Genomic DNA, 60948 nt, shown 5'->3' with positions numbered 1-60948 from the left:
GAAATAAAGTAAATCATCAAACCATCTATTCTAGCATGCAGGGGGGCACCTAAATTATATAATTTGGCATCTGAATGATTGGTATTAATAATTGTACTGTATTACAGTTTGGCATTGTTATAATGCAGCTATTATTGTAACTGAAAAGTTGTTGTTGTTGTTGTTGTCCTGCAGGATCAGGCTAACCCGATGCTCCAAGCAGCAGGAGCAAAAACAAAACCATTCCCTTTGCTTCCGCGTTTTAGCCTAGCTGGCGAAGAGGGCGAGTTTACTTCTACTCGCGCCCGACTTCCGTCACAAGCCGCAAGAGGGCGCTGTGCAACCAACCGCCGCCATGGAGACAGGGTCCCCGCGATCCTCTTTCTGGATAGCCGGATGTTCTGCAAGCTCGGAGCGCATGCGTAGTTTGCCGTTGTGGGTTTCGAGAGAACTGGGTTGCCATTAAGAGGAGGCGGTCTAGGGGCTGGGAGTGGACCCTGGCTGCTCCCATGGGCGTAGCCAAGGGGGGGGGGACAGCTGCCCCTCCTAAATACTCAAAAATTATTTAAAAACATTTAAAAGACTCGATTAACTGCTGTTCTGCCCCCTCCCCAGCAGAAGCCTGCCCCCCGCCCGTAATGTCCTCTTTTGGAGAGATTTTTACTGGTGATCTCCCCAAAAACCCTCAACAACTCCCCCACCCCCCAAAAAATACTGGGCTGTGGGGGAGGGAGGTGAAGGGCATAGCTGTCAACTTTTCCCTTTTCTTGCGAGGAATCCTATTCGTAAAAAGGGAATTTCCCTTTAAAAAGGGGAAACGTTGACAGCTATGGTGAAGGGATTAATTGAAATTGCTAAAGATTGGTACAGTATTTAAGAAATTTATTTTTTTGTAAAGATTCTATAAGGAAAACAGAACGCAGCAAGAAATATCAAGTAAAGGTATCGGAGAGGAGATCAGTGTAAATGAAAACATGAGACTTACGGTTTTGTTACATATGATTTTATTTGGGAGTTGTCTGCTTATTTTGGAGTTGTTTGTTGTAAAGCATGTATATTATGTGAATAAAATAAAATAAAATGTTATAAAAATAAAATTAAAAAATGGAAATGGAAAATAAATCCTGGCTACGCCCATGCCCCCATAGATTTGCTGAGCTGGAAGGGAGCCCAGGGGGTCATCTAGTCCAACCCCCCTGCAGTGCAGGCAACTTTCACCCAGCATAGGGCTCAAATGACCCTGAGATTAAGAGTCTCATGCTCTACCAACTGGGCTATCCCAGGCTTGTTCCTAAGATAATACAAGACTCTTCATCCTTGTTGTTTTACTGCACAATGCCATCCCTCTGGAAGTTTACACAGAGCAACTTAGGCAGAGGTGGGATGGGCATCTGTCCTGGATGCTTTAGCTGAAATTCCTGCATTGCAGGGGGTTGGACTAGATAACTCTCATGGTCCCTTCCAACTCTACGATTCTATGATTTCCAAATTATTGGCCAGTCATATCTTACAAGCCTTCTTGCACTCCTTATGTTTCATAATAAAAATAGCTAAAGCAGCAGTCTGAGCTATGCTTGCCTGGGTGTAAGTCCCATTGAATTCACTTGGACTTACTTTTGAGTAGACACAGTTTAGATTGCATTACTTAGTTGCCTTCCGATTACAGCCTCCCAGGTTCTACCTTTTCAGAGCTGTATTGTCTTTCAAGATACACAGAATGCGCAACTCCATTAAATGGTGCAGCAGATATTGCCAGAATCTACCACTATATGTTAACAAGCTCCAACCATTGCTTATTGTGCGTTTCATCATGCATTGCATGTGTAGTGAATGTGAGATTTGAAATTGTTCTAGTTTATTTCCAAACTTGAGTCTAATCCTACTAAAAGCATGTATATTACAGCACTCACAATTTATCCAATAAGTACTTTTTTATTTTTACCAAATACATATCACAGTGCATGGTGATAATCTTTAAACTACCCATTTCATCTATTACAATTTAGGATCTGCTTAGGACTTTTGCTGGAGGGCAGAAGTCAGACTAATTTAGAGTGGGCATCATGCCACTCAGACAGATGGGGGGTGACTTTCCATAGCCAAGAGATTGTGTATGTGCATCAGTTATGGGTGCTCAAGGCATTATTCCCAGCTGGGAGCAGCGAAACTGCTGTCCATTCTGAGCTGCTTATGGCGACCAGCCATCGCTGATTTGTCTCAGGCCAGAATTCTCTTAAAATATTTCTGTTTCATAGCCACATAAGGGGAATTTGCTGGACTTGAATAATGTGTTGGCAAATTGTAGCTGACCTTATATTTGGCAATTTTTTGTCAGAAAATAACTTTGCAGATGTGAAACATGGGATACCCAAATTATTTGCATATTTCTGTTAGGACTCCCCCATATATTTTGTGATCTGCAAAATGGATGTCAATGATGCCCGCTGGAAAGAATGAGAGCCAGCTGAATGCTCATAGGAAATAATGGGAGCTACAAATTCTAATTGGCACAAATGGGTTCCAATAAAATAAAATAAAGCTACAAATAAAGCAAGGGATAGATTCTTAGAAGGAACACATCAATACAGGCTGTAGAATTGGAATGATGGTACCTGGAACTGGGGTGGTCCTCACCCCACTCCAGTTCCTGAAGGTCTGTCCTTGCTAATACCAATTAGTGCTCACTATCAATCCACAGAGCCTAGGGCTTGCCAATCAGAAGGTTGGCGGTTCGAATCCCTGTGACAGGGTGAGCTTCTGTTGCTCAGTCCCAGCTCCTGCCCACCTAGCCGTTCGAAAGCACGCCAACGTGCAAGTAGATAAATAGGTACCACTCCAGCGGGAAGGCAAACGGCGTTTCCGTGTGCTGCTCTGGTTTGCCAGAAGCGGCTTAGACATGGCCCAGAAGCTGTACGCTAGCTCCCTTGGCCAGTAAAGCGAGATGAGCGCCACTATCCCAGAGTCATCTGCGACTGGACCTAATGGTACCTTTACCTTTTTCAATGTGATGAATGATATGTTCCATTCCTGTGGCCCACTCCATCCCTTCTAAATATTATTTGTTTTATTCGTAGGTTATTCTTTTATTTCAGTCATATGCAATTGGCATTCACAGCTCTCAGGAACTTCCCATTGATTCCAATGGGGTATTCTGATAATTTCTGAGTCTCTAGTTGGAGGCATATTCCGGATTACTTATCACAAGCGAATTGCCCCTTAAAATAACATTCTGTACTCTGCACTCCTGCCATTCTTCCAGTGTCTATTTATATGAAAGAAGTGGGACTGTAATTTCTACTAGGGAGGATATTTACTCCAGAGTAATATGACCTACAATAAGCATGATCTTCCAGTATCTTCTCACACCCTGTTGCACTCCTGATCAGTGTGGTCCAAATATTTCCCTCCTCCTCAAAATACATGTTTATTCCTCCTAAACATATTTACTCAGAGGTCCCACTGCAGGAGTGCCAGCTTGGCCCCACGACCGCAGCATGCATGAAACTGGCACCGAAATTTGTGGGTGCCCAGCCACTTCATGAGGAATTTTGTGGGTGCTCAGGAACCCAGGGAGCCGGCCCCTATATCCCGCAGAGTTCAGCAGTACTTATTTCCAGTGCTTTTTTTTCTTTTTTAAAAAATGTTTAGGGGTACTCTCATTTTCACTCAAGAAAATTGCCATTTTATAGTTCAAATTGGGAAAAATAAATACAGCAAATGGACAAAAGCAGAAAGATTCACAAAATGTTTAGGTGTATGTGTACCCCTGTGTCACCCCAGAAAAAAAGCACAGCTTATTTCCTAAAAAGCTTGTTTAGGATTGCACCCAGAAACCCACACTGGTGGCTGCAAGCATGGAACCAGCTGACACTGTACCTCCGAATTTGTGGTAACTGCAGGGACGCGGACTTATAAAAAATATTGGGGGGGGGCCGGGAAAGCTCATGAATAATAAATAAGCTCATGAATATGCAAATAAAGTGGCTCCGGCCCTAAATAGGGCAAGCCACGCCCCCCAGCCAGCCGATTGGCTGGCTGGGAGGTGTGGCCAGTCGGGATTCCCCTGTTCTCGCGGGGGCTGAAACCGCCAGGAGGAAGGAAATTCCCCCCGGCAGTGCCTTGGCAGTGGCGGTGGTGCTGCGAAGCAGCGAGGCAGGAGCCCCCGCCCCCGGGGATTCCCTAATCTCGCGGGGGACGGCCGGGGCTCTCCGACTAGGGCGCGCGGCTGGCTGGCTGGCTGGCTGGCTGGCGAGGGAGCAGGTGGGGAGGAGGCGGGGGACGACGGCGGCGCTCTGCTGGAAGGGCGCCCGAGATTATTGTGAGAAGTTAGCATTGGCTCACTTAAAAAACACCCAACTATTTTGGAGCAGTTTCAGGGCCGGATTTTGGTTTGATGAGGCCCTAAGCTACTGAAGGTAATGGGGCCCTTTATATGTCCAGCTGTCCTTTGTCAACAACAAATTGTCCCTGTTTTTTTGTGTTGAATATATGCTGTATGGTAATTTATGGACCTAATAGGTATCTATGCCTGTTGTCTTTGTCCATGGAGTTTTCTTGGCAGGGATACTGGTGTGGCTTGTCCGGATGTATGGAAATGAGAGCTGGACCATAAAGAAGGCTGATCGCCGAAGAATTGATGCTTTTGAATTATGGTGCTGGAGGAGACTCTTGAGAGTCCCATGGACTGCAAGAAGATCACACCTATCCATTCTGAAGGAAATCAGCCCTGAGTGCTCACTGGAAGGACAGATCGTGAAGCTGAGGGTCCAATACTTTGGCCACCTCATGAGGATAGAAGACTCCCTGGAAAAGACCCTGATGTTGTGAAAGATTGAGGGCACAGGGAGAAGGGGACGACAGAGGACGAGATGGTTGGACAGTGTTCTCAAAGCTACCAGCATGAGTTTGACTAAACTGCGGGAGGCAGTGGAAGACAGGAGTGCCTGGCGTGCTCTGGTCCATGGGGTCACAAAGAGTCGAACACGACTAAGCGACTAAACAATAGGTATCTAAAGCCATTTGCACGTAACAAATAGGAGCCTACACAACACAAAACACTGTTGCTGTATGTAGGTTTTATTTTATTTGTTTTTTATCCTATATTTGGGCAATGTACATCCAGTTTTTTTTCTCTTTAAATTTTTTTTGGGCTCCCAAGGGCCATAAGCTATAGTTTGTTTAGCTTATACGTAAATCCGGCACTGATTGCACCCAGAAACCCACGCTGGTGGCTGCACCCACCTGAAACTGTAACTCCAAATTCACTGTAATTCAGCCTGCAAATGTAACACCACGAGAGAGTAAGAGGCATGTAACTACAAAGGGTGCTTTCGTTGTTTGTATTGTTGTATGTTATGCTCAATGTATGTTATGTTCACGTTTAATGAGGGTGGGTTGTGTATTGGGGGGCTATGTTATGTTGCAAATAAAATTCCAATAAAAATATTTTTTTAAAAAGAAAGAGAGAGAGAAGTTAGCATTGGATCGCTTAAAAAACACCCAACTATTTTGGAGCAGTTTGGATCAGCAACCGAAGCGCGCCGAGGCTGTTTGCAGGCGACGTCTCCCAGGTTTGCTCACAAGCAAGTCCCACCGGGGGCTTAATGCTCCCAAGGAAGTTTGCGCTGGGTTATTATGATGAGAGCTTCTTCTGCTCTGCTCGCCTGGGACACAGCAATTCCTCCACTTCCGTACCTCCAGGCTTGCTCAAAGACTTCCAGCTCTGGGCCAGGGAGAAGCGAGCCCTCCGCCCGCGCTCCCGTTGCTAGGATGCCTGCAAAAGCGCCAGGAAGTCGCTTTGACAGCGAAGGAGGCGAAGGGCGGGAAGCGCGCTGTGTCCTTCCTCCGACTGAGAGAGCATTTTTTTTTTTTTGGCTTCCCCCTCGGTGCGCGTGCGCAGAACAGCAGCCGGAAGCCGGAGTACGGCCGAGTGCATGGGGTACATGAGGGTCGGCGGAGCTTCCCACCGGTGAGTGGATGGAAGGGGAGTGACGCCAGGGGCCGCAAGGGGGCGCTGTGGGCCGGGATGCTCCGGACCCCCCTGCACTTGTGGGCAAGGGGAGGCAAAACTGGGAGGTGGTGGGAGGGAGGGAAGTGAGGAAGGGGAGGGGAGAGTGGTGTGGGGCCAGGTTCTCCCTCTCCTTCTCCCTCTCCCTCTTATTCTTCCTCTCCTCCCTCTCCCTCTCCTCCTCCCTGTCCCTCTTCTTCTCCCTCTTCCTCTCCTTTTCCTTCTCCCTCTCCTTCTCCTTCTCCTCCTTCCTCTTCCTCTTCCTCTCCTCCTCCTTCTTCCTCTCCTTCACATCTGGGCAAGGAGAAGTCTCGCTTTCCTCCACCACCAGGGCCATCTGCAAGCCCAGCGTCCCTCACCACCACCTCATGGTCCAAAGAACCATCAAACATGAACCCTTCTTCCCAAGCTTGGAGCTGGGAAGGGGTTGAGGAACACACACCCTTTTGACACTTCCATGGAGCTTGTTGGCTTGCAGTTGAGGAGATCGGCCAGGCAAGGACCTATAAAGCCCGCTTGAAGGGGTTACACTGCCTCTGAAGGAGCAGGCACGTAGCTTGAGGGTGCTTCTGGGTCATCGCTGTCCCTTGACACTCAGGTGGCCTCGGTGGTGGTGTGGAGTGCCTTCAATCAGCTTCGGCTGGTGGTTCAGCTGCGCTCCTATCGAGTGAGCCCAGCCACCAGGTTAGATTACTGCAACACATTATTTGTGGGGCTGTCTGTGAAGACAGCTGGGAAACTTAAGCTGGTGCAGAATTTGTGGTTGCTCACTGGGGCATGATGGTTTGAGTATACAACGCCAATCCTGGCTTGACTACACTGGCTACCAGCTAGTTTCCGAGGCCAATTCAAAGGGCTGGTTTTGACCTATAAAGCATTAGACGGCTCAGGACCGCAATATCTCAGGGACCGCCTCTCCCCATATGAGCCAACCTGGACCTTGCAATCATGACCTGAGGCCCTTCTTTGTGTGCCCGCTCTGCGAGAGGTTCGGAGGGTGCCTACACAAGAAGCTGGTCTCCCCAGGTAGGTTCGGTTGGTGCCAAGCAAAAACGTTCCTCTTCTCCCAGGCCTTTGGCTAATTAAACAATCTGTGTCCATTTAAACTGGGGGGAGGTTTTTATTGTTTTCGTTTGTTGCTATGTTATATATTTTTGTGTTTCTATATTGTAAACCACCCTGTGCTGCTTGGCTGAAGGGGAGGTATACAAATTAAATTAATAATAGTAATAGTAATAATACTGTTGCGTTCCTGGCTTCTCCGTATCACATCTTTAAGAAAGCCCACTGTTTGCTCTCCTGGGAGGCAGGCCTGAGACTTCCTGGCTCTCTCTATTGCTTTGGAACAGAAAAAGGTGGTGGTTGGCCAACCAGTTTGGCCAATACCTTTCTATTACATCTGCGATGTGTAGGGCTGGTGCTAGGAAGCTGCCATCTCATCATGGGCGTAGCCAAGGGGGTGGGACCTAGATCCACAAATATTATTGAAAAGCATTGCAAGTGCTCAGTTATCTGAGGTTCTGCCTCTCCTTTGGCTGCTCCCCGCTAACAAAAATCCTGGCTACGCCCACGCATCTCATACCTCCAAAAATGCATTGCCTGTGTTGGGCATTACAGTTTGGGAGATGAATGGTGGTGGCTGCCCAACTTGCATACAAAGGCACTGCCAATGCCTAGTAAGTATGTTCATGGCGAGGGAATAACTGGCAGCACCAGTACCAGGGCAGATGTCCCAGTGACTGGCAGCACCAGTTCCTGGTAGGGTCGGAGGTTGCAGTGCTTAGTGAATGAAGCAATCACCTGGGCAGTAATTATGTAATTGTTAGGGTTTTTTTAAGTAACCAAATTTATATACCGATTACTCAAATGAAAGGCTTCTGGCCCTCCTGTGGCACAGTGGGTCAGTGCGTCTGGAAGGTTGGTGGTTTGAGCCCACCCAGGGACAGTTGTGGGCAGGATTCCTGTATCGGATTTGATGATCCGTGGGATCCCTTCAAATTCTATAACTCTAATGACTTAATTTGAAATATTAATTTAAGATACTGAAAAAGAAAACACAGGTTATATATAGTGGGTTGTATAAGTTAAGTTATATTAAAAAATAAAGATCTTTACCAAAATCACAGGTTGAAAATTGCATGCTAAAATTACATGCCTGGGGAAACTTGCTGAAACAAAGGTGTCTCCAAGTTCTACTTCTTCAGGTGAATTGTGTAGTCATTTGGTGCCTGTGGTCTGTCCCATGTATGTAACTCGTTCCTTGAAGAGCTCACATTTATCACAGTTGATTCATAATCCACATTCCTTCAGCCTCTTGAAAACATGTTCCAGATTCTTCATATGATCCTCATCACTAGGTGATGTCATCCAGATTGTATCTGTAACTGGTCATAGTATCAATGTCTACCAAATTGTGAGTGAAGGTGCCGCTCCAAATACCAACTGGTTACACAGGAACAAACCCTTTTCAGAGTTGATGGTGGTCAGAAACTTGACTCTTCTTCTTCTTCCATTTGGAGATGACCCTGTGCCACATCTGGTTTACTAAACTCCTTTCCTTCAGATAACAGTAAGAAAATATCCTCAGTTTGAGTCAGGGAACCATTTCCCGCTCTTAGCAGTGGGTTAATGATCTCCATGAAGTCACCACAGACCTGTTTCAGCTCATATTTTTTTGCCCATAATTAGATCATAAAGTTCAAGCTACCCATTGAACTAATGGCTATGAATTACTGGTTTGTGGCTGTGAAGTGCCTGGATGCCAATATAAATGTTAAGTGATTGTTATATTACCTGGCAGAAAATTCAGAAAATTATTAGAAAATATAGTTTTAATAGTTATTTCTACCTTAACCACAGTTGTGCTCCGTGTGTAAGCATGTACCAACTGATGTAGTAGGTCTGATGGGAATAATTTTTATTGGCTGTGTGAAAGCATGTTCTTTAGTTTTGGAGTTGGCTGAGATTAGCAATATTTGATATAGATAGTACAATTGAAGGTGTGAAATGCCTGCTAAACGTTTGTGTGGCACACTGGGATTAGCTTTTAAAAAATAGATTATTTGTTTAATTAAATTATTTACAAATGGATACTTGTGCTAAAAGGGCTGGTTTACAGCAAGGTCACTTTGAAAACATGTATACACCAAAGAAAAAGTTAACAGCACCCTGAAGTTCCCTTGGTTTGATTGCACATAAACTTGTTGAATTCATTTGTTTTTAAATTAATGTGTTAATTGCCTCAAAGGCATTTTACAGATGTACCATAAAAATGGCTAAGAATAATTTCAAAAACAGGTTTTTTTAAAAAAATATATATGCTAAAAGCAAATAACTAAAGACAGGTTTAAAAACACTACAAAATTAACACCTAAGGCAGCTGGAGAAGCTTGCTGAAACAAAAATGTATCCAACTGTGGCCAGAAACTACAGATAACCAAGTATTCCTCCTGTATAGCACTTTGACAGCTATGCAAAGTTTGATAGCAGTATAGCAGTCTTTCCTCTGTAATGCTTGCATTTTTCTTGATTCTGTGGCGCTTGGTTTCACAACTCATGCTCTTTTTATTACGTTAATTATTTGTCGGCTTAATCACTCTTGCTGTCACTAGGAGGCTAATTGGCAGAGTTCTGCTGATAGACAACTTGCAGCGTGTTCCCAGCCATGCTTACTTTGAATTCAGTGGTATTTACTTTCCTGTTTAGGATCGTCACAGCCGTACAGGAGCCTACCTGAGTGTACCTTAGGGTGGAAAACCTGTGGGTGTCCATATTCTGTTGTACTACAACTCCCATCATCATTGGCCATTGGCCATGCTGGTTGAGGGTTGATGGGAGTTGGAGTCCAGCAATATTTGGACAACCGCAGATTTCCCATCCCTGGTATGCCTAGCTGTTATGCTGTTCCTTCCAGTGATTAATGGCAAAACTGCAGTAATGCACCCAAGGACAGCTGTGGGCAGGATTCCTGCGTTATGGGGGATTGGACTAAATGATTCTCAGGGTCCCTTCCAACTCTACAGTTCTATAATTCTATGGTAGTAAAAACGAGAACCGATGAAGCAGTGATGCTGGCCTTTCCCACAACCCCCCTAGCAACATCATTGCCATCTGACCCAAATGTAAGCAACTGCACTTAACATGTGGAGCACCTTTGTAAAGAAAACTTTTTTAACTATGGCGAAAAAGAAAACACCTGTGCCAATTTTCTGATATGGCAGATATCATAAGGGATGCAAAATCTGTTAATCTGAGCAACAACACAATATGCTAAAACAGCACCTATCGTTGCACACGTTGATGAAATTCTCAGCACTTATGGCACAGTACAGGAAAATGTGTCGGGCAACCTGCGCTGTGTTTGGTTTCCTGTGCTTGATGGAGCTCACAGAATAAAAGGGGTCGCAACGGCTATTTAAAGCTAGTTGTGATGCGATGTAGAAGATTAAGAAAGGCTGTTCATGCAATCTGTGATATTCAAGGAAGAGAGGAATTTAGGTGGAGTTCAGTGGCAGTGTGTAGGTGTAGCAGAAGAAATGCGGTTTGACTTGTAGTAGTAGTAATAATAATGTATTACCCTGCCCATCTGGTGTAGGGCTTTAAATATGACTACCTGAATTCTTAATTGGATGCAGGTGCAGAATTTATATAGGAGAAGTTTGGGGTTGCTTGAGAGAGATTTGAAACACATTTGGTTGGCCTATACTTATGGTTTGGAGGCAAAGTGTGAAATTAGGAGTAGAGTAAAGCCACCGCTTAGATACACGTCTGATTTGTTTAAAGTTTTTGATCATGTACAGCCTGTTCCTAAACAAGTTGATCTGAACCTGTGGGAGTTTGATTCTATGTCACGATCAGATCATTTCCCAGTGAAGTTTACACTGGCGGTAGTCTCCACAGGGATGATGGATCTATGAGTATTTGGCTGATGGAATCCGAGGGATTTATTTTTTTAGTTTCCTTGCCAAGTTCTCTGTTTGGCAGAGCAAGTACTTCTGTTGAAAACCTAGTCCAGGAACGTTCATGTTTGCCTTGACTTGAATGCCTCCGTTTCTATAGCTCAGTCAAGGGAGATGTTGAGAACACCTGCTAGTCTGGTTTAGTAGAGTATAAGACTCTTAATCTTAGTGTCATAGGTTTGAGCCCCATGTTGAGCAAAAAAAGATTCCTGCACTGGAGTTGTTCACCCTTGTGGTTCTTTCCAACTCTACAGATCTATGATTCTCTGACCAGAGGATGTGGATGAGTTGCTTAGAGAGGCGCAGCAATAACACACCGTATTTTTCACTCTATAAGACGCACCAGACCATAAGACGCACCTAGTTTTTGGAGGAGGAAAACAAGAAAAAATATATTCTGAATTTCAGAAGCCAGAACAACAAGAGGGATCGCTGTGCAGCGAAAGCAGCGATCCCTCTTGCTGTTCTGGCTTCTGGGATAGCTGTGCAGCCTGCATTCGCTCCATAAGACGCACACACATTTCCCCTTACTTTTTAGGAGGGAAAAAGTGAGTTTTATAGAGCAAAATATAAGGTATCTTGCAGACCCTTTCCTGGCACGGCTGATACCAGGATGTGGATGTGGTTAATGCCTCTTTGCAAGAGGGAGTAATTCTGGCCAGCTTGGAAAAGCTGTTTGTGGTAAGATTCCTAAGGAAACCTATACCAGACCCCCCCGCCAAAGCTATAACAAGCCCTGGCCAGTTGCAAATATCTTGTTCTTAGGCAAAGTGATCAAGTAGATGGTGGCTGTGCAACTTTCACCTTTTAAAAATAAAATAAAATTGATCTATTCTATAGGAATGTTTCTCCGTTATTTTTCTTAGGGAAATATTTGTAGAGAATGCTTTATGTCACAAAGCCCCCATCACTAGTTGGTGGTAGAAACAGGATAATAAATCACCTAACTCTCTTTCTTTTTTAAGTCTGATTTCAGGTGAAGTTGCAGAAGTGATGAGTCAATGACTGGAATCAGTAATGGGCTTCATGAGAGCCAACAAACTGAAGCTTAATCCTGATAAGGCACAGGTTTTGTAGGTACGTAATATAGCTACGCGGGTGGCGCTGTACGTAATATAGCTACGCGGGTGGCGCTGTGGGTTAAACCACAGAGCCTAGGACTTGCCGATCAGAAGGTCGGTGGTTCGAATCCCTGCAACGGGGTGAGCTCCTGTTGTTCGGTCCCTGCTCCTGCCAACCTAGTAGTTCGAAAGCATGCCAAAGTGCAAGTAGATAAATAGGTACCACTCCAGCGGGAAGGTAAACGGTGTTTCTGTGTGCTGCTCTGGTTCGTCAGAAGCGACTTACTCATGCTGGCCACATGACCCGGAAGCTGTACGCCGGCTCCCTTGGCCAATAAAGCGAGATGAGCACCGCAGCCCCAGAGTCGGTCACGACTGGACCTAATGGTCAGGGGTCCCTTTACCTTTAATATAGCTACCCTTCCCAGGTAGAATTGCCTGGCACCTATGTTCCTCTCTTATCAGCACCAAGCAAAAAACCTTGTTATTATAATTTTTCCCCAACTTTTGAAGCTTTCAGCTGTTGTCCTCTTTTTTTAAAAAAAAGAAGATACTGTTTTGTTGTTTATTTTAATGACGATGCTTTTCTTAGTGTGTTTTACTCTCATCTGTTTTGCAAACCACTCCAGGAACTATGTGCTGAATGCAAAGCCCCCCAAAAATAAATAAGTAAAAATAATGATAAGCAATGTTTGTCCAAAAGTAATTGCTTTTGCGTTTCATGTGACTTGGTTACCCAAGAAAGTGTGTATAGGATTTCAAACTTAGTGGACAACAAGAAATGGAAGACTGGAAGCCTGTCTGGCTAAAGGTCATTCAGTGATGTGTGGAATCCTATTTGATTTCCTAGTGTGAACCCTGGAAGGGCAGCTTCCCTGGCTTAACTTCTTTTTCACCTACAGCTGAAGGTTGCTTCCTTCATGCATGGTGCCATTCATTTGTGTGTTACTGACACAGCTTGGGAACTTTCATAAAATTGTTAAACTAATTAATGTTTTTTTTCCCCTCCTTAGGCTTAGTCCCCCCTCCCCTTTCTGCGTGGAGCAAGCTGCCTTCAGATTATGTACAATGGGACTACGGATTCACTTTGTTGTTGATCCTCAGGGCTGGTTCTGTATGGGCCTGATTGTCTTTGTTTGGCTTTTCAACACACTCTTCATTCCAAAAATTATCCTCTTTCCACACTATGAAGAGGAGCATATATCACTGGTTACACTACTGTGTAAGTCACATTTCTCGCTAGTTCTTTTATTTCACTCGGACTGAGTATGCCACTGCAGTCAGTTAAAAACTTTTAATTATTATCTGTTTGACTAATTGGGTAATTAGTTAAAAGCCAATCAAATGGACATATTACAGCAGTTAAATATATTGTATGCAGCTTTTTGCTTTTTTTGAGGCTTCTGAAGGAAAGAGTCAATTTCTTTTAATATCATGATTAAAGGAATAAAAAAAGTTCCCAATAACTGCAGAGGGGGTGATGGTGATCATAGCAATATTTTCATTGACTTTCATAAACAAATCCACAGTTATTGTAACTGTGTTCAGGTAAGCCAATTTGATACTTCCATAGCTTTTTTCCAATATGTTCTGCATTAACTTTGTGCACTGGCTATATTGTCAAGACAGGAGGCATAGAAACCGGTTTAACAGATTGTATGGAGATACAAATGGGAGAAGAGAGTGAGAAGGGAGCTGGCAGTAGGTGAGCTTGTGCAGAACAGATGGAGCAAAGAGACAAGAGAGACGGAATAATCTGGACAGAGAGATGAATAGCTTTAAAAGTAAAGATCAGACTCTAAAGTTGCAATAAATCCGGACAGAAAAGTTGTTGAGCTTTTTTCATATGTCCACATTTTGCCAATTTCCGCCTGACTACAGTATTCCGGGAATTTCCAGGTGCATGGCAACCCTAACTAAAGGAAAGGGGTGATTGAGAGTGCTCTCCTGGTAATTCTGCCTGCAAACAAGTTTGGGAGTGCCTTCAAGAATATCGAAAGGTCACCCAAAACTTCTACATTGTACTCTTTTGCACATTTCCCCTTTCCTCTTCACAGCAACATAGTGTTTTTTGAGTGTGTGTCTCCCGCTGTGCTCCATCCACACATGAGTAGTGTTTATCCCTTCTGCTTTCCTCCCAAAAGAAGTAACTTTAAAAAAATATGTTTAGGTATTAACCCTCTAAAGATGTACCAAGTACCAGGGATGTATGATTTCACAAACAAGATTAGTCTTGACTGGGGTGTTTTGAGATTACTGATCCTAGCATGATACGTTCAGGAAATATTGACTGACTCTCTGAGTAATCGATTTGCCATTTCCAATCAATGCCACTTGTATCAGTAAGATTATATTTTAACAAATATTTCATAAGTAAAAGTCCAGCGGTTGAGGTAGTACCACTCTTATTATGGGCTGCAGTACCTCTGCAGCCCTTTAATATCTTGGAGTGGTTATACCCTTAGTCCACTGAGCTGGGGAGCAATATGAGGGCATAGGAGAGGAAGTTGGTAGCATAGACTAGACTCTCTGCCATCTGCCATGCCCATCAGTCTACTTATTCATAACCAGAAGTGCCACAAATCCTCACTGCTTCTGCCATTTGTGCGGCAGGTCAGTCCACCTGTAGGTTATGTCATTGCTGTGTGTGTTGCAGCAAGACATATTCTGTATTCTCCCTATATTTTCTTTTGCTTCCAAAAAGTGGAGCAGTTTGCACTTGAGCCTTCAGAGACGTGCATGTAATTCATTTTCTTCAGTAATTTGAGAAAAGCCCGTTAAAATTTCCGTTAAGAAGACTGCCGTTATATTTTACAGGTTACTACCTAGTTGCATTTTTCTGTGTTGTCTCATTACTGAGAGCCTCAGTAGCTGATCCAGGAAGACTACCTGAAAGCCCAAAGATACCAGTTACAGGTACAGTTTTGGTTCACCTTCCTTTATGTTGCTGGTGTTGTTGTTGTTGTTTTTAAAAAAGGTGCAGTTTTGAATGTATTCCAACTAAAGGAGGTTCTGCCTAAACATCAGAAAAAAACTTTCTGACAGTAGGAGCTGTCAGAATGATCTCCCTCGGGAGGTGGTGGGCTCTCCTTCCTTGGAGGTTTTTAAGCAGAAGTTGGATGGCCATCTGTCATGGATGCTTTAGCTGAGATTCCTGCATTGCAGGGGGCTGGACTAGATGACCCTTGGGATCCCTTCCAATTCTATGATTCTGTGATTTCAGTCTGAGTTTTTGCCAGGGTTTGTGGTAGATATTGCCTTGGTTACCCTTCGCAAGACATGTGCTTTGGTTGACTCTCCTAGATTTCTCAGCAGCTTCCAATGTGTTCACCACAATATCCATCCAGTTTTCGAGCTGCCTTCATGGACTGAGATCAGACAGTGCATTGGTGCGGTTCTGCTTTATCTTACAGCGAGGTTCCAGAATGCGGTGAAAGGAGAATTAAATGTTACCCAGCGGGTGTGAGCTTGTGAGGTTGTATGCAACCAAGTTTTACTCATAGCAAACCCATTGAAATTAATGGCCCTAAGATAGCCATGTTATTTTCAATGGGTCTACTTTGAGTAGAACTTCCATCCATGGTGGTTGGAGTCTGTCTTATCTCCCCTGCTCTTTAATCTCGACATGAAGCCACTTGATGTGGTTTGTCAAGGGATTTCAGTCATGGCGCTATCATTATGCTTATGGCATCAAGTTCTATTGCTCCTTTCTGTCTCTACCAGGTGTGATGGTGACATTTATTTAGCTGCGATAATATAAAGTTTAATATAGTTTTTAAATGAAATAGTGGTCATAGTTTTTGTATCTTATATGCTACTTAAACTACTTGGAGCAAAAAAGGGGTTCATACATCAAAAGATAAATTTTTAAAAATTGCAGCACACTAAACAACCAGTGTCCTGGATCTTTATCAGGGAGATAGAAATGTGTGCTTTGATAAGATATTTAAAGGAATGAAGGGCATTAGAACTGTCATTTTTGGGGGCGTTTGGTCTTAATTGAATGAAAATTCAAAAATAGAATTGTCCTGTGTGTTTTTAAACTACTCAGTTATAGCGACAACACCAGGAAGTGTTATTGTAGTCATAGATATATGTTACTTCTACCCAGTGCTATTTTTCTAGAAAAAGAAGTTCATAACTCAGCATAAAACACTTCTATTAGTGTCTTAGAATGGCAATGGCACCCACCTGAGAGGTGCCAAAACTGAGTTCCAGCTGAAAAAAACCCTGTTCCTACCTAGGGGTAGGGGCCGTGCATTGCCCATGTGTAGAGTTAAAATGGGTGGCTTGAGCTGATTGGGAGATGACTAATTAAGCAGCAAACTGTGTGTCTGTTCATTGGGTTGGGGGGAAGGATAGGAAGGGCAAAGGCTCTGGGGTGGGGGAATAGTCACAGGCTGAAAGCAACAATAATGCAAGACAGACAGAAAGGCGAGATAGGTGGGTATTCAGTGTAGGCCCTATCAGAAGGAAACAGATTCTAAAACTGGCATACAATTATATAATTGCTAGAATTGCTGTAGCCAGGAGCAAAGTGTATTAGTCAGTAAGCTACTATATATATCTTTTAGGGGTTTAGCAGAAGCAAATAAATGTTTTTGAAGTCACTCGTCTTGCATCAGTACCACTAGAAATGGTTCCAAGAAACTTTGCACCAACATATTTAAATCTATCAGATTTGCTTTCTGATAAAATGTAATGTACTTCATGACTTCTTCTTTCTGGTATGCACATTCCTTTGGATTTTGCTGAATTAAAATCTTTAGGTACATACATACATACATCACTTTACTTGTATGCCACTTTCCCACAGTTCAAACCTTGCTCAAGGCAGCTTACAACTTGGGGGGGGGGGAGCATAACTACAACCTAACAAAAGTGGTCCTAAACGGTATACAAGACATACACAACAATTAAAAATACACAACCAAACTGAACAATTGCTACATAAATCATGAGATATATAATAAAGATACAAAAAACAAACAAACAGCAAGAGCCACAATCCCCTCCAATGAAACCCAACCGACTCCACAAACTTTGTTGCAAAATAAAACTAAAGGAGCTTTGATTATTTTGTTATTTTGTATCTGTTAATTCAGACTGTTTTGTACCATTTCAGAGATAATTTTATCTTTGTTTCTGTATTATTGCACAAACTGGTATGGTCAGATTCATTTGTTGCCTGTTTTAAATCACATTGGAAAACTTGCCTTCTGTTAATGGTAACTCTCTTATTAAAGAGTAACACCTTTGTGACATTGGCTTTATGGGAACAGATTGAAAATCAGTTTCCCATCTGGCATTATTACTAGTTTAATGATCTTGAATATTGGGTTTCCATACTGCCAATGTGCAAATGATGTCATTTTTCAACAAGATGAGAAACATGGCAGCTCTCCGACTTAAAATTGAGCCTACATAAATAAATATATAAATGTTTCCGTATAAGCAAATTCAATAAGAAATGGTTGAAAAACCGTATAAAATAATTCTGTATATGACTTGTGTATTAGTGAGAAGCATACGACCATGCAAATGTCACCTCGCCTAAATCCATTTCCATTTCAGGGGTCACCTTTCCTTTTGTCATCCTCAAATATGAAAATCTAATTGTGTCTCCTCTTCACTTAAAGCAAATAATCAAGCTTGTGGGTTGTCTCCTTCCAGAGGGGGGAGCCTTTGGATGCAAATCCCTTTCACTGCAAATGCACCTTTCCAAAACTAAATGCATTATCAGAAGCCAAATTAATTTAAAAATAGCTGTACATATAATGTATTTTTCGCTCTATAGGATGCACCCAACCATAGGACGCACCTTGTTTTAGAGGGGGAGAACAAGAAACCCCCCCCCTCTGCTCAGCGCCCCTTCAGCGAAGCAGTAGGAGAAACGGAGCGCCTTCCATTTCTCCTCCCGCTTGGCTGAAGGGGCGCTGCGCAGCTCTCCTACTCTGCTGAAGCCAGGAGAGTCTTGCTCTCCTGGCTTCAGCAAAAGGAACCCGAAGCCTCCGGAGTGCAGTGGGACCTCCTGCTGCGCTCCGGAGGCTTCAGGCGGCTTCAACGAAAGCAACGCGAACCCAAGGAGCGCGGAGGGAGCGCTCCCTCTGTGCTTCGGAGGCTTCGCGTTGCTATCGCTGAAGCCAAGGAGCCTGCATTCGCTCCATAGGATGCACAAACATTTCCCCTTAATTTTGGGAGGGGGAAAAGTGCGTCCTATAGAGCGAAAAATACGGTGCTATTAAGAGAGTGTTAGGTGCACCTTAGTTAATTTGAAATAAATGGGACTTAACAGTTTGCAATTCCGTTCTAGTGACCTAATGTACACTAAGAACATCATTTAGAGGTTATTTCCATTGTAGTCACTGCATTAGTTTAATGAAGGCAGGTAGTTTGATCATGGCAGGTGTCACTATCCTTTTCACAAACCAGAGAAACTATCATAGGCACCTCTCAAACAAGCACCCACCACAAAATATTGTATTGGACGCAACAGATTGGTTGATGGACGATTGGTCTGACTTAGTATAAGACATCTTCTGATGTTTGTAAAATCTAAAGTCGCATTACCTAAAATTCTGTGATGACCATTCCATTTTGCATGATGAAGAGTTCTGTGAAACTGAAAGCTTGTATATGCTTTGATTAAATTAAAAGGGGGCGGGTTTACTTTTTATCTTTTGTAGCCATCACAGTGGTCTTCTAAAACACCTGGTGTGTTTTGGCTTATCGGGATGCAAACGAGAGACATTTTTGTACGTTCGTTTCTTTTCCTGTAAAATCATCAACTACACTAAGACTTTATGGGTCTTAAAGAAGCAAAAACATAATGGCAATTCTGGGAAAGGGGAGAGTTTGTAATAACCGACTGTGCATTTTCTTTCTTTAGAAAGAGACTTTTGGGAATTATGTAATAAATGTAATATGATGAGACCAAAGCGTTCCCACCACTGCAGTCGATGTGGACACTGTGTTAGGAAAATGGATCATCATTGCCCGTGGTAAGTTTATTGCCTCGCCACATCCTACATAGGCACACTGACTGCTAATGTAATCATTGTTTGACATTGTTTCCCAATAGTTGTGTATTTCACAGTAATGATATCACCATAAGCATCAGGTCCCCCCCCCCCAAAAAAAAAGTGACTTTAGGATTCAAGGTGTAAATGTTGGTTTTCAAAATTAAGCTTTGGAAATGGATTATTAATACTAGAATATAATTTTGTTTCAAAATACTGTGCCAAGATCCATATAAGCATTTGCTCATGCAGTCAACCTTTTCTCTTCTCCCTTTATGTTAAACCAGCAACGAAACCCATATGTTTCCAGTTAACCATGGCTTCCCATTTCATAGAGTCATAGAATTGTAGAGTTGGAACTGAAATCGCTTGTAGGGTTACAAGAAGTTTTGTGAGGAGAATTATATAAATTACTGCAAAAGGGATTAAGTATGAGTTTATTTAGGATTTGGATCTATAGCAATAATTATAGTAATGCAGAATTAGAAATGATTTTAGAAAACCATTAGACGGTTGAATGAAGTCTTAGGCTGTGATACCCAAAGATTTGATTTGATGTTCATGAGATGTTATGCTGGAAAATATGTGTAAAGACCAATAAAATATTATAAAAAAAAGAATTGTAGAGTTTGAAAGGACCACAAGGGTCATCTAGTCCAACCCCCTGCAATGCAGGAATCTTTTCGCCCATCATGGGGCATGAACCCACCACCCTGAGATGCTCTACTGAGCGAGCTATAATCTAAACAGGACAACTATGCTTACGAGCCAAAATTTTGAAATATGGTTTGAGGTTGAGTTAAGATGGCAGGTTGTTCTGAGCCTGTAAATCATCGTTCACCGGTAGGGTAACTGTGGTTAATTGGAGACTTCCATGTTTAATCGGGGACTTCCATGTTTAAAAGGGACGCGGGTGGCGCTGTGGGTTAAACCACAGAGCTTAGGACTTGCTGATCAGAAGGTTGGCGGTTCGAATCCCTGCAACGGGGTGAGCTCCTGTTGCTCGGTCCCTGCTCCTGCCAACCTAGCAGTTCGAAAGCACATCAAAGTGCAAGTAGATAAATAGGTCCCGCTCCAGCAGGAAGGTAAACGGCGTTTCCGTGCGCTGCTCTGGTTCGCCAGAAGCAGCTTAGTCATGCTGGCCATATGACCCGGAAGCTGTACGCCGGCTCCCTCGGCCAATAAAGCGAGATGAGCGCCGCAACCCCAGAGTCAGTCACAACTGGACCTAATGATCAGGGGTCCCTTTACCTTTACCTTTTATGTTTAATCACTGCATGCTATGAAAAGGAGGAGAGAAGAGGTTGCAAGAGCAGGCAAAAGGCTTGTTCATATCTTATTGAGTCAATATATGATCATCTAAATCCATCTAAGCCCATGGTATGACTATTTTCCACCTTCCCATTTCGACTCTCTGGCACCCTATCTGCATAACGTAACAATTCTAAAATATAGACGCCCCTTTACTCTCGCAAGATTGAATGTATTGCCCTTGGTTGTACTTGAGGGACGATTCCAACAGATTCCACATGAAAAACGCTTATGTCCCTGTGGAGATGGCAGCACCAAATCAGGGGCGCATGCCCTTCTGGCTTGCACTCTTTATAAAGACTTGAGGAATGAGATTATCACCCCTCTGTTATTGTCCATTCTGGGTCGCTCAACCACTGCCACAGTGTCCTTTCTCTTGGCAGATCAAGATGAGCAGGTGAAAGTAAAGGTTGCAAGTGTTTTAGCTGGGCCAATAGGGTTTTGATTCAAAACCCTAAAATGTATTTTATATAACTGACTTTTTGTTTCTATTCTTTGTATATCGTATTGTTTTATTGCTGTGGCCGATGGCTGTCGCAAATAAAGATTCACTCATTCATTCAACCTGTCCTATGTGGTGATTCTAGTTACAAAAGCCAAGCAAAATTTAGTACAGTCACCCCCTACTTTTATACTAAGAATGTTAGATAAAGAGTGGAAGAATGTGTCTCCCTCAAATTCCCCTGTTTACCAAAAGCCACATTGCCTTGGTGTATAAAAAGCCAAGATGACTAATAGAACCGTACAGCTGAAGACTGTGGACAGAGATAGATGAGGAATGAAAGTACAAAGAGATAAGTGGTGAACATTTTCCCTTCTACCCTGTCCCCAACTGGTAGGTCATTGGTTTGGCTTGAAAGGCTTATTTCATTGTTAAAATTTAGAAAGCGACTAATGCTCCATTGTGTGTGTTTACACTTGTTTTCTGCAGGATTAATAACTGCGTTGGTGAAGATAATCACTGGCTGTTTTTGCAGCTGTGCTTCTACACAGAACTTCTCAGTTCTTATACGCTGCTACTTGATTTCTGCCACTGTTATTACTTTGAACCACTAAAAAAAGTTAATTGGGTAAGAAAAAAAAATTATGCTTGCAAGATGTGGATCAGTGTTAACATAATCACAGTTTATTATTCGTATGATGAATTATTTTAAGGTAGGTGTGTGTGTGTGTGTGTGTGTGTGTGTGTTTTACCTGTTCTTGCATTCTAGGGCAGAGATGTGAATTTGGTTTGACATATGTAAATGTATGGATTTGTTTCCATTGATCTACCAAATAGGAAAATATGGAGGGGGCCAAACACCTGAAAATAGCTCTTACAAAACCAGAAAGTTGCTGCAAAATGCAAAGGCTCTTAAAGGAATCTATAGTGAATCTATAGGGAGAAAATAAAGCAATGTGGACCCTTGACATTGATTCCAACGCCTGACAATTCTAAACTGCATTTAAACACAACATTTTTGTTTATTTCTATATATATTTATATATGGTTATTTATATGCATTTCTGGTGCCACTCAGGGCACCTTACAACAGTTCAAAACCACAATACAATGTTAAAATACAAAATGCACAAAATGCACAACAAATAAAATACACAACATTAGTGTTGGGCCAACTATCACATGTTATGCAGGAAATACGATGGTTACATGTACACCAATGGTACACATTGTTCTTTTCCATACCAGTTTGGAGATATACTTGAGCACCTTTAAATGCCTAGGTAACATAACATCAGGGCATACCAATGATCAAGCTTTCCAGATGTGGCAACCTGGGTGTTTACACAGATGTAAGCAAGTCTGGTTTTTTGGGGGGACGGGTTGGCAGAATCTGAGTGTTAACACCTTCCTTCACATGTGTAATGTTCATAGTGTCCTACTGAATTAGGACCTCTTCAGAAGACATGTACTTGCTCAGAGGCATATCAAGTATTAAGAGCCAAATGCTGAACCACCCTGATGTAGGATGTCTTATACATGAAGAACCATGGATGTATATTCTCCCAGGAACGTACAGTCTTTGGGGTTGTTATATTCCCCAGATAAAAAGTGGTCTAGAAGTCAGACATGCAGTGCTGGATTTACGTTTAAGTTAAACAAGCTATAGCTTAGGGCCCCACTCTCTTGTGGGCCCCAAAAAAATTTAAAGGAAAGAAAACCCTGGATGTACATTTCTAAAATATAAGATAAAAAACAAATAAAATTAAAAACAAATAAAATAAAACCTTCATACAGCAACAGTGTTTCAATATAATTTTTCTTAATTGTATTTCAGTTCAACAATTACTTTGATAAAATACATATTTTGTTATGTGCAAATGGCTTTAGATACTCATTAGGTCCGTAAATAACCATATAGCATATATTCAACACAGAAAACAGGGACAATTTGTTGTTGACAAAGGACAGCTGGACAAAAAAAGGGCCCCATTACCTTCAGTAGCTTAGGGCCTCATCAAACCTAAATCTGGCCCTGCAGAAATGTATTTTTACAGGACCTCGGGCTCTGTCATAAAGGACCTCACAGTTAAGGTGTAGGCATTGTGTACAAAATCGATAGAGAGGTGCAATATTAAATAATGGAATATATCAGCTTTTGAAAACAATTTTTTATGTATAAGGAAAATGATCAAGGGAGAAATGTCATCTTTTAGAGATGGGAACACAGATAAGGGCCTCAGGTGATTAATGTGGTATATATCTGCAGGAGCGTCTCCACCCCCATCGTTCTACCCGGACACTGAGGTCCAGCACCGAGGGCCTTCTGGCGGTTCCCTCACTGCGAGAAGCCAAGTTACAGGGAACCAGGCAGAGGGCCTTCTCGGTAGTGGCGCCCTCCCTGTGGAATGCTCTCCCACCAGATGTCAAAGAGAACAACAACTACCAGACTTTTAGAAGACATCTGAAGGCAGCCCTGTTTAGGGAAGCTTTTGATGTTTGATGTATTACAGTATTTTAATTTTTTTTGGGAAGCCGCCCAGAGTGGCTGGGGAAGCCCTGCCAGATGGGTGGGGTATAAATAATAAATTATTATTATTATTATTATTATTATTATTATTATTATTATTATTATTATTATTATTATCATAGCTATCAGTTTTTTGGGCAAACCTGGATTTTAAACCAACTTAAAACCATGGTTTAAGATCCTGACTGTTCCCAAAGCTGGTGGCCACACTTTTGCAGTTCAGAGTCTTGGGAAAGTATGGTTTAGTATATATTTTTTGGTTTAATCATTGATCGCACAAAGGGAGAAACAGAGGGTCTGTATATGTGGGCAAAACTTGTTGATATCTCAACTTATTAAACTGATTATAGGTCCCAAATTATAGATTTTGATGTTTTGAGAGCCTCTTGCTTCAAAAAAAAAAATCACGCCTTTGGCATTCAGTGTTGTTTGCATATTGCAAATGATTTGGTTCAGATGATTTGATAGCCGCAATAAAAAAAAAATCTGCAGAATTGGTAGCTGAGTGAAAAATATATGGGAATTCAGCCAGATCTGCAGCTTCAGTAATGACATGAGTGTACTATTTGGCTCATTTCTCACTGTGTAGCTGAGGATTTGATATCCCCCATAAATGTGTGCCACCCAATCACTCATTCTACTGTTTGATACTAAGGGACACAAACAGCAAGCAAAATCCATTTAATTGTCCTATAAAAATTACGTACAGTTTAAGACAATAGCTTAGTATGGTCAACGTTTTGCAGTAGAATATGTCCACTGCATTGAATAGATGTTTCTAAGAATTTGATCCAAAGTAATTGCACTGGCGCAACTGCTTCTTGTGAATGTTTAGCTTCCCCATAATGCTAATGATGACAGGAAGATGCACAGTGTACAAGGGTTGTCACAGATCCACATACTTACTCCAAGTTGTAGGATCACACTGTTAATGACTTATCTGCCTTCTGCTCATTTAAAAAAAAACTGAATGAAACTAGCATTTACCTGTATTGCAATTTGTAAAACCGCACTTAAATTAAATCTAAGATTAAGCATTTACAGTGGTACCTCGGGTTACATACGCTTCAGGTTACATACACTTCAGGTTACAGACTCCGCTAACCCAGAAATAGTGCTTCAGGGTAAGAACTTTGCTTCAGGATGAGAACAGAAATCGTGCTCCGGCAGCGCGGCAGCAGCAGGAGGCCCCATTAGCTAAAGTGGTGCTTCAGGTTAAGAACAGTTTCAGGTTAAGTACGGACCTCCGGAACGAATTAAGTACTTAACCCGAGGTACCACTGTATTTTTATCCACCCCATCTTCTCCGACTGATACCCACAGGGCATTTCAGTTCCTTAGACTTCTGTTATCTTTGTAAGCTACTGAATAAGATTTAATTTAATGAAAGAGATTGTTATTTGCATGATCCACAGGAACCATTTATTTATTTTTTGCAGGATAAAAACTTAAGTATTTAAAAATTGAAGTCCTTAAAAGTATAATATGTACTCTCATTCGTTTAGTAGGCTGCAGATAATGTACTTTTTCCTCCAGTAGGAGGAGCAGTGTTACTACAAGAACTAAAAAGAAACTGCACAAAGCTATTAAGGGACTGTTGGTTTTTGTATCCTGGCCACTGTCAGAAAGGATTGCTTATTCATATCTGACAGGTATAACTTTTCCCAGGGAGTGCTGTACTTTCCAGAAAGTATGAAAACAACATCTTGTACTTGACCAGCTTACAGCAAGAGTGGCTAGCATGGGTCTCCATCTCTGTGCATTTTGTGTCATGTTAAATCTGCTGGAATGATAATATGCCAAGTGGAGTCAGACCACTGTCTCATTTAGCTCTGGCCGAAGATTTCCAAGGTCTTGTTCAAAGCAGGATCTGCTGCTTTGGATCCTCTACATTGTAACTTGGGTTGTGCCCTGATGCTGGCCAGTTGAAGCAACTTTTAACTGTGCGGAAAAGCAAGTTGCGCCTGCACTCTTTCCCAAATATTTTTTGGTGTAGATCCATCAGTTCAGCGGGAGATGGCTTTGATTTGGCACCAGCAGCACTGCATGGATGAGCAGGAAAGAACCTCTGAAATCCTTGGACTCACACAGCCAGGAGGAGAGCGTCAGGAGAGTTTAGTGCAGATCAGGGACCCATGCTAACACTGATTAGCTGAACAAGGCAACTTCCTGACCCCTGGTTTGAATCTGACTTGCTGAGAAACTGACCAGATCTTGTTGTAAACCACAGCGTCTGGTTTGTAGGTTAAGACAAGCAGTGTCAAGCAGATCATCCTGACTGATGGGAGGAAAATACGTTGATTTGGTTTGAGGAAGGAAATCTCTAATCCAGTGGTTCCTAACCTTTACAAATAAGAGGACCCCTTCTTAACTTCAGAAAATTTCAAGGCTCTCCATATGCTACTTGTCAGGGCTGGTGGAAGCCATAGTCCAGACCAGGTCTATTCCTTTTCCAAATCAATTTAGACCAATCAACTAGATCATGTGAAAACATCATGGGTGTGCACATGAGTGTTGTTGTTCTTAAGCACCCTTCAAAGGGAAGTGTTCAATCTGGGATTTCAAGTGGTAACAGTTCAGAGCCCATGACTGTGGTCAGCTTCTTGTATTATATTTTAAGGACATGTTGCATGTTTTTGAATTATTCCTTGGTTTGAATGTAGGTGATTCCACCACCACCCTTTTTTGAATGTTCACATGAGCAAACATATCTTGGAATATGTGCAGCCATATGTTAGGGAAGATACATGAGTGCTTACACTCCCTTGTGATTGTATCTAGGAATTAGGGCATGTTTCTTATTGTTAAATATCTAATAAATTAATGGTTCATATTGCAATCCTTTTGGGTTAGGGTGTACTGAGGAATCTAGATAACATTTATTTATGATCCACTTGTCTGCTTAAAAGTACTCAGACTGGGGTGTGTGGCATCATCATGGAGCTATATAGTACTAATAGAAACGCAAGTGCAACGATTTATAATGTGATATAGCCAATGCTTAGAAATCTAAATGGTATGAAGAGTGTGCCTCCTGTTTTGACAATGCATGGGAGCTAAGGTGTGGCTTCGGGGTTTATGAATCTTGTACTGCAAGAGAGCAGGAGCCTAGGTGGATTTAGGGCAGAGGGACCAGTTCTATGATGTCACAACTATGATGTAGTAGATTGATCACAAGGCAAGAGGCAGAGGAGTACAGAATTTTGGCCTTGGAAAGGGCGCTGCTGAAATTTACAAAGTCTTCCTCTGGCAGGAGCAAGTGGTTGAGTAGGAGTGCATTATTCTTACTCATAGTAGTAGTAGTAGTGGTAGTGGTATTTATTATTTATTGAATTCATACACCGCCCTATACCCGGGGGTCTCAGAGCGTTTCACAGAATAGTAGTAGTAGCAGCAGTAGTAGTAGCAGTAGTATTACCAGCCTACCTTCACCAGTAGGTCCCAGGTTTAGTTGCAACAATTTAAAATTCAGAAACAGTAAAGTCACAGGAATAGGCTGAGTCCTGAAAATACACACCTCAGATGTCAAAGGCCAGGAGGTGTGCCTTCATTAGTACTTCTGACAGTGTGCCCACATGACAGGGTTTTAAGACTCTGGTATTAGCTTTGCAGTCCAAACAGCGACCATTTTGGGTGGGGGTTCCATTCCTGACCCCCGTGTGCATTGGTGGAACATGCATAACTCTGCCCCATTTGGGGGCCACTTCCGAGTCAAGCATGCATGTGGATCACTCATCAGTCGGACCAGCGCAAATCGGTCACTCCCTGTATTCAGCCTGGGCAAATGTATTCTCATTGACTTGTACAGTGGTACCTCGGTTTAAGTACTTAATTCGTTCCGGAGGTCTGTTCTTAACCTGAAACTGTTCTTAACCTTAAGCACCACTTTAACTAATGGGGCTTCCCACTGCCGCCGAGCCGCCACGACGCAATTTCTGTTCTTATCCTGAAGCAAAGTTCTTAACCTGAGGTACTATTTCTGGGTTAGCAGAGTCTGTAACCTGAAGTGTCTGTAACCTGAAGCGTCTGTAAACCAAGGTACCACTGTACTTTGCTGTGGCAGATGAAGAACAGTCAAGGTGGCCTGGTACATCTGATTGATCTTGCCCTTAAGCTCTCAGCGATGTGCCACTTTTGGCTTGCTCCAATTTCTCTTTGTGGAATACTGTTCATCCAAAACTTTTCTTCTGCTATTTGCTACCTAGTTTCCCTTTAAACACAAAGCTGTATGGTGTGCATAAATTTTTGCTCATTCTCTGTAGGCATCGGGGGGGGGGGTGAGTCTTTCAGTGAGAATGGATTGGGAATATGAGAATGAATTGGGAATATGAGAATGAATTGGGAATATAGAATCTGGAAGTGTAGAGCAGGTTGTACTTAACTGACATTCTGTAGCTTGAGAAGAGCTGTTCAACAGCTGGTCTCCCTCGGGAGGTGGTGGACTCCCCTTCCTTGGAGATTTGTAAGCAGAAGTTGGATGGCCATCTGCCATGGATGCTTTAGCTGATATTCTTGCATTGCAGGGGGTTGGACCTTGGGGTGGCTCTATGGTCTAAACCACTGAGCCTTTTGGGCTTGCCAATCAGAAAGTTGGCAGTTCGAATCCCCACAACGGGGTGAGCTCCCATTGCTCTGTCCCAGCTCCAGCGAACCAAGCAGTTTGAAAGCATGCCAGTGCAAGTAGATAAATAGGTACCGCTGCAGTGGGAAGGTAAACAGCATTTCCATGCATTCTGGCTTCTGTCACGGTGTGCCACTGAAGTGGGTTAGTCATGCTGGCCACTTGACTCGGAAAGCTGCCTGTGGACAAACACCTGCTCCCTTGGCCTGAAAGCAAGATGAGCGCTGCAACCCCATAGTCACCTTTGACTGTACTTAACAATCCAAGGGTCCTTTACCTTTACCTTCCAACTCTACAACTCTATGATTCTATAAGTGCCTCTTCCGGTGCCTGATTTTAACTGCAGCTTTTGGCCGCAGTAGTTTTCTTAGGAAATTTGTTTTCCATCACCAGTCCACAAGCTAGTCAAGATTTATGCTCTTGATGTGAGGGACAGTCTGTTCTCTGCATTCTTATAAACACAGCTCTCTATTATTCCATAAGTAAAAAAAGCATGAGTCTGTCTGCATGGACCCTTTCAAAAGTGCATGTTTAGTACATATAGTTTAGTACACCTAGCTCATGCAAAGAGTGAGAAATACTCCCAGGTGATCATGCCCTACATATTGACATGACCTTTGCTTGCACAGCTGTGTATACTGGGCTTTGTAAAGCTACCATTTCCTTTCCACACCAGTAGTACCTGACTGGCAAATGTGGCTCTAGAAGGGCTTTGTTGAGAAATTTAAATAGAATAACAATTTGAACCTGAAGAGGACAGAACCCTTTTTTTTAAACCCACCCAATTCTAACTTGCTAATCATTTGATAGGCTATAAATTTTGTGGAACGAATATGAGATCTGTTGTTTCAGATTTGAGATTGGGTGCCAATTCAAAGACTTCCTCTTTCATTAAGAGGCCAGACATTGTTATCCTTCATTGGTCTGTATATATTTAAAAAGTTTGATGCTGAGCGAAACCCAACAAAAAAAGTAAATTTCACTTTAATTGTATTTCCTAGATCTAATTGTCTTTTTTCTTTCAATTCATGTTTTGGAGAGCCTTTCTTATATGCCAAAGACAACTAAAAATGGTTTCTATTTTTCTTTATTTACAGGATATATTTGTATTTAGACATGAACTTGCCCTGATAAGAATATCTACCTTCATGGGTTTAATAATGCTGATTGGAATTACGGGACTCTTTTATACTCAGTTGACTGGTATATTCAATGTAAGTATTTTATTCTTTCCTTCAGAATAACATTTCCCCCCTGTGCATGTTGTTGTGTAAGTGCTTAAAAGTATGCTAAGCTGTATATTGAATAAAAACATGTAATTCTTTACCAGGCACAATCTATAATGCAAAATATCAACAAATATGAGAACTTGAGGTACACTCAAGACACAACCAGACAAGATCATCGGAGATTTGCAACTGGGTTTTTCGTTTTTACATATGGCAAATGGAGCCACAGAGTGGGATAGTGGAGATGATTTGGATCAGAATTGTAGCAATGGGGAGTTGGGGAAAATTATGGTGTGGGGAGGGTGGGCAGTTTCAGCCAGGAAAGTGGTATGAAGAGAAATGGCTTATGCCCTTCTGCAGTGACACAAGCCTGGTATATAAAATTGGCATTATTATTTTATTTTATTTATTTTATTTATCTTATTTATACCCCCCCCCCAACTGGCTGGGTTGCCCCAGCCACTCTGGGCAGCTTCCAACACACACACACACAAATAATAATTAAACATCAAACATTCATAGCAACAATCAGATCCTAGATAAAAAGTCACAATAACTTTAAAATAAACAACCTAATAAAACAAGAAATAATGCATTATAATTCATTAGTAAACAGATGTATGTGCATCTGCCGCTAAAATGGAACTCAGTAAATTTAAGCCGGGATCTCCCTTCATCTCATTTAATTGTCCTATCAGTTCTCCCTCAAATAGTCGTGAAAGTAAAATAATAATGGTAATCGTGTGATTTTTAATGTTTGTATAAGAAATGGGAAAGCTGCTCTTAAAAAAAAAGATGTAGAAGAAAAAATAACTGGGGCCTAAATTTTAAAATATTATTATTTATTGAATTTATATAACGCCTTATACCCAGTGATTTCAGGGCAGTTTACCGAATAAAATCAAGATATAAAACCACAAAATATATAATAAAAATAAAAACAACAACCCAATAGCTGCCCCCCCCAAAAAAAAACATTTTAAAAGGGCATAGGATGTAAATCAGACGAACCAAAGGCCTGGTTTAAAAGGAACATTTTTGCCTGGCGCCTAAAGGTGTGTAATGAAGGCACCAGGCGAACTTCCCTGGGGAGAGCATTCCACAGACGGGGAGCCACTGCAGAGAACAGGGGGTGGGAGAACATCCTGGGAAAGGGAAGACTGATGGAAAGTACCGAGGAATGCAACTAGAAAGGAGCATGGCTGCAAGGAATAGTTTAAGGTGAGAACAGGGAGATAAAGAGCAGCAAAGTCTAGAATCAGTGTCAGAAAACCTTATTATGAGGAGATGTCATAACTGTTGTGACACAGGCGTTAAATCAACGTTACATTTCGAACAAAAATTAAAGCTGGGAGAAGTAGCAATATATAGTGCAACGATCCAAGTGGGAAAATGGCCTGATCCACATGTCACACCAAGCCAACATGTGTTCCAGGAGAGGAGATCTAAACCACTTTTCTCCATCCTGGTCTTTCTGCTGCTAAGCTCAGCCAGTGACTTGGCTTAATGCAGGCATAGGCAAACTCGGCCCTCCAGATGTTGTGGGACTGCACCTCCCATCCTTGTTAGCTAACCCTGTTAGCTAGGGATGATGGGAGTTGTAGTCCCAAAACATCTGGAGGGCCGAGTTTGCCTATGCCTGGCTTAGTGTGTCTTCTGAACAACAGGTTCATGGTTTTAGCTCTCTTGAGATTTGGAATGAGCTGTGTAAACCAGAGGACAAACTTGTATACAGCTTGTGGTAAGCCTGGATAGAGAGATAAACCACAAGCTTGCATTTGGACAACGTGCTAAGCAAAGTCACAGCTTAGCACAGTGCAGAAGCAGAAAGATTTGGGAGGAGCAAAAATGACTGCAATCTCCTCCGGAGTAGCCTTTGCAGTAAGCCATGGTTTGCTTTAGAACAACTAGCCGACTTGTTTGCTTTGCACTAAGCCATGGTTTGGCTTAGCATGACAAGCCTCCTATTTTGAGGAGCTGGACCAGTGCCCTGGTATGACAACAGGAAATAGACTTCTTTGTCTTAGATTTCACACAGAGAGATTTTGGAATAGAATGGTACTGAAAGAATTACACATAGGTGTCAAAGGTGACACGAAGACTCAGTATTTTGTTGAAAAAATGGAAATACTTGATTTAACATATTAAAAAATGATATTTAAACATAATAGGAATATGTCGTAGGAAAACTCCAAATCCATACTCCTATTATCCGTGTCCTGAAAAGATTTTGGAAACTAATATCAACCAAAGTGCATGGGTTGCTATATGGGAATTTTGATGCATTCCCAAGACCCAATGACTGCCTTATGGTTCCCGTCCTTTTATTTCCATGCTTGTTTTGTTGGTTTGGTTAGATCCCTTGATCTGTATCTGGCAAACCTCATGCAGGTGGGTCAGTGAGAAACTTTCAAATGGAGTACACTTGCTTCTGATTTTAGGCATTTACGGCTGGTGAAATAATTTCCCAGTATGCTAACTTTCAGTTCTTGTTCTAAGCTCATCAGTATATGTTACCATCATTCATCTGTGTTGAATTATTGTTTTGTATGAATATGTACATGCATCCATCATGTCATTAATTACTGACACACCTTCTAGTAACTTGAATTAAGTGAGTGATAATTTAGAATGGTAAACATGTACTATATTATGCAATCACAGAATGTGAGTTGTGCAAGATAACCTTTTTCTTTCAGGTGGCTGGAATTTAGGGTAATGCTCTTACTGTTTGATTTGCCAGTGGTTTGCAAACAGATTTTTTTTTTTACCAAACTCTGGGTCTTGATTTGGACACACCACTTGTCTGGAGCATTTTGCCATTTCTCCGTGTGTACAAATGGAAAATCCAGCTTCCCAGTGGCTGCTGGAAGGTAACAGGATAATCACTTAAGCAGTGATCCTCTGATGTCATTGTGGGAGGCCAGTAAAAGCGGATTATCTGTGACCCAGATAAAATAATTAGAAATTACTTGGACACTTACAAATAACTGATCTACTAATCTCATTTCCAAAGTTAAAAAGGTCTGTCTCTCAACATAACACTACCAGATGTTTCAGTTGAACTGCATCCTTTGAAGAGACTAATCTGAAGCCTAATTTTAAGGATTACCTTTGATTGTTTTTTATTTAAAATTCTAAACAGGATGCATTTTCATTTTTCCATATGCTCTTGCAAATGATTAATAGAGTTAAAGGATTTTTATAAATAAATTTAGCTCATACCCCGACATATTATTCAGTGAAAGACACAAACATAAATATGTCATTATGCAGGTGACATATTTTGCTTTTTGTACTGTTTACAATGTAATTTTCATTTCTCCATCTGCTAAGAAAAAAAATTCCGAATACATTCTCATAGTTTTGTTTAATAGGTATTTTGCTATACCCTTAACTGATTGTGCACTGACATTAGTAATTTGATTAATGCTGCCGGGGCTCCTTGTTAATTAATTGTTTTAACTGTATATGATAATGTGATGGCACCATTGGAACATAAATACTGAACAGTTGGGTGGGAAGATAGAAAAGTTCACCTTGTTTATAATGGCTTGAGAAGGAAAATAATAACAGTTAGTGGATGTAGAGGGCTCATGTTTATATTGTGCATTGGTTATTTTTGTACATTATTGCTTGCATTTGACACAGTGCTATATATCATCTCCTTTTTGAATTTTGCATTGTTAATTTACACTTGCCTTAAAGCAAAATTGGTTAACAATTGTAGGGTTCTTTTTCAAATGCTCAGGCTGAAATAAAACATGATACATTATCTGAATGTAACTCTCCTACATGTTGCATATTCCAGTTTGCTGCTCCAGTGTCTGTTACCTACAGATGCAGATTGCCATACATTTAAATAATATGCTCTATATAACTTATTTAAATTTTTGGAAAACCATAGGTAGGGATGTGGCTGTGTGGAAGAAGCAAAGCCACTATATATTAGAAAGGTTAGTAACCATCAAAACCATGTGACGCAATTGGGTTGCCCATACAGCAACTGCAACATTAACAAAAGAAAACAAATATTTACATATTGTAGCAAACTCTCCAGAATTCAACATTCTTTGTTACATATGCCTTAGAGGAAGTATGTGAAGAACACCATTTGGAAAGCTACCATATGGCTAATGAAATCAAATACATGGTCGCTTTCATGGAGAAGGGTGACTCTAGGTTTTGGGTTCAACTGGAGTCTATCTTTCTAAGGAGGGCTCCACATATAGAATCATAGAATTGCAGAGTAGGAAGGGACAACAAGGGTCCAACCCTTGCAGTGGTGCTTGAACACAATGAACTGTGCTCTACTGACTTAGCCAGCAAGGAAGGTCATATGTTTGTGCCTTTTGGAAACACAGATTCAAGTCCTTGGATTGGATAGCAAAACATTTAATACTGACCATTTTCAAAGGTTGGAAAATATGGACTGGAATACTTACTCTCTGTCACCTTTAATTTCTATAGCATAAAGGTAAAGGGACCCCTGACACTGCCGACCTTCTGACCGGCAAGCCCTAGGCTCTGTGGTTTAGACCACAGTGAAACCCGAGCAGCGCACGGAAATGCCATTTGCCTTCCCGCTTGGAGCGGTACATATTTATCTACGTGCACTTTGACGTGCTTTCGAACTGCTAGGTTGGCAGGAGCAGGGACTGAGCAATGGGAGCTCACCCCATCGCGGGGATTCGAACCACCGACCTTCTGATCGGCAAGCGCTAGGCTCTGTGGTTTAACCCACAGCACCACCCGTGTCCCTGTAGCATATTACCCTGCTAAATCTGGAGAGTTTACTTCTGTGCTCCAAATATATTTATAGGCTTCACTTGATGCTCCAAAGGTCTTTATAGACTTTGGGATTTCTGCAAGCATAGCAGATTGCTCATTGTTGATGCATTGAAAAGAATATAGGACATAGTTTCTTCTACTTGGTTTTTCTGGGCTCAAGTACATTAATTTACATCAAAGCCAGCAATAAAGTAGGCTGCTACCAGACAATTAACACAGTTTGAAAAAGAAATCCTGGATTACACTGGGATAACTGGGGGTCTGGCTTTCAGCATTTATAGCTGGGTCTAGGAATCAGTGACAGGCCCTAAAGATTTCACAAGACCTATGTGAGGAAAGGAATGGGATATTACACTTGAAATAGAGAACCGGAACTGGAGGTGGTACAAACAACATTATAAAAATATAAAGTGAAAGAGCAGTCCATAAATTTGATATACAAGGAAATTGTCCCTAATGTGCCCTGGAATATCTCCTGCATGTTGGCAGGGCTGGTAATAGACTGGGATGTAGATATGCATGTATTGGGCATTTCCCGAGTTCACACTTTTGGGGTACTGATGTTTCAAGAAGCCAGTTTCAGTAGACCCACCCTTCTCCACAATTGATGCTCATGCACACATAAACACACACCTTGATTCAGACTTGAATAATAGACACTGAGTCCACTAACAGCAGCCACAAGGTCTGTGATAGTATGCAACGGGGGGAAATCAAGAAGTGAATGTAGATCAGTGATACCAGAGGGTATGACAGATAGTGAAAAGCAAACAGAAAAGTTGCCTTTGGGCAGAAAAGAACACTTTTGAATCAGTTTGCTATATGTTTATTAACTTAGTTAGCAGAGCAGAGCATTGGCAATCTCCACCACCAGCATGTACCCAACTCTGGACACAGTGAGTTGGTTTTTGAGGTCTGCTCTGGAAAGAAAAAAGCAGATTGTGACTGGAACTTTATGTCCTTTTTTCAGAGGCACTTAGCCTTTGGTATGGACAAATTTACCTTGGCCTTCCAATTTGTCACGGAAATGTGCTTTGTTTAATGATCTAAACTGATGGAAAGGGGTTAAGTAAACTTTGTTAAAATTATACATGCTCAGGGCTGTCTTAAGTAAATGCTGCGCCGGGGTGCAGAGATCCGCCCAGTGCGCCCCCCCCCCCGGTTGACCAGTCCCAGGCATGCAGGAGGGCGGAGCCAGCTGGCTGCCTCAGCGTCTCACTGGCTCAGTTGCCCCTGAACTCATGGTGCAGATATTTCTATCTATCATCTATCATCTATATATCTATCTATTATCTATCTATATCTATCATCTATCTATCTATCTTGTTGTTGTTGTTTAGTCGTTTAGTCGTGTCCGACTCTTCGTGACCCCATGGACCAGAGCACGCCAGGCACTCCTGTCCTCCACTGCCTCCCGCAGTTTGATCAAACTCATGCTGGTAGCTTCAAGAATACCATCCAACCATCTCATTCTCTGTCGTCCCCTTCTCCTTGTGCCCTCCATCTTTCCCAACATCAGGGTCTTTTCCAGGGAGTCTTCTCTTCTCATGAGGTGGCCAAAGTATTGGAGCCTCAGCTTCACGATCTGTCCTTCCAGTGAGCGTTCAGGGCTGATTTCCTTCAGAATGGAGAGGTTTGATCTCCTTGCAGTCCATGGGACTCTCAAGAGTCTCCTCCAGCACCATAATTCAAAAGCATCAATTCTTCGGCGATCAGCCTTCTTTATGGCCCAGCTCTCACTTCCATACATCACTACTGGAAAAACCATGGCTTTTACTATACGGACCTTTGTTGGCAAGGTGATGTCTCTGCTTTTTAAGATGTTGTCTAGGTTTGCCATCGCCTTTCTCCCAAGGAGCAGGCGTCTTTTAATTTCGTGACTGCTGTCACCATCTGCACTGATCATGGAGCCCAAGAAAGTAAAATCTCTCACTGCCTCCATTTCTTCCCCTTCTATTTGCCAGGAGGTGATGGGCCCAGTGGCCATGATCTTCGTTTTTTTGATGTTGAGCTTCAGACCATATTTTGCGCTCTCCTCTTTCACCCTCATTAAAAGGTTCTTTAATTCCTCTTCACTTTCTGCCATCAAGGTTGTGTCATCTGCATATCTGAGGTTGTTGATATTTCTTCCGGCAATCTTAATTCCGGCTTGGGATTCATCCAGCCCAGCCTTTCGCATGATGAATTCTGCATATAAGTTAAATAAGCAGGGAGACAATATACAAATTTATATCTATCTATCTATCATCTATCTATCTATCCATCTATCTATCTATCTATCTATCTATCTATCTATCTATCTATCATCTATCTATCTATCTATCTATCTATCATCTATCTATCTATCTATCTATCTATATCTATCTATCTATCTATCTATCTATCTATCTATCTCTATCTATCTATCTATCTATCTATCTATCTATCTATTTATCTATCTATCTCTATCTATCTATCTATCTATCTATCTATCTATCTATCTATCATCTATCTATCTATCATCTATCATCTATCTATCTATCATCTATCTATCTATCTATCATCTATCCATCATCTGTCTGTCTGTCTATATTATCTATACATGGAACATTTACTAAACTGCTCTTGCACAACTTGCGTCCCCTTCAAATTTGCAAAGGATTCTATCCTGTGTACCAAATGGCGAACCATTTACATTTTTGTTCTTTGCAGTATTTCTTTCATTGCCCACTCCCATTTCAGTGAACGATGGCGGTGAACGATGACTTGGTGCTTTCATTGTAATCAGCAGGACTACCTCTGCACAGAGAAGCTTGGTGTGGATTGTAGTGTTTACTTTTAGGGCAACTGGGAAACTCTACTTCAGCTAAAATCATAAAACAAGTTACACATATAGTATTACTGGAAGGTGTGGTTTCAAAACTTCTGCTTAAGTAGCCTTATCCTAAAAATCTCTCTTGCTAGATGCCTAATTGATTACTATCATAATTGTTGCTATTTATTAAATCACAAGGCCGTCTGCAATATAAAAACTCAAAAATACGTACCACAGTTGCAAACAAAAGTAATACCTCTCCCACTGTTTGTTTAATTAGTCAAAGGCCTGGGAAAAGAGGAATGCTTTTGCCCGGCACCTGAAGATATGAAACAAAGGCACCAGGCAAAATATAAATTACGAATACAAAAATTGTCCTTAGAATATTAAAAATTGTATCATGTTTGGCTCAGTAAAATTTCTTTAAAGGAAAGATTGTGAAGAACAACTATTTAACATAAAACAAGTGACTTATCTGTAATTGGAAATAATATTCTGATCCCTGTTACATACAGTGTTGATTTCTTGGTCTGTAATAGATACCAAACATTTTCATATAACAACATCAGACCAGAGCCTGGAACAGCCATATTGTAAAATACTTATTTATGGAGATGAAAAGCATCTTATTATAATTAAGCAAAATATTTTAATCATATGCTCAATCTGATAATCTATTAAATACTGTTTTGATTAGTTTAATAATTAGGGCTTTACTTGTTTTTTCAAACATGCTAGAAATGTAATCAAAGGCAGTATTAATCCTTATAATTAAGTTTTAGTAGAGCAACAATCAGGATCAGGGTAGGATGTCAGCATTCTTCTAAGACAATAATGGTCTACGTCTACATATACTGAAATATAAAACAATTAAGTCATGTATGGTTTGTGTCAGATTTGCCCTATATTTTTCTTCATCCTGGAATTATAAGGCCTTTTTTTTTTACCCTATTAGCTTTCTCACCCTACTCTTGTTTGGCTCCTTTGAATTAGTTGATTATTTATTTACAGGCATATATACTACCCAATAAGCAATAATTTATCATTTGATAATTTAATTTAATCATTTATGTATTAACATTCTTTTACACCACTTTTCCAGCAAAGTGGGTAAGATTAAAAAAAAAATTTTTAAACAATTTTTTTTTATCTGGCTTGGGTGTTGTACCATATCAGAGGCACTGTGTGACTTACAGCTGTTTAAATTTCCCATTGAACTGAATGGGCATTGTGGAGGGCTAAATGATTTTCTAAATTAAATTGTCAACTGGAATCACATGGTAGCCTTGAAATGGAATTGAGACATATTTGTTCCAACGTGGGAAACTGATGTAAACCTACTAATTTTTTGCTTTGCATGAAAATAATGCTTGGCTTCAAATAGCTGAATATCTAAGAAATCTTAGTGATTTCAGACATCATGAAAGGCACGTACTGTACCTTTATTACTAAAATCTTAATGCCCTATGTTGTCTGTCCAGTCTGTGCTACAGTGCATTTGTGGAACTCTTTTATGAATGAGGGATTCCCTGTTGCTTTTAATGTTAGATGCAGCTTTACTTATGAGAAGGGCCCAAGCTTCAACTGGGAACATGCATTTGCATCTATCGGTGTGCAAAGCAGTTTTCAGACGCAACACTGCCATTCTTGATATGAGATTAACCATGCATGTCTACTCAGAAGTAAGCCTCATTGAAGTTCAGTGGGACCTTAAAGGTAACCATTAGGTCCAGTTGTGGCCAACTCTGGGGTTGCGGCGCTCATCTAGCTTTATTGGCCATGGGAGCCGGCATACAGCCTCCGGGTCATGTGGCCACATGACTAAGCCGCTTCTGACAAACCAGAGCAGCGCACAGAAACGCTGTTTACCTTCCTACTGGAGCGGTACCTATTTATCTACTTGCACTTTGATGTGCTTTCGAACTGCTAGGTTGGCAGGAGCTGGGACCGGGCAACGGGAGCTCACCCCATCACGGGGATTCGAACCGCCGGCCTTCTGATCGGCAAGTCCTAGGCTTTGTGGTTTAACCCACAGCGCCACCGGTGACCCTTCAGTGCGACCTACACCTAGGTAAATGGCTATAGCTCTAAAGAAGCTGTAGCCCTAAAAAACAACCACCCAAAGAATAACTTTGGCTCCTGTTGTTATTATTAATTAAATTTGTATACCATCCAAACCTGCAGATGTCAGAGGTTTGATGTCAAACCGCAACATAAAATCACGGTATAAAGAGAACACAAAATATATAATAAAAACAAAGACAACTCAACAATCCCCCCTTCCACAACACATTTTAAAAGGGCATAGGATGTAAATCGGATCAGTCAAAGGCCTGGTTAAAGAGGAACGTTTTTGCCTGGCACCTAAAGGTGTATAATGAAGGTGCCAGGTGAACCACCCTGGGGAGAACATTTCACAGACGGAAGCCACTGCAGAAAAGGCTCTGTTCTTGTGTTGCCACCATCCAGACATCACACAGAGGAGGCACATGAAGAAAGGCTGATCTCCGGGTCTGCATAGATTCATATGAAGAGAGGTGGTCCTCTTCACAGCTCTTTGTTAGTAGGTACCGTATTTTTCGCCCCATTGGATGCACTTTTCCCCCTCCAAAAATGAAGGGGAAATGTGTGTGCATCCTATGGGGTGAATGCAGGCTTTCGCTGAAGCCTGGAGAGCGAGAGGCTTCCCGCACCTCTCCGCAAGGCGCGGGAGCCCTGCGCTGGGCTCCCGCAGCTTGCGGAGAGTTGCCTGTTCTGAGATCTGGGGTCGGGGGAAGCTCGGGCTTCCCCCGCCCCAGCCCCGCGCCTGGGGGGGGGGGAAATAATTTTTTTCCCTTTATTCCCCCCCCAAAAAAAACTAGGTGTGCCTTATGGGACGGTGCGTCCTATAGGGCGAAAAATACGGTATCTTATGAGGTGGCAGGTTTTTGTTTTGTTTTAGCTTTCCAGTCCAATAGAAGCTACAGATTCAGATACATATTGGGGTTTGGGTTCCCTCCCCCCCCCCTTAAACTTACATTACAATGGAGGGAGAAGGCAAGGGACTCGTCCGTACTCTCCTCGTCATGCAGTGGTAATTGGGACTTGTAAATTGAGCTAGAAATTCTAGAAATATATTCTAGAATACATTTGGTTCAATGTGCATATTATTTTTCAAAAGTCAAGAAAATTAAAAAAACAGAACACAATATTCCTCTGTTGGCTTGGACATATTTTGAACTTTAAAATGTGCACTGCTAAACAAAGCTACAATGTTGTTGCTGTTTGCTCCTAAATTATTGTTGCAGTGTATGAAGCAAAGCTAACATTGTACTTCTATCAGTGTGGAGAACCTTTGGCCCTCCAGATATTGCAGAAATGCAGCCACTATGTTCCCCGGCCATTGGCCGTGCTTGCTGTGATTGATGGGAGTTGTAATATAAGTCTGGAATATAAGGCTAAAATCCAATGCAGTTACTTCCGTGAGCTATATCAAAGTTTATTCCACCTAGAATGTGCCTGCAAAGCTGTTTTAAGTTATAGCTCTTCTCCATTTTTTTTCTACCTTGTGAATATTTTTCTGTTGCCCAGAATTATGCTGGATGGGGCTTAAAAGTGCTAGGCTTGTATTTATTCAATGATTTTTTCTTATAGGAATATCCACCCTGGAACCCAAATCATATCCATGTGGGTTTCTTGGGTAGTTATTCATGCAGGCACTGATCAGACTCAGATCTGCTTGGTGGCCTCAGTCTAGCAGTACAGTCGTACCTCGGAAGTCGAACGCCTTGCGAGTCGAACGTTTTGGCTCCTGAATGCTGCAAACCCAGAAGTAAGTGTTCCAGTTCGTGAACGTTCTTTGGAACCCGAACGTCAATCGCGGCTTCTGATTGGCTGCAGGAGGTTCCTGCAGCCAATCGGAAGCCATTCATTGGTTCCTGAGCGTTTTGGAAGTCAAACGGACTTCCGGAACGAATTCCATTCGACTTCTGAAGTATGACTGTTCCCAATCTAGAGTACTGAAAGCAGAGTTGTTAAAAAAACATAATTTGATCTATATAGCTCTATAAAGTACATGGAACTTTAGAGTTCCAGTCTCTGCTCAATATCCAGCATAATCTTTACATCCTTCTTGCTGGCACCCAGTTATTCCTCATTTCTCACTTGTGCATTTATGAGCTCTTTTTTAAAAAATGGAGTATTTTGTTTGCCAAGTACTCCTATTCTAGTACCCTGTTATCTGGGCTCTCCATTTTCCATTTTTGTCAGTCATAGATCTGAGTTTCCTCTTGACTCATTTGTAGAATACATTAAACAGCACTGGGTCCAGCACTGGTCCTTGAGGAAACCTGGTAGATGGCTCCTTCCTCTCTGACAGTTCATTCATTGCCATCTGGAGCTATTGAACCAACTTGGATCCATCCCATGAAATCTCTTCGGGTTCAGAATTCTCAAGCAAGCTGATGAGTCAATCACTTGAACTTTTTTTCAAAGCAGTTTTTGATAGTTGCCTGCTACCATATCCAATGCTTCATCTGGGAAAATCGGGCGGTAACGTTTTAGTCTTAACAATTCCTACTTTCAAATATTCCAAGCCTTGAAGATCTAGGATTAATCAAGAATGTTTAAGTATTTAACTACTGACATTAAGATGAAAAGCAACTCGTCTACCAGGAAGTGCTCTTATTAAGTGAAACAACGAGAATTCCCATTTGCCCACTTCAAGCTGTGATCTCCTGAGATGTACTGAGCTAAGCAGGGTCATTCTGGGTCACTATTTAGATACAAGACTGCTAGAGAAAGCTGAAACGCCACGGGAAATATTGGCAATTCAGAAAGTGAAACATACCTTCTGAGCTCGTATTGAACCAATCAATATTGTTAAGGGCTGCTGTATAGCTGGGATGGGAGATATAAATGTAACATAGGCTTTGCCCATCTGTACCTTCTTACAAGTAGAGCTAAGCATCTAGACATTTCCTCTTGTTCAGAATAATTGTTTAATTCTTACCTACATTTTCCATTTATTTTTCCCACGTTGTCCGAATTAACTTCACTTCCTGACTTTAAGATGCCTTTATGTCATATCGCTTCCAAAATGTTAAATGGCGAATGCTGGAGGAAAAAAATTTCTTTTGGCAGGGATCTAAACATCCCGGGCATAAGCAGAAGCCATTTCTGTGCATGTGTTAGTGGCCATTGTTTCTCCTAATCCTATACTTGTTGCTGTTATTTATTAAATGTTCCCTCTGGAATGTCTCTCAGTCATCAAGAACAGCTTGTGGAAGGAAGAGTGAGGAGGTAAAGGATGAAAATGGGTGGATTCTGGCATTCTGTATGCAACTGTTAGGATCCCAGTCTTTTTTTAAAAAAATTACTGGACATTTTAACCTATATATTCCCTTTGACTCAGTCTGTGTGTAAATATATATTTCCTTTTTTCACATACATAGGGTTTTTTAAATAATACTTTTTATTAGTTTTCAATCACAAACCAATAATAGCCTCATTATAACAATACCAATTTATAATACAATTATTAATAACAATTGTTCAAATACCGAATTCTATAATTTAGGTAAAGTGGCCTCCCACGTGCTAGATTTCATGAATTGATTATTTGCTTTATTTCTGCATTCCAAAATCTTACCGATTTCCTTTGCATTCCAGTCATAATAATAATCCCTCATACAACAACTGCAATATTAATAACTTCTATTCGTGTTGACACATTAAATGATTCATAAAATTGCAAGTGAGGAACTCAAACTATATCCTTGTTCTTCCTGTGTGTGGCAATTATTCTGTCTGTGGTGTTTCTTCCTGTCCTTGTAAGATGTTATGTCTTTCTTTCCCATGGTTGTTGCTCTTATCCACCATGCCTTGGGTGGAGCTGATATCCCATTCTGTTGTTCCAGAAATTTATCCATTGCTCCATGCTTCATTGTTTTTCAACTTTAACAACAGCTGCAAAAGTCACTCTGTCCCCAATGTGTATAAATATATATTTCAACCGCTCCCCCCCATGCCATATATATAATATATGCAGACAAAATTAAATCTTCCCATATCTGATTTCCAAGCCTTAGGATGACTGAGGATTGAAACTTGCCATATTTTTCTGTGTATAAGACAAGGGTTTTTTATTTAAAAATATTGTTAAAAATTTAGGGTTGTCTTATACAGGGTAATTGCATGGGGGGCGGGCGATTGTTGGCAGCCACGAGTAGGAGATATACAGCGGCAATTGGGCGGGTGACTGGTGTATGCACCAAGGGCTGTTTCGGATTGGCTGTTGTTGTGGCAATTGGGCGGGTGATTTCTGGCTGCTGTTGGTGATTGGGCAGACAATTGTTGTCTTTCGTGAGGCATGCGATTGGCAGCTGTGTTCAAGCGGGTGACCAATTGCCGGCAATCACCCCCCCAAAAAAACCAAGTCTGAGCATTCCCCCCCCAAAAAAACTTAAGAACTCTGGGAAGTCTCCTGCCATTTTCTTAATTTGAAGTCCCCCAAAATAGGGGCCGTGTTATATGGTATTTCTTTTTTCCTTGAAAGCAACTTGAAAGGAATTGTGGTTGAACATTAAGGGGTGTTTCCCGCAGCTGATTTTTAAAAGCTAACCATGGTTAGCTATGGCTAGTAAACTATGACCTAGAGTTTGGATCAAAGAACAAGCTGCTTTTAAGGGAAAACAAAAAGTGCCATTTCTATCTGCAGAGGAAGGGCAAGCACATGTTACCATAGTTTGCTGTGGCTTGTGCTAAACCATGGTTTAGTGTGACAAATGAAGACTGCATGCAGAGTGCACTAGAAAACACCCTTTACTGTTAATGGTATCTGTTATGAAAATATAGGGCAGGAGAAATTTTAGCGCAGTTACAAGTTTTACACTTTATATAAAAGAAGACTACACAAATTAAAACTAAACTGACACCATATTCTGCACTTGCTGCTGAATTTTTCTCGAATACTTACACATGGTCATAAACAAAACTGTGAATGGCAAAATCTTGGTATGATTTAGACTGTTTTACAAATCTAACTTTAAACAGCCCCTGTATTGTCATTTCAGCCCCCTCATCCCACAGTGATCCTGGACTTAAGGTCCCAAATGATCAGGGCCTTCATATGGGTAAAAGCAACTTAAAAAGGGGGCACCCTTTTAAGTTACCCATCCTTTGTGATGAGACACAAATGGGGAGGGGGGAGACATTCCACATAGAGGGGGCTGTTTTAGGAATGATATTTCAATCCTTTTACTTCCAAATTACTGGCTTGACTTTCAGTTGCAGTCCAAAAAAATCACATAAGGTAAATTAGTTCGCTCCACATTGAAAGTAGATTTCGCCCATCTGCTTGGTAGGAGAACTTTGCAGGTGGACGAGAGACAAACTTGCTTTCATGTGTTCAGCTGTCTCCATATTTAACTTTCAAAGGGCAGTAGTTTCTTTTCTCCATTCCTCTATTCATGGTGTTCAGCTGAGGTTGCTGAGCAGCCTTTTTGAATATCAAATAGGCTATTGATAGTCCCATTCAGATTCCGAAAAGAAAAAAAAAGATATTACTGGAATAGGGAGGTATTTTAAAATAGAAGAAGTTCTGAATTAGCAAAATAGAGCAGCGTATCAGTTTGGCTTTGAAAATATGGGCATGTTTTATTGCAATTTATTGCAATTTTGTTTAATTCTCCCCACCCTAGCAATGTGGTCAAGCTTTTTTTCGCTTTTTGTACACATACCGGTACCTCTTTATTTACAGTAGGAACACAATAGGATTATTGCAGTTATATTATTGAAATTATACTATCATGTATTGTTCTTTTTATCCATTTGGCTATCTACCATGTTGTCTCCTTGGGGCTCATGGAAGACCAAAATCTTCACAGTACAATATCTGCTAGAAAGAGCATGTGAACAATTGCACAATTAGCTCTCTAATACAGAGGGTGGGCAGACTTTGGGCCTGTCAATCTATTTTTTACTAGAACCCCAAGATATACCAGTGAGAGTCAGGTGCAAAAGTTACATAGTTAGGATGGGAGAACAAGGTGTCTTTGAAGACTTCTTGAGCTTAGGAATTTCTTTTCAATACCAGAGCTGAACTGACCTTGCAATCTTTGCACACAAACATCCGCTCCTGGTGTGCTTTCTGTTCATTTGAGCAGCCTAATTTTGGTGGGGAAGTAATTTTGTTACTTTTTTTGCTTAAAAAGAAAAATGATCAAATGGGAGTCAGAAATCCTTGCTTCTTTACTACAAATCATCTAAAGATCTACAGGTAGATTCCAATTTACGGGTAACTTCTGCAACACCCCTGTATTTCTAAACTTCTTCGTGCCACGTTACCAAATAAGTGATAAAATTCACTTGGGCTGTAATCCTAGACAGCCTTATACAGAGACCGGGGAAGCACAAATGCAGGCGGAAGTTTTTGCTTATGTTTATACGGTGTTTAATCTTCACCCACCTGAGCGGGCAAACAATAAATGCTGATTTCTACTGGGTGATTGACATTCAAAACCACTTTAAGACTGTGACCTTTGCTATGGGAAACTTGTCTTACCACTGGTTTTAAGTGGTGCTATTCATATATCTGTTCTATAGGGGATGATAAGTTACATTCTTCAGGGGAGCAAGCTCTTATCTGACGGAATGCCTGGTTTTAATAATTATTTTAACTGCATGTTGAATCTAGTGAGGGTAAACACCCGTCTGTATTTAGGTATTTGTAATTTTGAGAGACATATTGCTGAGGTGAACCCTGTCCCATTGTCCTTTATTGCTAGGTGTTTATTCATCTCACTCACATGACATTCATTTTATGTTTTTTTGCACTGGCTTTGGCTACAGAATAATATCCATATTCATTCTATAAGACGTGTTAAATATCTCTAATGCAATTAGAACAGGGGTCAGCAAACTTTTTCAGCAGGAGGCCGGTCCCCTGTCCCTCAGACCTTGTGGAGGGCCGGACTATATTCTGAAAGAAAAAAAAGAACGAATTCCTATGCCCCACAAATAACCCAGAGATGCATTTTAAATAAAAGGACACATTCTACTCATGTAAAAACACACTGATTCCCGGACTGTCCGAGGGCTGGATTTAGAAGGTGATTGGGCCGGATCCGGCCCCCAGGCCTTAGTTTGCCTACCCATGAATTAGAACATTGTATGTATGTTCTTTTATATATGCATTTGCAGGAATAATTATTTTGCAATCTTCGTTGTGCGAGGGAATACTTAAGAATGTCTTCTCTATAACAGGACACTACAAGCATAGAGAAACTGGCAAACTGTTGCGAAGACATGTAAGTATCTCTGTTTTGATGTGCTAAAGGCTTAATGGGGGGCCTATACAGTTAAAGATTGTCTATTTAGGAAACTCTGAAGGCACCAATGAAAGCCTTGCATGCCCTGTTTTGCCGTGATTCGTATGACCCTTTAGCGAAAAACAACACCAGACTATTCTTTCCTATCTAAAGCCATCAAAACTCCCTTTTCAAAGCACGGGCTCTAGAGAAAGTTTCTGTTTTGTTGGCAAACACTGTGCGGATCACGAGGGCTGCCGTAGCTTTAAGGCTGCCTTTGGTTGATACAGATGCAGTGCGTGCTTCTCATAGTTAAATCTCATCTGCATGCTGCAGTGAAAGGAAAGCTGCTCTTGTAGTGGCTGGGATGCAATTCATCAGAGTCAAGTAATGGCTCCCCAGCCAACCTGCATTGTTCTCTTTGACTGAAGTGCACCATGGGAATGCTGTCTTTCACTAATAATGCTGTCGTCTGTAGATCGAGACCCCGAAAGCCATGGCAGCAGACCTTCTCAGAAGTTTTTGGCACTCGCTGGAAGATCCTGTGGTTTATTCCTTTCAGGCAAAGGCGACCACTGAGAGTTCCCCACCACTTTGCCAATCACGTCTAAACAGATGGATGGTGGGCACAGATGGGTCCTCCATGCTGGAAGTGTGTTGCAGGTTTTGTGATAATAGAACCATGACAGTCCTCAAGCCAATTAAAATCTACCCACCAATCTTAGACGTCACAATGTGCCCCAGGCTTTATTTAATAATAATGATCTTGATTCCGTATTGGGATTAAATGCACATTTCTCTGTTTACTTTTAAAGTGTACTTACTTTCAAATTAGCTTTTTAGAGGAATTACTTTAATATTTGAGGTTAATAACAAACACAGCTGATGTACAAAGTTATGACCAAAATTGTTTTTATATTGGACAGTGTGATATGTTTTACATAGATGAATAGGTTTCAAAAGTGTCTTGCCTGCCTTGAATTTTTTCATTCTTTTTTTTTAAAAAAATCAATAATACCTACTAGTTTATGTGGCGAGACCCGTTTCCTGCTTACCTGGCTTAAAATCCACAAAGTTGTCTTTTATTTATGATGCATGATATCAATCGAACAGTTCATCTCTAGAAAAAGGTGGCGTTTTAACACTGGGGTTTTTTTAAAGCAAGGGCAATTTTGTGTCTTATGTCCTCAGTTTTATATATTTAAAAAGTGTCTTTTGTTCCTGTGTAAAAGCAAAGCAGAAGAATTCAGCCCACTGTTAAGTCTAAAAGGAAGAAAAAGATTATTTTCCTGTTTTTTGTAAATGCAATAATTAGCCCTTTGTGGTAGATGTGTATTTTTTAAAATTAGGCATGATCTAGTCAAAGTTACGCATCTCTTAAATCCTAATTGGGCGGGGGGGCATGTAAGCCACCTGCCCATCAGTTTCCTGAATGGTAGCTGTGCTAGTCTGTTACAGCAAAAATATTCAAAGGTCTTATAGCACCTTAATGACTAACGGATTTATTATGACATGTGTTTTGTGGGTTTTGGCTGCAATCCTCCACACATTTACCTGGGGGGTAAGTCCCATTGAACTCAATAGGACTTACTTCCAAGCAGACTTGCAGAAGACTGCACTGCTTAATTTTGGCTGGATCATACCTATAGGTTTTACCGATCGGTATAAAATATAGCTAATATAAACATATAAAAATACTGTGTTGTCACTGAACTAATACTTGTTTTGTATAGTCACTGCTAGAAATATATAGAATTTAAATCACAAGCGTGCATAGGTTGGGTAATATATGTGGGAGATATTTTTAAAAATAGTATTTATATATAGCAAATATGGATGTTAAAAAGATAAACAATAGTTAAGTGTGTATGAGATGGTAGCAATTTATTAAACTGCAGTTGGTGATTAAAAGCGAGATGAAGCGGGCATACCTATTAGACCTGATCAATATTAGACCTGATCAAATGGTAATCCGAGTCAAAGATCTATGTTGGTGTTGATTTCAGGTTTATGTCAAGTACTAATCAGCAGGATGGGTGAATTCTTTAAAATAAAATAAAAATTAGCAAGATAGCTCCCCATTAAAAGGATGCTCCCTATTCAGAAGGCTGATCCAGAGAAACAGTTCTGAGAAATGTTGTGTAGATAGCAGCAGTGCACTAAATCAAGGACAGCATCACAGTTTGCAGCAAGAACCCTGGCTTAACCCCAGTTGTACTGCTGGTAAAGAAGCATTGCTGTCCTGGTGCTTTCCCGCCTTATCGTATCTATTTCCTTTCGAGTGCTGTTGTCAAGCAGTTCAAACGTTGTGTCGGAACCATCCCGAAGTACAGCGTGTGTGCAGCTCTCCCTTCGGTGGTGCGCTTTTGAGCCTTTGTGCTGCTGATTGCTGCATGACCAGCCCTATCAGACAGGTGGCATTGGCAAAGGAAGCAAACCCCTTCTGGTTCTTCAAAAGTTGCCGCATGCCCAGATTTCAGCATAAGCGCTTTGCCCATGGAAGCATGATCTGTGCTCCCACTTTTGCATATAAAAGGTGCTCACCTGTGCAAGCAGATTTTGCACCCTAGCAATCTTCAGCCTAGGTGGTTCTGGGCAGGCAAATACTGCATGTGGTCAAAGTGACCCGTGTCGGATAGGAGATCTGTCCTACAAAATCAGAACTAGACATCCTAAACTGTATCTCACAGAGATGTAACTTGATTATAAACTTGATTACATTGTGGCTGCTAGCAGATACTTCCAAGTAAGTAAGTAAGAAAGAAAGAAAGAAAGTGCAGTTTTAGTGCAAGCGAAGAAATGGCCAGTCCTTTCCTCGGCCCCCTTCCCCAGCTTCCAGCCTCTTCTAAAAATGGGATATTCTGGTAATTCTGCACGAATCGCCATAAAAATGACAGCAATTATTTCATGTTTTGAAATGTCCCTCTGGTCTTTTCATTTTGAGAAAGCCTGCTGTTGGGCTTTTAGGAAAGTTTAAATAAGTGACTTAATATAAATGTTCCATGCAAATTGATTAAGAAAAGAGATGAGCTACCAGTCTTCCAAAAGTCACAAAAGCCATTCAGATTTTTGACAGAATCAGGGTACACATTTCCCTTTTAAGGAACACAGTTCTTAATTTCCTTTTTTCCTAAGATTGTTTGTGCACTGGCTTCCGTAACTTTAGCGCCTTTTAATATCAATTGGAACAGTTGCTCTATGCAGTTATGTTATTGCTATTATTTATTTTGAAAATCAAATTCGGGACAGAAGCAGTAATGACATCTATTAAATGCCTGTTTCATTCTACTGCCTAAGGTACTGTTATGAATGCATGCCTTTTGTGCAAAGTCCAAATCTAAGATAATTTTGAATGCATCAGAAAAACAGTCCCAGTCGTTCTAAAAGTTTCTATACATACTATTCGAGGTTGAGATATCCTTATTTCTCTTGTTCTCAAAGTGCCCTCTCTTGGTTGAATTATGTAATGACAATGGTATTCCACCCTCGAATAAAAATAATGTTCTAACTTCAGAAAACAAGATTCAGGGTATTTTTATGTGTCTCTTTTTCATACTTGAGTATTGAGATTTGTGCCAGAAAGTATGTTTAGATTCTGATGCATGATGGTGCAATAAATGTCTTATATTACTTGACTTCGAAAAACAGTCCCTGTGTATCCAGAAAAGAAAAGAAAAAACAAAGAGCTCATTCTGGCACTCAGATATTTGCAGGTTTTTTTGCTGACATATCTAGTAATAAACCTGTCTGGAGTAGTCAATATCTGCCCTTGCAACATCAACTGATGTGTTAGGGATTGAGCCTTTGTCAATTCTCAGGTGGTTAACTCCTGCCAGTTCTGCATATACTGCTACAAAATCCAAGCAGACTATGGAAATGCTAAAAGTTCAATGAAATGTTGTAAGCTCTCTCTCTATCTATCTAATATTTAGTGTCCACCCCCTAGTAAAATGCTATGAAATTATCAGTTCAAAGGAACTGGACTGGCTATCTGCTCTGTGATATTACCTCCCATTTCATAATGATAGATACTGTAGTTCTGTGGAGTCACCTCATAACCACTAAACCCCAGATTTAAATCCTAGGAAATGCTTTTCCTGGTGGATCTGAAACATAACATTAGGATAATAAATTGAGAGATTAGTTGGAAATAAATGTGTTTTAATATGACAAGGGCAGCTGCTTAGCTTTCTACTCTTATTTTGCATCTGTGCCGTTTGTTTATAATCTCTTAATTTTTGGATGTCTGAATTGAAGTAGTTGAAAAGTGCGTAATGTTCATGCAATGCTAAGCATTAATAATTGTAAACGAGGCAGTTGGCGGGGGTGGGGGGGAATGCCTGCGATCTGGCACCTAAAATAATTAATGGCTGTATAAATGTATTTAATATAAGAATCAGACTTTAGGCAGAATTTATTCATTTATTTGATTAGGAAATATATATATATATATTAACACCTTCAATTTATCATTCCATTCCAATATCATTAGGGTAGTTACCAACTAGATTTCGTGATGATGTGTCCTGTAATTTTAACTCTTTGTTCCCTGACTGAAGCACACTTTTGCTTACAAAGGGTGATCCTAGGATGCCATACAATCACAGAATTGTAGAGATGGAAGGGGGCACGAGGGTAATCTAGATCAACCCCCTGCAATTCAGGAATCTTTTGCGTGTTATGGGGCTTGAACCCACAACCCTGAGAGTAAGATTCTCAGGCTTTACTGACTGAGCTATCCCTAGGTTAATCAATGAGTGAGGAGACTCAGGGAGGCCTAGTTCAGTTATTGGCAGTTGCCTAAAGGTGGGTGGGAAGGCTCACTGGGCGGATGTAATGACAATGTTCAGCTGCAATGATTGCTGAGATTCCTGACCAGCATATTCATTAGGACCAAGTAAGAGAACAAAGGCTACAAACCTCACCTGCCGATGGAGACTGGGCACTGCAGCCATACCATCTGGGCCACAGCTCACAGTCAAGCCTAGAGATCTGCATGGGCCTCTGTTTCCCCTCTGGGCAGCCTGCAAGTTAGGCAACGCTTTGGAGTAGGGTTCCAAATGTGTACTGCACATGCCTGTTGAATCAGGGATGCATGTAGCAGCTCCTACACGTGTGATTTGGTACACATGCACCCTGCGCAACATGCTTTCTGCACACATTTCATGGGGCGGGACAATCCTATTGTACTCCGTGTTTACCTCACCATATCAGTGTGATAAATCACAAGAGGTTCCTCCCTGAATTTTTAAGAGATCTGATCTGGAAATGCCCTATCATGTGCACTGATTGAACGATAATATTCCCCCCCCCCTTCTCCTATTCTAAGCTATAAAATTAAAAGAAAAATGTTTTACCATAATGGCAAAATGGAGGACAGTTTAAAATTTATACAAAAACTTATACTTAACTTTCTGCATCAGTAGAATGAAAACCACCCTTCTATTATTTCTTATATGGGGCATATTTGCAACTAGAAATAGCACCCCAGTCTTGAAAAAGATTTAATGCTCTACACTTAGTGCTGAGAGATGTACAGTGTGCTATAAGAGCTAACGGTGCTCTGGTGTAAGTCTAGCTTTATGGCCATGTTCCCATATACATCCATTTCATTAAAGGGATGTCAATGGTATGTAAAGCGAAGAATTCACAACTAGACTTCCTCCATTTGTTTTCATCAGCTTGGGAGCTTTATACAGCCTTAGAACTGGACTTGTCATGTCAGTGTATGAGGATAAATATATTTACACTTCTATAACGTTCAAGTTAGGTTTCAGAGCATATTTTCAAAAAACCCAGAACTCCCTGTAAATTCTCTTGCTCTGGAGATAGACCAGGTGCAGCTTTGCGTAGACTCCATAGACTAGGGGGATGTTCTGTTTCTTGGACATAAGGAGTCTTCTCCCTACGGCCCCTTTTAAAAATACTGTACAGCTTGGGTTGGGTTGTTAGACATCGAGATCTTGATGGTATTGGGAGCTACTGTAGACCACTGGATTTGAAAGGTAATTCCATTCCAAACATAGGTCATGGACTTATGGGACACTTAGCCTAATGCAGGGAAACCAAAATGCTTGTTTACAAAGCTATTGTACTACCAACCTTACTGTATGCTTGTAAAACATGGACCACTTACAAACGCCATCTCCAGCTTCTCAAAAGATTCCATTAACGGTGTCTCCAAAAAATCTTACTCATCACTTGGGAAGACAGGCGAACCAATATCAGTGTACTGGATGAAGCAAAGATCACCAGTGTTGAAGCAATGATTCTTTAACATCAATTTCGTTGGACCGGTCATGTTGTGCGGATGCCTAATTATTGTCTTCCAAAGCAACTACTCTATTCCGAACTTAAAAATGGAAAGCGTAATGCTGGTGGGCAACGAAAGAGGTTTAAAGACAAGGCAAATCTTTAAAAATGCAGTATAAACACTGACAACTGGGAAACACTGGCCTGCGAGCGCTCCAGTTGGAGAACAGCCTTTACCAAAGGTGTCATGGACTTTGAAGACACTCAAACTCAGAATGAAAGGGAGAAACGTGCTAGGAGGAAGGCACGCTTGGCAAATCCACACCGTGATCAACTCCCGCCTGGAAACCAATGTCCCCACTGTACAGTGGTGCCCCGCAAGACGAATGCCTCGCAAGACGGAAAACTCGCTAGACGAAAGAGTTTTCCGTTTTGGAGGTGCTTCGCAAAACGAATCTCCTATGGGCTTGCTTCGCAAGACGAAAATGTCTTGCGAGTTCCTGCGGGGTTTTTTTCCTCCCCCCCCTTTTTCTAAGCCGCTAAGCCACTTATCAGCTGATCCGATAAGCTGATAAGCCGCTAAAAGCCGCTAATAGCGCTAATAGTGCTAATCCTCTAATCCGTCAATGGGCTTGCCTTCGGAAGATGAAAAAAACGCTAGACGAAGAGAATCACAGAACGGATTCTTTTCGTCTTGCGAGGCACCACTGTAGAAGGACATGTGGGTCCAGAATTGGCCTCCACAGTCCCTTATAGACTCATTGTTAAAATCGTGTTTATGGAAGACAATCTTATTTGGCTATGAGTGATCGCCAGAGAAGAAGAATCCAGGTTTAGGTGGAAGTAAACCCTGTTGATGTAAGCATTGGCACCCACCATACTTAAGCAACTTTTTAAGGGACCCAGCAATTCCCACACCTGGCACCATGTCCCGGGGGGCTCCATCCCAGTGCTTCAGGGCATTGTGAAAAATGGAAAGGGTAGCTCGAGGCAATCACTCGGCACTGCTTAGAATGCATTTCCTACCATCGCCACTCCCCATGGCTAGGTCAGCCTAATAGGACCCACTGATGGAGGAGCAGACTCACCAGAGGGCACTTTGCTCCAGGCCTATGACAAACCTGAGACCAGCCCATTTGGGGGTTTGCCCCCCAGCAAGTGTGCTTCATTTTTCATATACAGTATACATACTCCTCTCTACCTCACACAAAACAAGTTAAAGATTGGAAAATAATTTACCCAATAAGAGTGCTGTGTCCATTTTTTGTTTAATCATCACACGGTATCTCAGCAAACAGGTTAATGGCAAGATAGGTTGAAATGGCAGAGAAGACTTGATTGTGCAAAAGGCATGCCCAAAATAATGCAAACTGCATTTGATGCAAATTCCTAACACTCCCCAAAGCTACTCAAATGGTTTAGTACAAACCAGGAACAATATGTTTATTCTATAATATACAAAAATATATGCTGCAATTCTAATGCAAAATGGGGTGTTTTGCTATAGTAAATCAGATAACCTATTCTCACACTAGCAATATTAATTTCAATTTCTGGGAATCAACAAATGTTTGCATACAGAGGCACCACACAGATGACCAAAGCAAGCTTAGTGAAAGATCTGTAGAGTTTTGCAGTTAGAAAGTATTAGATAATGAAAAAACGCAGCATTAAAACTTTTTGCTTCCAGTGATTTAAAATTGCACAATCAGAAATGAAATGATTAAAAGTTTTCACTTTTATAGCTAATAGCTTTGTATTGTGGATCAGCATTAAAATATGCCTCTGTTGTAGTTCAGGAGGAAATAACTGTAATCTATGCTAGGAGTAGCAGAAAGCCGCTCTAAAGAGAAAATAACGTAGAATAAAAACTGGGTGTAGTTCAGCATCATTAAAACCAATGGGAGTTTGGCCATGTGAGCTGTATCTTTTGGGCTCAACCTTTGAACAAGTTATTTACTGTGGAATCCTATACACAGGGAGACTTATTCCCAGGTAAGTAAGAGAAATAAACAGTGCTGCAGTACAGGGCAAATAAAAGAGAGCTTACCGTATATCTAGCAAGAGATACTGGTTGCCCACACCATTCCCCCATATATTTTTGGGGATGAGATTTCAACAAATTGAATTATACTTCTGTTTAGCCAACATCTGCCTCTGGCTGCTAAAATCCTATAGCAGGAGGGACAAAAGCTGTTTCCTCTGACCTGACATACCCAAACTTAGATGGGATAGCTAAGATTTCCAGGTAAAGCAACTTTCTAAAGGGAATGTGTATAGTATTAGTAATTGTGGGACTTAAAGCAGCCAGCACCTGCTGGTCAAGGATTTGAGTGGATCTGAAGGTCTAAAGTTTTGGTCTGGTTTATGGAAATGTGGTTATAGGTTCAAACCAAAAATTTCTCTGAGAAGAAGTAGCAGATGTTTTGGATCTTCAGAAGAAGCATGTCTTTACTTCCCTGTGTCAGTGAATATAAGAAACATGTGTGACGGCTTGATTTCTCATGAGCTGCTATGTTGTAGCTTAGAAAGGTAATGTGTAAGAATTCCTTAGGATACTTCCAAATAATGTTTTTCCTCTAGGACTGCTACAGATCTATGACCCAACATTAATGGCCATTTATTGTTGTGTTGTAGTTTCACACTGAAGCTTGATAAATCATTTTACAGTGGTACCTTGGTTCTCAAACTTAATCCGTTCCGGAAGTTTGTTCCAAAACCAAAGCATTCCAAAACCAAGGCGCACTTTCCTATAGAAATTAATGCAAAATGGATTAATCCGTTCCAGACTTTTAAAAACAACCCCTAAAACAGCAATTTAACATGAATTTTACTATCTAACAAGACCATTGATCCATAAAATGAAAGCAATAAACAATGTACTGCAGTCACACAATCAATCAATTAATCAGTAGCTGAACTGGGTTCCACTCAGTCACAAAAACAAAAACACAAAGTAAGTAGCAAAAACAGACAGACCTCAAACCAGAAGTGTAACACTCAAAATGGAGAATGTTTGGCTTCCGGAAAAAAGTTCACAAACCAGAACTCTTACTTCCAGGTTTGCAGTGTTTAGGTTCCAAGTTGTTTGAGTACCAAGGCATTTGAGAACCAAGGTACCATTGTATCTATATCTAGAAGTATCTATGAAGTGGTTCTTCAGCAATAACTGCTCTTAACAGAAATGTAGAATGGAGCTGAAAACTGCTTGAAGGTACCCTAGGTATGGGATTTCCTACAACCTAGCCCTGTTAAAACTCAAATCATTTCTTTGTTGTGTCTAGCACAATCTCATTGCCTGCCATAGAGTCAAACACATGTAATTGTATACACATTATCAGGACACAATGTGAAAATGTTACGCCTGAGGTTTCCAGAGGGTTGGTATTGTGATAGCTGCTTGCTTGGTTTTTTTTGGCGGGGGGGGGGAGGGTAAAACAAACTTAGTACTTTCTGAATATACTTGAAGCAGCTTTTCATTCTCTGTTATACTAAAAGTCATATGGTATATCTCTTCTGACCAACTTCAACCAAAGTGCCATAATAAAGTATATTCTATTGTGGCGCATATAATGTTTTGTAACAAGGAATTCAGCATTTTAGAGCAGATCTGAGTGCCATCTTGGTTGTTGTTGTTTTATCTGTTGTACCAAGACTGCTACAAAACAACACTGAAAAATTATTTACATTTGGCCTTGTGAAGCTGTCTAGTACTTGAATTTGACTAATAAAAGATTACTGGAGAATCATATTGTGCTATTACTGTATAGTGATATATGTGTCTTCTTTATAAACAACATTTTTGTATTTGTTTTCCTTCATGTAACATCCCTGTTTTTCTTTACAAATTATGTTAGCAATTATTATTATTTACTTTTGTTAAGATGTCTTATGTACTGTATTTTGGGAAATCTTATTTTTTAAATAAACATAAACAATTGTATGTTAAATTTCTCTTCTAAAATCAGGACACTGCCTGTAGAAAAACACACACTATTTAGCTGATTTTGCAGTACTTTGATATGTTCAGATTTATGAATCTCTTGAAGAAATAATTAAGCAAGCATCCCAGATTCCTTCAAGAGTCACATCTACAGTGCACACATTGCTAATTATTTGCTGTATTTTTGTATAATTCTTATATATACAAAATAACACATTTGTGGTTTCATTTGCAAAATATAATGGTGAAATAAACATGATGTAGTAGGTTTTTTTGTCACTCAGGTTTTTCTTTGTCAGAACCAGAGTGTATAATAAATAAAAGAGGGATGTCACACATAAATATTGTTTCCAAAGCACATAGGGCTGACTGCTGCTGGGGACTAAAGACTAGATTAGATCGCTTTAGCAAGGCACTTTTTATGTTCCTGTATTCCAATGTACTCTGCCATCACAATGACAATGTACACAGCAGTTCCCATGGCATATGTGAAATGTGTGATGATGTACAGAAGTTATAGGGATTCTGTTTAGGAATCCTATTTCATGTAAACAAGCTATGGAGCTGGCCTATAGAGTACACATATTTGCTTTTGATATTTTGGAATCCAAAGTATATTTTGCTAGGAATATGTTCCATATTCCCACTTGTCTACTGCATGGCTTCCATGGAAATCATTTGCAAGCTTCCTCTTCTTTTCATGTATTCCAACAGTATCTGGAGATTGAAAATTCATTTTGAGAAGCTGCCAGGTAATACAGATGAACAAATGCATGCTAGCACTGCTGTAGGCTGACCAATTACCCATATGAGCAGCAATTATATTAGCGTGCAAGGGCAATTGGAAGGAAAATTGGACCCTCTGGACATCCAGCTGAGTAAACAGACTTAAGGAAGGATGGAGGATGTGTTCGTTTGGAATAAAACACAGCTAAGCAAATTTTGAAACGGAAAGACTTCAACATATAAAAGACAGCGAGTTCTCTGAAAACTCATTTTTGAACATTCTCTGTTTAGCCGTTTTTTTCTCAAAACATCCCCTTTGCTAAAGCTTTGGTTTGTGATCAGTCATGGTCTCAACCCCAAAGTCACAAATGCAGATCTCCTTGAATATATTTGGACCCCAGTGGCCAGCAATTGTGCAGCGTTTTGTGACCCTGGTACTAGTTCCCATTGCGAGCCTGACATGTACTTCACCTTCACAATTCCCCCCCCCCCTAAAATTAAAGAAACACTGTCTTTACAGAACTGTATGTGCAGTTCCCTGAGCATGGAGAACAGTGGTGGTTTGTGTAGCATCAGTGATTTGACCAGAACATATACTGTGTTTTGGCATGAGGAGTATGCAAGTTGAAATATAAATGTGCAGGTGCTGCAGGAAAATGAGCTCTCCAAGAAAAAGAAATAACAACTTGCCCCTTGATGTGGGATAGTTGTTTGATACTAACAATAATGTGCTAGGGTGAACAGAATGTCATCCCTGTACAATATCCAACCATTTATTGCCGTCCAGGACTTGTCCCATAGGATATGGAAGAGCTGGCTTTTTTAAAGGAAGAAGAAGATGACGACAAAATGTTAGAATATCACAGAGAAGCTACAGAGCAGGAGAATCACATGTTACAGCTCTTGCCAGATATTATCACTTCAGCTTTGCTTCCCCAAAGTTTAAATGCAAACATAGTGAAACTTAACTTCTAGGAAATATGCATAATATGATTACATTATGATGTAGAAAATATTCTGTAATTTACAAGACACCCCCCCCCAACAACCTCCAGCAAATTTCATCAGGCCAACTCCCTTTCCAGGGAGCCACTGCATAGCTTAACACTACTGATCGTTCTGGCATTCTTCACTCTACTTGCATCATCGATCTGTGAGTTTGCAGGGCATAGCTGTCAACCGTCCCTTATTTGGCGGGAAACTCCCTTATCCCAGCGCCATGTCCCGCTGCTGTCCCTTACTGATGATGTCCCTTAAATTTCCCGGGTTTCAAAGGAAGCAGCTCCTCTCCCTCCCTCCCTGTCGGCCAGGGAGGAGGGAGGCTCCAACTGTGTTGCTTGGCTGCGTTGCTCACCCAGTAAGGGGTCTAAGAACGACTGGGGGGTGGAGCTTGCATGCCTTGTGCTGATCAAATCGGCCGCGTTGCCTGGGGACTTGCCTTTGCTCAGCGCTTCCCAGCGGAGAGGTGATGGTGGTTTTCCTTGCTGCACCCCCTTTGCCTTTGCTGCGCTGTGGGAACCACCGCTTGAGGCTTCGTTTGGCTGCTGCGCTGGCTGGGCTTTCTGCCTTTGGCTTGGGAGCTGGTTGACTAAAATCCCTTATTTTGGCTGCTGGTCCCTTATTTTCAAATCTGTAAGTTGACAGCTATGTTGCAGGGTGGGTAACTTTTCTCGTTCCGAGGATGTGTATGGTGGGGTAATAAATCGAGGACCACACACACATATGTGCCCACAGACCTTCCATCTCTCTTTCACACATATGCACGCCCTCTGCTTTTTAACACTGTTCAATACCCTCACATACATTCTGTTGGCTTTTGGGATATCATGGAATCATAGAATTGTATATTTGGAAGGGACCCTGAGAGTCATCTAGTCCAAGCCCCTGCAATGCAGGAATCTCAGCTAAAGCATCCATGGCAGATGGCCACCCAACTTCTGCCTAAAAACTGCCAAGGAAGGAGAGTCCACAACCTCCCGAGGGAGACAGTTCCACTGTCGAACAGCTCTTACTCTTAGAAAGTTCTTCCTGATGTTTGGTCAGAATCTCCTTTCTTGTAATTTGAAGGCACTGGTTCAAGTCCTACCCTCCAGAGCAGGGGAAAACAAGCTTGCTGCATCTTCCATGTGACAGCCCTTGAGGTATTGGAAGATGGCTATCACATCTCTTCTCAGTCTCCTCTTCTCCAGGCTCCTCCAACTGCTCCTCATATAACCCTTGATCATCTGGGTTGCCCTCCTCTGCACACGTTCCAGCTTGGCATCATCCTTCCTAAATTGTGGTGAATTGGATACAGCACGTACAGGGAAGATTCTGGAGCAGATCATTAAGCAAACAGTCTGTGAGCACCTAGAAAGGAATGCTGTGATCACCAATAGTCAGCATGGATTTCTGAAAAATAAGTCATGTCAGACTAACCTGATCTCGTTTTTTGACAGAATTACTAGCCTGGTAGATGAAGGGAATGCAGTGGATGTAGCCTACCTTGATTTCAGCAAGGCATTTGACAAGGTGCCCCATGATATTCTTGTAAAGAACCTGGTAAAATGCGGTCTTGACTATGCTACCACTCAGTGGATTTGTAACTGGCTGACTGACCGAACCCAAAGGGTGCTCATCAATGGTTCCTCTTCATCCTGGAGAAGAGTGACTAGTGGGGTGCCACAGGGTTCTGTCTTGGGCCCGGTCTTATTCAACATCTTTATCAACGACTTGGATGATGGACTCAAGGGCATCCTGATCAAATTTGCAGATGACACCAAATTGGGAGGGGTGGCTAACACCCCAGAGGACAGGATCACACTTCAAAACGACCTTGACAGATTAGAGAACTGGGCAAAAAGAAACAAGATGAATTTTAACAGGGAGAAATGTAAAGTATTGCACTTGGGCAAAAAAAATGAGAGGCACAAATACAAGATGGGTGACACCTGGCTTGAGAGCAGTACATGTGAAAAGGATCTAGGAGTCTTGGTTGACCACAAACTTGACATGAGCCAACAGTGTGACGCGGCAGCTAAAAAAGCCAATGCAATTCTGGGCTGCATCAATAGGAGTATAGCATCTAGATCAAGGGAAGTAATAGTGCCACTGTATTCTGCTCTGGTCAGACCTCACCTGGAGTACTGTGTCCAGTTCTGGGCACCACAATTCAAGAAGGACACTAACAAACTGGAACGTGTCCAGAGGAGGGCAACCAAAATGGTCAAAGGCCTGGAAACGATGCCTTATGAGGAACGGCTAAGGGAGCTGGGCATGTTTAGCCTGGAGAAGAGGAGGTTAAGGGGTGATATGATAGCCATGTTCAAATATATAAAAGGATGTCACATAGAGGAGGGAGAAAGGTTGTTTTCTGATGCTCCAGAGAAGCGGACACGGAGCAATGGATCCAAACTACAAGAAAGAAGATTCCACCTAAACATTAGGAAGAACTTCCTGACAGTAAGAGCTGTTCGACAGTGGAATTTGCTGCCAAGGAGTGTGGTGGAGTCTCCTTCTTTGGAGGTCTTTAAGCAGAGGCTTGACAGCCATATGTCAGGAGTGCTCTGATGGTGTTTCCTGCTTGGCAGGGGGTTGGACTCGATGGCCCTTGTGGTCTCTTCCAACTCTATGATTCTATGATTCTATGATTCTATGATTCTATGATTCCTTTGTAATAAACTTTTGGCAAAGCTCCCCTTCCCCTCAAACTTATGCCTAGCATAAAACATGATAACCAAACTTGTCTGTCATACTAAACTTTATAGACACATTAATATAGTTCACCCTCATTTATACTAACTTAACCTATTAGCAGGTGGCACTGTGGTCTAAATCACAGAGCCTAGGGCTTGCTGATCAGAAGGTCGTCGGTTTGAATCCCCGCAATGGGATGATCTCCCGTTACTCCTGCCCACCTAGCAGTTCAAAAGCACATCAAAGTGCAAGTAGATAAATAGGTATCGCTCCAGCGGGAAGGTAAACGGTGTTTCCGTGCGCTGATCTGGTGTGCTAGAAGC

At 41.3% G+C, this 60948-nt stretch overlaps 1 protein-coding gene across 3 annotated transcripts; it reads left to right on the top strand.

Annotated features, from left to right (window-relative positions):
• Positions 1–5788: 5788 nt before the first annotated feature.
• ZDHHC21 (zDHHC palmitoyltransferase 21) lies at positions 5789–49664 on the top strand. 3 transcript variants are annotated; one of them, XM_081176914.1, is made up of 9 exons: positions 5789–5947; positions 11910–12021; positions 13019–13227; positions 14823–14921; positions 18895–19006; positions 21267–21405; positions 29026–29142; positions 45986–46029; positions 46508–49664. In XM_081176914.1, exons 3-9 carry the CDS (start codon positions 13074–13076, stop codon positions 46638–46640), a joined length of 798 nt encoding a protein of 265 aa, XP_081033040.1. In that variant the 5' UTR covers positions 5789–5947; positions 11910–12021; positions 13019–13073; the 3' UTR covers positions 46641–49664. The 3 variants fall into 3 exon arrangements, with proteins under 3 accessions (XP_081033040.1, XP_081033041.1, XP_081033039.1); XM_081176915.1 differs by having other exon boundaries at positions 11910–12025; XM_081176913.1 differs by lacking the exon at positions 11910–12021 and having other exon boundaries at positions 5849–5947.
• The last annotated feature ends 11284 nt before the right edge of the window (positions 49665–60948 follow it).

Source organism: Podarcis bocagei (genome assembly GCF_964188305.1).
Source record: "Podarcis bocagei genome assembly, chromosome: 17".
In the NCBI taxonomy this organism is placed as follows: Eukaryota; Metazoa; Chordata; class Lepidosauria; order Squamata; family Lacertidae; genus Podarcis; species Podarcis bocagei.
The sequence above is the reverse complement of the archived record's forward strand: the minus strand, read 5'-3'. Positions and strand labels throughout refer to the sequence as shown.

Excerpts from the sequence above, each read along its gene's own strand:
- ZDHHC21 (XM_081176913.1), top strand. The coding sequence starts at position 5,913 with ATGGGGTACATGAGGGTCGGCGGAGCTTCCCACCG. Across the intron at positions 19,007-21,266 it reads ATGGATCATCATTGCCCGTG|GATTAATAACTGCGTTGGTG; the intron begins GTAAGTTTATTG and ends TGTTTTCTGCAG. Across the intron at positions 46,030-46,507 it reads GCAAACTGTTGCGAAGACAT|ATCGAGACCCCGAAAGCCAT; the intron begins GTAAGTATCTCT and ends TGTCGTCTGTAG.